General features: G+C 48.4%; 1 long non-coding RNA gene across 1 annotated transcript; it reads right to left on the bottom strand.

Moving 5' to 3' along the window:
* Positions 1 to 36,695: 36,695 nt before the first annotated feature.
* LOC116596588 lies at positions 36,696 to 47,706 on the bottom strand. Its single transcript, XR_004288202.1, has 3 exons — positions 47,548 to 47,706; positions 38,911 to 39,128; positions 36,696 to 37,368 (listed from the first exon to the last, which is right to left on the bottom strand). It is a non-coding gene; the product is annotated as an uncharacterized LOC116596588 (long non-coding RNA).
* Positions 47,707 to 72,089: the final 24,383 nt, after the last annotated feature.

Raw genomic sequence — 72,089 nt, 5'->3', positions numbered from 1 at the left:
CTGGCTCCTTTTCCAACTGACAGGCCATGCCCACGCCATGCCAGCTCCAGGTGTGGGGTCTCACCCGCCCCGCCTACCGCCACTTAAAAATGAGAAGAGTGAGACCTGCTGCGGGCGGCGCTCCACGGGGCTGGGGGCGAGGGGGGCTCCCGGCACACAAAGGAAGAACAGTTACCCCCAGACTGGCCTGTGCTTCCTCCTCCCGGGGAGCAAAGGAGCAGCCAGGGGCTGGAGGGGAAAGCGAGCTCCCCCTGCCGCTGTCACAGCCCGAGAGCCAGCAGAGGTCAGGAGGGAGGAGGCACGAAGGGCCTTTACCCGGAGAGGAGATGGCCACCCGCTCCCACGCCACGCCGCCCTCAGGAATGCCCCCTGAGGACACCATGGGGCTGCTGGAAGACAGAGGCTCAGGTCTTTCCTGCCCCAGGAGCCCTCCCTCCCTCCAGCCTCACCCCGTCCTCAAACACTCCGCAGTTGGCAACGCGCACGCTGAACGCTCGGCCTCGACAGCCCACCCTGTGACCGTGACCTGCCCGCGCGCTCCTCCACCTCGGTCCGCACTCACCCGTTCCTGCGCCCTGCCCGCCTGCTTTCCTCCACGGAACGCGGCGCACACAGTAAATGCTTGCTACAGAAACACGTGCTTTGTTTGTGAATCCCTTCTACGATCCCGGCATAAAATGTAAGCATGAAGGGAGAGGCTGATACTTCATTCTCGCATCCCAACATGGATTCAGCGTCTGTTGGGCTACTGAAGGTTTCCTAGAACTGCCAAAATAATTTTTAAAAAAAAAAAACCTCTTTCACAAAGCTAATACCTGATTTGCAGATAAACTACATTTTATTGACACCCATACAAGCCCTAGCTTATTTGCATGCCAAAGATTAGATTTTATTGGATGCCTACATTCAAATCAATCCACAAAGAATTACTCAACAGAGGAATAAATTAGTAGATATGTTTGGTTTGGAAGTCGCTGGCTTCACGAGCTAGTTTCGGTTACCAGGAATTTTCCAGGACGTTTTCGCTAGCTTTAAAAACCACATCTCATCCCACCATTATTTTTTTTTTTTTCCTCCAGAGTTTCTACATTTAGCTTCAGGATTTATCAATGACATTTTCCCTAAGCAAAAAAAAAAAAAAGAGTCATCGGCCAACATTTTAGAAAAGTTGAAGCTTCTTCCTTTTCCAAAGCCGCTGCTGATTCCCGCAGAGCTCGCAGACTCCCTACCAGCTCTCCTTGAGCGGTTTTGAGGGAAAGGACGAACCTGGAATTGCCCAGTCCTGGTATGGGCATCTCCATGCTCAGTGTGGACTGCTGCCAAAGGCCATTAATCACCTACGATCTAATTGTGTAATGAGCGTGCCCTTGAGGGTGTCCATGTGCAGACTCTGGACTGGATTTTGGCAATGAGCTGCCCTCATGAAGTCAGGTCCTCGTCTCCTGTGGGCCGTGTCACAGAGGAGCGAGCAGCGCCGCTCTTCCAGAGGGCCAGAGCAATGTGCTGGAGGGCACGTCACTGCCAGCCACCAAGCCTGGCCAGAAGTAGTGCTGGGGCCCTGGCCCAACAGGGCGGAGAGGTGATGTCAAATGTTCCCGTCGTAAGCTGCCTTCGGATTAGTTGGACCTCTGGGGTCACAGTAGAGCAGCTTCCCCATGGAGCAGTGGCTCTGAACCCTGCTGCCCACTTGTCTCCTTCAGGAAATACTTCACTGGGTTTTGCCAGAAACATAAAGAAGGGTCTTACCCCACTAACCAGTGCTTCCATAAAAGCAGCACACACTGAGTCTACCCTGAAGCTGGTCCCCAGCCTTCTGCACTGTGAAGTTATTATGACCAGAGGAAATAGTTATTTTAGAAACAAACACCCTGAAAACTACTCTGTAATAGGGGTCTGCATATTGGAATTGTCAAGAAAATAATTATTACACCTTTGTTTCTAGGACACTGAATTTTGCAATTGAACTTCCTTTGCCACTCAAATAGGCAACCCAGCCTCCAAAGATAATTTTATCCAAAGATAAAGTTTTTCACCCCCACAAGAAATAAATTTCAATACCCAGAAAATCTATGCACTTACATGACCAAGATAATACACTTAAGATTCTAAGCCCCCATGAGCCTGTTCCCTTGGCCCACTCTTTGGTCCCCCTGCCCCCTCAATCCCCGCATAGCCAAGACCCGCAAAGGCCGACAGCCCACCCTGGTGGTCCTCACCCGAGGAGACGGAGAGTCCCACGGGGAAGACAGATAAACCAGGGAAATCAGCAGGTACAGAAGCGCAGAAGATTAGATGCTTTTACACACCCAGATATCGATGTCGAGCCATTGTCAGGACTTTCTCCTCATGCCACCCCGGGCTGTCCCTAAAGAATCTAACCCTGAAGACCTCGGTCCCCTAGTTCCCATCTCAGGATTCTTTAAAAGCAAAACAAAACACACATACAAAAACCACTGAGGAGGGTTCTTCCTTAAAACGCCATGAATCACATACACTCTGAATGATGAATAGTTAAACAGCTCAGCACACGCTGTGGGTTGTTTTCTCTCATAGCATCTTCAATCAAAAAAAAAAAAAATCCTACAAGCTAAATAAAGCCACGAGGGCCGTCTTCTGTCCGCAGATGTGGGACACTCCCCACCCAAAGGCAAGGGGCCTAGTAATTACACGCAGAGTCCTCCTGGGAAAACCCAAGTGCTCAATTCTTCTTAATGAAGTGTAGCAAAATGTGAACCTACGACCGGGGCTGGAGAGACCCGCCTCCGGACCAGGGTCTCCACGCCTTTCTCACCTCCGGGGAGACCAAGCCGGCTTTCCTCAGTGACTCCGTCCCTCTTACCAGTGACTGAGGGGTGCGGTGCCTTTGCCTCCGGCATCAGGGCTGGAAAGAAAACAGATCACAATTTGGCTTCCACCATTTTTACGAAACACTCGGACAGGCCGCCTCATAGGGCAGAAGTTGCTGCGGAAAACAGCAGAGACAGTGGGCAGCACACGAGCTTGAAGAGTAACTCTGGTTTCCAGGCCAGCTCGGGCAATCTACACCTCCATGTGGCTTTCCCTCGGGGATGTCACCTCTTCCAAATCTTATGAAAACGACTGCAACACATGGGAACGACACATGATGCCATGTGCTCTAGAACAAGGTAAGCACGCACCGAAAGCAGACACATGGCTGCTGGTGAAATCCTTGAGGCTTGGCTACGTTCTGTCCGCTCTATCTTTGCCATGATCACTTAAAAAACCTTGGCTGTTGAAACCACCTGGCACAGTACCGCGTGGGCACTTTTGCTGTGGGAAGAACATGGGTTTCTAGCATCTCACAGAACAATGTCACCTTCATGCCCATCTGGCCAGGCGCGGGGCCGTGTCTCAGGGGTGTTGCAGCCAGAGCCACCAGACGCTTCGACTTCCTGCTGTCCTTCCTTAGCCTCCCTGACCGACCGCCTTGGGCGTCTCCCCGCACTGGCCCTCAGGAAGAGTCTGTGAGTTCGGGCCCTGCTGGCCGCTGTTGGTGCGGGTGGGGGTAGGGAGCGGAGGGAGAGCCAGCCTGTCGTCTGTGTGTTCAGCTTTCCTGAGGCCTCACCGACAAAATCGTGAGCTATTCCAAGGGCACACTGTGTGACGGGACGCGGGCGCACCCTGGGACAGGAACCCCACAGTCTAGCGGACCCTTCGGTGACCTCACACATGGATCCTGTTACTCGCTCAGCAAATTTCAATGACATCAGGGTCATCCACTAGAGTCGGACCCTCGGACCCTCCGGGTCTCCTACTTGGAAGTCTGTTCCCTTTTACCCACATCCCCCATCCCCCTGGCAACCACTTTCCTACGGTTTCTGGCCGCTTCGTTTCCATTTTCTCCGATTTCACAGTAGTACCAGACGACATCGCCCTTTGAGGGCCTGACTTACTCGCTTCTGCAGAATGTCCTCGGCTCCACGCACGTTGTCGCCATCGCCAGGGTCCCCTCCGTCCCCGCGCAGAGCACAGCCGCACCAGCGGGCCAGGGTCCCTTCCCTGTCGATGGGCGCGGCGGCGGCTTCCAGAAGACGAAGGCAGCCACCCCGCTCCCTGCCCCGCCGCCGCCGCCCCGTCCGGGTCCCCCTCCTCGGAGGCGCCCTCGGGATGGGGCTGCTGGGCCACCGGCGCGTCTACTGGGAATTTGCGGAGGAACCTCCACGCTGTACTCCGTGGCGGGGGCACCACTCCCACCGACAGGGCACGAGGCGGCCCCGCTGGTCCCCCCCGAGCCGCCGGCCTCTCCGGGGGGGGCCTGGGTCCGGGGTCCCGCCGTTCCCGTTTCCCGCCCAGGCGGGAGCAGTCCGGGTCTGTGCAAAGCCGGGTCCGCCGCGGAGGTGTCCCGGTCGTCGCCGTCTCGGGGTGAAAAAGAGAGGCTGGGGGCTGCACCGCCGACCGCGGCCCTGCACCCCGGCCCCCGCAGCCCGGGCCCAGGCGGCACCCCTGCCCCACAGCTCTGCACCGTCCCTCCAGCAAAGTCACCCTCGCCTGAGTCCCCGGGTCACGCAGTTCCCAACTATGAGCGCCGAACCCCTGGCGGGGCTTGAAAGGAGAACCGAGGGCCCGGCCTTTCACTCTCACTGGCCCTGGCCTTCATCCCGGTGGAGGCTGGTCGGCCTCAGCCGCTTGGCGGACCCTGCGGCGTCCGGTTGGCCGTGGCCGAAGCCAGTGCAGCGGCCCCGGCGGAAGCTTGCGTCTCGCGGGTCTTGGCGGAGGCCGGTCTCCGCGGGGTTGCTGGAGAGCTGCACCAGGGCTGGAAGAGCTTGCTGTGAGATCTAACGTGACATTTGCTTTTATAACCGTGTATCTGGGGCCGCTGGGTCCTCGTGAAGGGTTTGGTGGGAATAGGGCCTCAGCCCCAGCCCGGACTTGGTGAACCCGAAGTACCTTTAATCAGGTGCGGGGCGGTAGAGATGTGTTCATGTGTGCGAAATCCCAGCACCTGGCCCCACTTTGGTTTCCTCAGGCTTTGCAAGAAAGCACCACAGGCTGAGTAGCTTACACGACGGGAACGTGTTATCCCACAGTCTGGAGGCCAAAGGTCCTAGGCCAAGCTGGCTCCTTCTGAGGGCGGGGAGGGGGCTTCTGCCAGGCCCTGCCAGGCCCCTCTCCCCGTGTCTCTGCACACGGTCTTCCCCCTGTGTATCTCTGTGTCCCAACTTCCTGCTGGCCACCAATCTGATTGGATCGCCTCATTTAATAAGTTCATTACTTAATGTAAGGACCCCATCTCCAAATACAAGTATATTTTGAGGGACTGGAGTTAGGACTTGAATAGGCGAATTTGGGGGATACACAATTCACCCATCAGCATCCGTCAGCATCTGTCAGAAGGCCTGAGCGCAGCCTGACCTTCGCCCCGCCCACTTCCACCTGCTCCCCCGCTCCACCTGGGCCTTCTGGTTTCTCGCTGCCACCTCTGTGGCCGCACTGTTCCTTCTGCCTGCCTGCTCTTCCCCAGTCCGTCCACCTGATGAACTCACCTGCTCATAAGAAAGGTCATTTCTGTCTGATTCCTGTCTGACAGCTGTCTGACCTCTGGTAGAATTAACCCATCCGGCGCTCTCTTATCTCATGGCCTCTGTGATCTTTCTGCACTTACTGACTTGGCATGGCTCTGTCTCCAACGAGGCCATCAGCAGGTTCAGGGCAGGCCTGGGTCCTATCAAACTTTTCTTTCTTTCTGCCTGGCTCACAGTAAATTCTCATTCACAGACAATATTGGTTGTAAAATGAATGAAATGCCTTAGGAATCAACCAAAACCCCAAATCACCATTTTGAAAGTCCCTAACTGTTAGACCAGTTGCTGATGAGCAAACAAAGAGAGAGCTGTCAATGGTGGAGATTTTTTTTTTTTAAAGGGGGGTAATCCAAAGGCCCTCTCTGCTCTTCAGCAACTCCACTTTGGGGAATCACCTGCCCAGAAGAATCTGGGACAGGCCTGGTTGGAAGACACAGCTGCTGCCAGCCTTCCCCCAACCTCGCGCCCGCGCACATGCCTCACCCGGCTCAGTCTGCCTGCCGGCTTCCCTTCCCCAAACCTGACAACGATGCTGAAGTTGCCACTCCCATCTCCATTTATTTTTTAACAAGTGGCTACCAAAGCACACTCATGAAATCTTGATGTCACAGGGACTGGGAAAACAAGAACTGTGTCCTGAGAAAGACAAGCTATCCACCCACACAGTCCCTCGTGGAGCACACATTTCCCAGGCCATGGTCACCGCCTTCCAAGGGCAGGCACGTGTTAGAGGGCGTTTTCCCTTTGAGGTACTGAACACAAGGACAGTGGCTTCTTTGGGCTTTATTGCCAGTCATCCTGAATTTTTTTTTTCAATAACAGAAATGTAAATTGTTTCAATTCAATCCCAAATAAGTCCTTTTTACATTTGGTTTCCTACCTCCCTTTCACACAGAAGAACACATGGCACATTTAACCAAAAAAAAAGGTGTTTATTTATTTCTAATAACAGATGCATTTTTTTTAAGTTAGAGTAACAGGAGAAAATGTTAAAAAGAAAAAAGATGATGTTAGTGTTGAATGAATTAATATCAGATATGTCGCTGGGCGTCAGGGCATATAAACATGGAGCTGGGGCCAAGGAAATTATAGTCTGGCCATAATAATATAAGCCGAGGGTAACTACTCTCCTGTAGGTTTGTTCTGGGATGTGCAGTCCTCTTACTTGCTCTCTTTCTTCCAGAAAGATAGAACATACCCCCTTGCGAATACAAACATTTACTTTTTCCCAAGAGTTGGTTATTCATTTCTCACAGTGTTTCCCCCCAAAAAGACCGAGTAGGTGAGTTCACACATACTCCAGTCTTAAAAACACAAGGACATGGAGGGGCACCTGGGTGGCTCAGTGGGTTAAGCCTTTGCCTTCAGCTCGGGTCATGATCTCAGGGTCCTGGGATCGAGTCCCACATCGGGCTCTCTGCTCAGCAGGGAACCTGCTTCCTCCTCCTCTCTCTCTCTGCCTGCCTCTCTGCCTACGTGTGATCTCTCTCTGTCAAATAAATAAATAAAATCTTAAAAAAAAAAAAAAAACACAAGGACGTGGAAATTACTTTCTCTTGACCTTTTTTTTTTTTTTTTAGGGCCGTTTTCTCTCCGTAAATCCATCTTTCTATGCCTTCCCTTCCCTTCCTCCTCCTTTGCCCCGATGGTATTACATGATGTACTCTGCTTCCTAGATCTGAAAACATGTGACGAGCTTGAGCTCAGAGGAGCTGCTGGCAGTTATAAATGCTCGCAAAAGTCCGTTTGCTAATGCCTTCAAATAGAGGATGCATTTGGAGGAGGAAAACCAAACAAGCAGTAGAACATGAACTCATTTGAAGTTTTAAAAAAATTATATTTACTCTATTAAAAACTTAGAGAATTTTTCCCCAATTCATCTCTGTTGTAAAGAGATATTTTAAGGGTCATTGTAAGGAAGAATATTGCTTTTTTTTTTCCTGCATTCAAGGATGCCACAAATATATCTTCTTCTCGGAGAGGGAAAAAAGCAATAATACTGCCTCTTTTCTTTGGGGAGAAGGCAGCTTCTTATTTTTATGTTAAAGACTTGTCAAAACACTTATATTTTTCATAGCATTAAAAGTTATTTTTTTATTCCACTTAATTGTTCATTGAGATTTCAAAACCAAATCTGCCTCCTTGTCAAATATCTTTGTAATATGTACATTTCACACTGGCTTATTATAATGGGTTTTCTCGTGGGATCTAGCATCCTGGCATCTGCTTTGTTATGATATTATAACAATAATTAACATTTAGCACTTACTGTACAGCCAGCCTTTGATCCATATTTTTAACAAAATGCAATAACAATGCTCTTTCACACAGCATCTTTCATCCCTGGGCCTCAAAGTAGTTGGCAGCATCATATTATAACCCAAGATAGTTGTATTCACTCCTGAAATCCTCCCAACGCCCCCGTGGGGTCTGTGCACAGCAGGCGTCGTCCTTAGGGGGTGGGAAGAGAAGAAAGGTCAAGTGAACCGCCAGGCGGCAAGAGAAGGGCGGCTGAGCCAGAATAGAATCCAGTCCATTTGCTTTCTTGGTCAGAGATTCCAGTGCTTCAATGTACCTATTTTTAAATAAAGGACATGGGGAGAGAGAAGTGAGAAGTACCAAGCTTATTGTAACAGGGATTCAGATAGATCCTGAACGTTGGGCTAGGTCTTATGAAATGAATCCTCAGAAACAAAACTTACGAGATTGCAAAATATCTATGCAAGAAATATTAACAAGAGCCTACGTTGTGCCCCATGTCGGGTCTCTCCTAAGTTTCTTGCCTTTAGAGGAAGCATATGAATGACTCCAAGAGCTGTCATGTGCAGTCTGTCTAATCAGGGCAACAAAAGGCACCAAGGAACATTGCTCATATACCACACTGTTGCTTAAATGGCCAATGTGTATCGACTTCACCCAAAACTCTACCCTTGGACCGGTTACCTTGCCTCTTCCATTTTTCTCCTGTGCATTTCAACTCTTAACTCCTAGGCATCTTTTTACTAGAAGCAGCGTATCACTGTGTTGAATTTAGGGGGAGAGTTAGCCACGACAATAAACTAAGAGAAGCCGTGGTCGCTCTCAAGTTCAGAAGGATCAACATGGCTGTCATAGGAAAAGTAATCATCTGTATAGTTAATTAACGCTTAAGAAATATGGGCAAGTTCTCTTCATCCTACCTTAGCTTCAGTCCAATTTACAAAATCTCAGATAAACGTAAAGGTACAGAGTATGGTTAGATTTGGCATGAAATGAGGGGAGGCCATGCACTTGCCACAAAGACCCCCTGCGTTACCCCTGGGGCGAATTGCAGTAAGAGCCACAGAAAGAGTGGGAAAGTCAAGTGGCTCCAATGTGGATGACGTAACATTGACATAGCACACGATACGCTAACTCATCGAATGCTCCAACGACCCTACGTGGCAGAGGCTCTCCTTGTCCTCACTTACGGATGAAGAAGACAAGGTTGACAGAGTCTGAGGATGTGACCCCAAACTACAGAGCCAGTAAGGAAGGAGGGAAGCAGCCTGACTCAAGACGCACTTGGAGTCATGAATTCCTGCAGCTTGCTGTTGGAAATACCTAGAGCCTCCAAGAAGTAGTTTAGGTCTGATTGTTAATAGTGCTGAGGAGTGGGGCACCTGGGTGGCTCAGTGGTTAAAGCCTCTGCCTTCGCCTCGGGTCATGATCTCAGGGTCCTGGGATCGAGCCCCACATCGGGCTCTCTGCTCAGCGGGGAGCCTGCTTCCCCCTCTCTCTCTGCCTGCCTCTCTGCCTACTTGTGATCTCTCCCTGTCTATCAAATAAATAAAATAAAAATCTTTAAAAAAAAAATAGTGCTGAGGAGTAGTGGTAGCAGAATGGCAGATTGTATGTATTTAGTGCTATGTGCCAGGCACTGTTCTAAACTCTCACATCTACCAGCTTTACAGCAACCCTGTGAGGCCTAATTATTACATTACCCCCCATGGAACGGTAAAAGAAACTAAGTCCCAGGCTAATGAAGCCAGCGAGTGATTTCTGTCATTGACTTTGTCCTCTCCCTTTTTCTCAATAAGAGAGGGAAAGAAAAAACATTATCGGTTTGTCTGATCTGATTCTGGAACAGTGGCAGCACCTAGAAATGAAAAATTAAAAAGGCCTGTGTCCACTCTTGCAACTCATGTTTACCCCTTCCCAGGCAAGAAACACCACAACACGCACGGTTTGCTGACCCTGCCTGGGGCCCCTGTTTCCACCCCCACTAAAATGAGAACCAACACTTTTAGAAATAAGTGATTCAATGCAGCACATTCCAGGCCAGTCCATAAAGCAAACATCCAATTCAATTTTAAAATGAATTTAGTCCAGACCTACTTTTTTACCAATACCATATGCATCTTGCTGGACCTTCATTTTAGTAGATTATCATTCCACAAGTAAATAAAAATAATGGTGCCCATCAGAGCAGATCTCTGAACAGGATACCTCTTTATAGCAGACATATAGCAGAAAAATGTGTTTGGCTGTGCTCCAACACCCTGGAGTTGCTGTGGGAACTAGAGGCAGGCATCAGTATAAACTCCTCAGCGAGCTCTCATCCCCACACCGTCCAGCAAGCTCTCTGAACTGAACATCAGAGACCATAGCAATGAGAAACCCAAGGAAGATTTCACATCTTGTAACTCGGGGCAGTAAACTATGAGAAGTTATAAATATTTTCACTTACAGAGAACTATCAAGTGGAGCCTTGCACATTGGCACCAACTCGCATTGCTGACTTGAATCTTGTTTCATCTTAAAAAGAAGTCTTGCCATTGGAATAAATTTGAAAACGATTCAGATGAGACTGATGTAAGTCATTATAACTTATTCCCAGGGGAAGGCATTCTCATGGTCCATGGCAGCATGTAATGTCCTGGAATAACTTCTATGGAAAGGGCCTTCATACCATTATCTTTCTAGAGAAAGGACTCATACAATACACAGTGTTTGATATAAAAGTTTTGCTATAAAAGCAATGAAGGAAATCGTGGATTGTCTGAGCGAGAAACAAATGCTCTTTGCAAGGATTCTGAAGCCAAGGCAATGTTGAGAGGTCTCTGGGACCACAATGATGATTCAATTTAATCAGAAGAAAATAAAGCATGCCGTCAAGTCACATGTAGAAATGTAGGTGGTGTCCTAGAACAAGGAGTCCTGATTAAATGAAGCGTCTGAACGTCATGTGTTCACAGCTAAGAAAACCACATGGCGGCTTCAGAAAGGTGTTAAGAGTCTGTCCCCAAAACACAAATCAGTTGCGGTCTCTACGTATGGAGCCAACTTCTCTGGAACCTTCCAGAACTGCCCCTTACTGGGTAGTAGGAGGGAAATGATCATATTGTTTCTCAGGCTGCTGAAAAATTCTCGGGAAAAATGTTCCATCTGTAGCATGTGTTGTTTATGGTTCGACTCTGGATCCTTCCATGTTCATGCTTCTCCAAACTTCCTCTGGGCGTCAGGTAAAAACAGAGGTGGCAAATGCTAGCAAGAAGGGGGGAAAAAAAATGGCTGTTGCTCAGCAATTCAGACAGAGTATAATGCACTTGGAGATCAAGAAGTCCCTCTCCTATCCCTGTTCATAATTCTAGAGGAAAAAAATTCAGATTTTGACCTTAAGTTTCCAACCATCATCTGTTCAGGTAATAGGTTCGTTAATCAAAATCATTAAAGCTAAATATTAGAAGAGTAAAACCGGTTCCATGGCACAGGAAGCTGGGCTTCGATGAAAAACTGGAATTCAGTGTCTTGTAGAGCTTCCTGATCTCCGTCTACAGATCGCTCACGTGCACCGTGTAGAGGCCCAGGGGCATTGCTGAGACCTCTGTCCCCTGCAGGGATTCCTTCCTCCAGCCACACTGGGGTTTGAAGATCGTATCCATTCTTGAGAAGCAATAATCTCAAAATTAAGACATAGCTTAGTATGTTGACTAAAAACAAAGCTGAGTCATTTACCTGACCCTGAACTGAGATTTGAAGAAGAGTGAAAAATCAGGTGCCGGGCAGTTGGAGAAGAGGGTGGGCTGGGTAGAATGAGAAACACGGAGCCTCTGCGTGGGATCTATTAATATGAAAATTAATGCAGTGGGATTGGCTATTTCTCTTCACACAGTGGAGTAAGAACCAGGAGAGATTATTTTGCAGAATGATAACCTTCCCTAACTAGTAACCCTAGGGAGATCTGGAAAAGTATGAATTTTTATTTGAACAATAATGAACTGGTAAGTGATACAGCTTTTGGCTGGATAATGACTATATTAATTTGCCGGTTCTGGTGTTAAACCCAAACAGAGGCCCCGAAGAGATAGGACTGTTATCTGAGCAACAATTAACAGGCTGAATATGCTATTTAGAAATCGCCCCCAAGTTCTGCCCTACCATCGTGAACATAACTTTTATTCCTTGGGCATCTTTATAAATTTTCATAAAAATGTAATAAATGAGGCATAATCTAAAGGAGAATAGGGTTGTCAGTTACAAACAAATGCCAGTTTCAATTTTGGTGTTAGACCTCAAAGTCAAAAAGCACATTGAGAGGGAGAAACTCTGCCTCTATTCCAATGTACATTAATTTCCCCGATTCAGGGAAATGGCTTTGCTGTGATAGAGAGATTGAATTTTTACCTCTGCTTGGCATTGTGTCAGCAGGGTAGACCCTTATCTGCTAATTTGCCAGTGAGATGATTTTTTTCAATGGCACTTTTTCCTACGCACAGTGAGGAAAAAACCCTTTCAAGTTTGATTTGATTGTTGGAAGGCAGTAAAGGACAAAACTGGACTTCATGCGTACCAAGGATTTATCACTCCACTTGCCAGGCTTAAAGCAGTCCGTGTAGCTAGTGCTCTTGGGATTATTTGAATTTTATATAACTTGTGGGAAAAAAAAGACTACCTGGCCAGTACAAGGGGCTGCCTTATCAGCAGCTGAATTGCAGCTTTCACAGCATAATTGTTCTCTACCGGATTGGAGGAAATTCCAGGACGTTCTCGAGTGCAATTGTACTATGTTTAGGGCTCTCCCTTCAAAACGGATTTTAGGGCACTGGGTGCAGAGGAGCACCATTCAGGGAGTGTTTGCAGGTTGTGCATCCTCTGGACTGACAGCTCTGGGCTGCTCACTCCACAGGTTCCAGGTCCAGGTCCCACACCTGCCTGTATGCGGAGGAGAGGCCCGGACGCTGGGCGTAGCTCCATCAGGGCTGCGAAAAACAAAGACAAAGGCCAGACCTGCTCTGAGAAAGCCCGAGTGGAACGGAGTTTCTGGTCTTCTCAGCTCCGCCACAGCCTGTCACTCCAGAATCCGCTGGTGCTCTGGGAACAGGAAGGAGCGAGAAAGGACGCCCCCGCCACCCCCACCCATGGCTCCTCTCTAACCTCAGGGTCGCGGCCCACTGGACCTGTGTCTCAGTCACTCCAGAGGTCATAGGTAGAGAAGCCTGTGCAGGCTTCCGGCAGGTCAACTTCCTGTGCAAAAATCCCAGCCTGCTTGCCGCCTGCTCATCAGTGAGATGCTCTCCCTTCTTCCACTTTCAAACGTGAGATTGGGGCTGTGCACGTGTCTGCTCTACAGCCTTGTTCAGCCGTGTAAAGCGCCTTGCATCCCTCCACAGGCGGCCAGGTGGGCGGCCTGGTGCTGTCCCTGAGGATGCCTGTTCCTGCGTCTCCCAAGTCCCTCTTTCAGATCTACGGGCCCAGCAGTTACGTTTTCATCTGTGCTGGTCACGCCCTCTTGCTAAATGAGCTCTCAGTGGGCCTGGACCCGGATCTGGCAATGTTGGGTGGACGGTCCCACTTTCTGAGCATCCTCTCTGTACCCCAAGTTTTTAAAAAAACAATGTTGAGAAAGGACCCTAATAATACCAACCCCAAGGGGCTGTCGAAAGGATCAAAATGTGATAACAATAAAAATAATTTCATACACTTGAAAGCACTTCTCAAGCGTCTTTTGCTATAACCATGGGGCACGTAAAAGTATTTGTGAATTGTTTGAATCCATGACATTAGTTCTATGGGCTCTTCTAAATCGATGAGAAAGTGATTATTATTTTAAAAGATTTTGTTTGTTTATTTGACAGAGAAAGATGAAGCAATAGAGGGAACACAAGCAGGGGGGAGTGGGAGACGGAAAAGCAGGCTTCCGTCTGAGCAGGGAGCCCAACACGGGGTTCGATCCCGGGACCCTTGTTCATGACCCAAGCCGAAGGCAGGTGGTTAACCGACTGAGCCACCCAGGTGCCCCTGAGAAAGTTTTTGAAATAAGATACCCTTATTGGAGTTCTAGATCCCCGCAGCAAAAGAGAACAAATCTGGAAGACTCGCCCCTCCTCCTGCTCCTCCCCCCCCTCCGCCCCTCCTCGCTCTTCTGCCTCTCCTGTCCTGCGTCCTCCCCTCTGCCTCTCCCCCCTCCTCCGTACTCTGCTCGTCTCTGCAACACAACCGTCTCATCAGATCCCTTGACTACCTTCAAACCTTCCGTGACAAACCAGGACCTGAAAGGATCCCACTCTGAGGTTCTTCCCAAGCCACCCTGAGTTGCCCTTAAAGGGCACAGATTCATCTCAAAGAACCAAACAGGAAATCATCTTCAAAGGAAAGAATCCATGTGTTGCCTACAAAGCTGTTCTTCCTGATCAGGTTGACAGACTTTCACATCAATGATCACATTGACCCCACACCAGTCCTAGGAGGCAGGTATGATCAGCTTGGGACTGTGGATGGTGAAACTGAACACAAAGCAGCTAAATGACCTGCCAGGACTCAAAAAAGGCCTTTGGTAACCGGGAGCAAGCTAATCAGGCCGTCCCTTTTGGCACCAAGCCCTCCAGAGAAGGGGCGAAGAGACCCTGGGAGATGTCGGCTAGTTGCTCTCTCCCCAAAGGTGAAAAATATCAAATCAGATCTGTTTGAAGAGCGACAGCATAAAGAGAAGGTGCAGCCCCTGGTGCTTCTGAGCCCGGTGGGTCAGAGAGTTTGCTGGAGAAAGTGGAGCGTCATGACAGGGCGATTCTGGACTACGTCCCCTAGACATGCTGGGGACGCCCCAGCCCGGGCAGGGCATACCACCGACGAGGACTCTACTGCAGGTTCTCCTGGGCTGTCTTGACTCTAGGTGCCACTCACAGAGCAGCCTTCTGCAAGCAAATACTCCTTCCCCATCTTCGTGGAGTGGCTGCCTGCTGCCTGGGGAGTCCTCCAAAGGCTTCCACGCAGCCCCTCCATTCGTCCGCCTCCCACGTGGAGCTCCCAGTCTGTGGAGCTCGACCTGCCCCTGTGACTTCCCTCACCCATTGCCAGGTTCCCTCCAGCTCTCTGCACAGTGCAGGCTCCATCTTCTCCAAAAAGATTTCCTGATCGTTCCTGCCCAAACACCCTTCCCCCAACTCTACACACACTCGTTCCATGGCTCCATATTTACGGAGGGCTTCCATGCCAGGCATGGTGGCAGAGGAGCAAGTAGAGACCCCCCCCCCCCTTATTATATCCTTCTTAAACATTCTGTATGGTACTTGATATAGATTCGAGCTTTGTATCTGTGTACTAAAGGGCTAGCACCTCTTTTCTCTGGAAGCCCAGAGTACAAGGTGGAGAAGTTGGGGTAGAAGGAACAGAGGTGAACATGGGGTCACAGCTTAGCCCTGCCGAGGGGCAGACCTTTCTACAGGGACTGCAAGGTGCTCCCTGCTCTGAGTACCTGCATCTCACCAAGTCTAGCTTCCCCTGCTGGCCGGCTGCTGCCCGGCCTGCTGATCAGCCCCTGCCCGGCTCCGGACAGACTCTCAAGAACATGTGAAAATCACCAACATCTGATCATTTTGTCAGCTAGACACTGTAACAGAATTTAACCACTAGCAGACTTATCAGAGGGCCCACAGGCAGCCTCTTTGCTTGCTAGAGAAATGTGAGCCCTGGACACGGACACCCTCCAGGAAGCACCTTCGTTACCAGCATCTGTGCTCCAGATTTGAACTTGAATTTTTGCAGTCCCTTTTAGGGACATCAGCACAGATTTTCTCAGTTAATTTGCACAACAATGCTGTGCAGAAGGTCATGCTGTCCTTAATGATACAGCCCTGGGAAGCCAGACCCTGAGGGGCTCTCTGGTCTGGGATCACACAGCTGGGGGCTGGAGGCCTTGGGCTCCTGTGCAATCTCTCCTTGCAGAGCTTGGAAGAAACTGAGGATGGTTACTTCTGCCCCTTTCCTTCAGATACCCTTTACGGAGGGCTCTGGGATGCAGGGCTCTGGGATGCAGCAGTGGATGCCTCAATCCTCATTCACACCCTGGAAGAAGGTGGGATCCAGGAGAGCCTCCACGGGCTGTGAGGAAGCAAGAGAACAGATATTTCCAGTCCCATCTACTTGGTGTGTGACTTAGAGAAGGTACTAGAAGACCCCTGATCACGTGAAATCATCAGGTATTTACTGAGCATCCCCCTTGTGCCTGGCTCGATACCCAGTCTCTCCAAACAGTCTTTGGATACATTCCAATGTAGAATTGGGGGCCGGTAGGGAGTGGTTGGGTGGGGATAGGAAAATGATGAACTGCCTTGCCCCTTCCTTACTACCTTCTAACCTTATTATTTGGCCTAAGTAAGCTGTCGACGTGCCGTCTTCCCAAGGCCCACGCCCACCCCACGCTGCCTCGAACATGTTCCCTGTGCTCCACTCTCTGTGTCCTTGCAAGGGCCATCTTCTGTTCGGGAGCTGCTCACACGGCCTTTCCGGGCTGATTCCCGCCTACCCTGCAGAGCACCTCCGAATGCCTGAGACTGTTCGCCCCCACAACTTGTTTTTTTTTTCTTTCTTTCTTTTTAAATTGAAATATAATTAACACCCAGTGTTATGTCATCTCAGGTGCACGATAGAATGATCCACTAGTTCTAACCGTTAACATCCAGGATTATTTCTGATTGTCCACAGCTGGTTGTGGTCCCTCCTGCCTTCAGTAAAACCCCCCAGCACTACTCCCATCTCCTCTTGGCCCTTATGTCCCGTCTTGTCTTTGTGGAAAGATTCCTCCACCTTCCTTGGCCAGTTGGCGCTTGCACGCGCGCGCACACACACACAGATCGAGGATGTCAGAGGCTACAGTTCCTACTTAATTAAAGAAAGAAAGGAAGAAAGAAAAAAGGCCTTCAGCAGTTGCCATAATTATCCACACAGTAAATGTCCAGTTAGTGCTGACCGAATTCCACTTGGTAAGACCCCTAGAAGGCAGCTGAGTAATGACGTGAGGCGTGGAGTCTACACGTGTGTGTGCGGTGGTGGCTAGCAGGGTGCCTTGCCCACATTCACCCCTCCTTCCCAGCGTAGCCTGCGTCTAACATCCCGTCACCACCACCCCTGCCTACAGTGGGAGCTCCAGACTTCTCGGAAGGAGCAGCCCGAATCCAACATGCTCCATGGCTTCAGTTGGAGCCTTCATGGGACTCACATCTAATTCAACTTCTCCCTCTGCCCAACCTTGCTCTTGCCCCCTCCTTTACTAGATGTTAATCCCAGGAGGTTTCTTCCCCCATCAGTGTCCAGCAAGAGCAACGTGGGACCAAGAGCAAGCTCTCTGAACGCTCTGAACGAGAAGGCAGGTCGGTGGTTGCTTTATCAGGTGTGGGCAGCCATGCTTCAACCCCTTCTGCCTATGTCCACCATGATGTCTCCCAGGTCCCCTGCCTGTCCGCTCCTAGCCGTGTCTCTCTCCCAGAGGCAAGCTCTGTGTCTAGTCATGGTGCAGGCAGTAATTATCCGGGTGGTATGAGGTAAAGTGGGCCAAAAGGCTCTCTGCCCACAAATGCCTCCTGAGGACCCAAGGCTGGGACTGAGAGTCCCCCCATTACTATCAGTTCTTGGGGAGGTGGGTGTAAGCTGTCCAGAGCAGGGAGGGGTGGGTAGGCTACACCCACACAGCGAAATGAGAGACACATTGGAAAGGGGACTTGGAGGAGGTGACAAGTGGAAAGGACATTTCAGGGGGCACCCGGCTGGAGAAAAGCCCAGAATTGAAACTTGTATTCCTGCTACTATTCAGAGTTTGGGTCACACTTTTAATTACAGGAGTGCAACGTGCAATGAACACCCATGGGTGATCATTACTGGTTCCATTTTTAACGTACTGAGAGGTGGGCATGAGTTGGTTCACTCGGTGCTGCTAAGTAGGAGCCAAGCTTGGGCAGTCTTCAGATGTCAAACCCGCTGCCAGTTGCTTTGGCTAGTTTCGTGGCTTCCAGCCACAACGGAGGCCCTCCAGTAGGCTCATGGGTCCCAAGGCTCTCAGGTTGGCTGTGATCTGAGTCGCACCCCTCCTCAGCACATGTGTCCGTTCCTAGGCTGGTGTGTGTTCGTGAAACACAAGCAAAGGGGTGCTGAACAGGGACTTCTGCTCCCCCCCAAAAAAGGGGGTTACCATAATTGGATATTTCAATTGTTCCTCCAGATCTAAAATTTTATAGCCAGACAGACCTCCATCTGACCTTGCCCTTCCTCTCTAGAAGGATTCTTCACAAACACTGGGGAGATGGATGGATATTTAAGAAGCTCAACCTGGGCTGGGGTCCAGGTGGCTAGCCGAGGTCTGTCACGGTGTCACAAATAGTCCTGCCACTTATCCTAAAACATGAAACTCAAGGTTTTATCAAAATCCTAGATCACGCTTTATTTTCTGAATAACTATTCAAATATATAATTAGTTCAAAGTCAGGGTTTGAAAACGTTCAGGAAGTCAGAAGGACGCTTTATTTCACCCAAGGCATCTAGTCGGGGACAGCGATCATTCCCTCTTACAAATTTTGGGTTTCGCCTTTACTTAATTGACTTTGGCAGTTGGTGTGCAACCTTTAAAATTTTTACTGAAATGTCAGCCTTGAAAGAAAGAAAGAAAAGATTATTTGATTAATTCAATCTAAGTGCCAGCTAAGGCACACATGTTCCCTACAGAGGTGTTATAACACTGGGGGTTCACAACTGACTGCTTGAGAATGAAGGGGAAAAGTGAACACACCCAAATATTTACTAGTTAAGCAAGTATAGTTTAATATATACAGAATGTTTGTCCAGAGTCACACCTGTGTCCTCCGAACCACCAAAGCCTGGAACTGGTTCAAATTAATAAGTAAATAAATGCAAAACCCACCAAATTTGTAAGATAAGAATGGTGGTAAGGTGACGACATGGATTTCATCCTTCAGAAACTCAGAACTAAATAAGAATCTAAGACCACTCTGCCTTTGCTCAGTGCACAGTTGTGTTTCAGGAAAGAAAAACATAACCAGAATACGATGCTGTCAGCAGTTGACTTCAGGTGCCATCTGCATATATTCCTGGCAATATTAATTTGCAATTAACAAGGGCCTTATGTTTTATCCCCTGCAACTCGCTGTCTTGAAGTCTGAGGGAGGGGATTTAGCGGAAGGGAACATGCAGGTGGGTGGTGAGCATTCTCAAAAACAAATAATTCTGCCTCTCGATACTGAATCACTGGTATGTAAGCTGCTCTTTCAAACTAATAAAAGGTCATTTGTTGAAAGGAAATGGAATATTTCCATTATGTCATTGTGTGAAGCAAGCGTTCCAACATGTAGTGGGGACATCACAGAGATGAGCATTGCGCCACAGGACAGGCTGGCAAATCTTTATTTACATTAGATATAGTCCTTTTTGGAAGTCCAGTGTGGTGGGCAAACTCCTACTCTTTTGAAATGGTCAGAGGAGAGCAAAATCTGCTGAAAGTCCGTGGGCGCTAAAACAGAGCAAATAGCAAGAGTTCTAGATTTGTTCCTTCCTTGCTTCTGATTCCTGGGTACCCTGCTTCCCTTATTTATGAAATATTTATTTTAAAAAAAGCTCTATGTAGGGATTAATAAAATGATTATAAATTGTCAGGCATAAAATAAGTGTCCCATAAGTGTGGGTTACTATACGTCAGGCACTTGGCTACATCCTTATCTTGTCTCAGAGTCTATTTACAGGTAAAAAACATTGTAGCCGGTTATCAACAAGTCACTTTCCGGTAAGGAGAAAAATGCCATTCATGCCCATTTTACTGAAAAAGAAGTGAAAAATCCAAGTGGCTCTCTCAAACTGCTATCCACTACCCATGGAAAAGCTATGTTGGTCCAAAATGGAGAGTAACTTTCCTTGGTCCACCCTCAAGGACAAATTATTTAGAGTCAAAAGGTCAGAGGTAATCCCCACCATCCAAGGACAATGATCAGAAAGGCTCCTTGTTTTGTTCTCAAAGAGAACAATATGACTTTGGGTGATAAAATTATGTGGTGAGTCCCACTGATGGGTGACATGAAATGGACTGAAAACCACTGACCCTTCTTCACTTAACATTGGTAATATACATAGTAACAGACATTAGCTAGCTTTGATTGAATGCCAATGTAAAATAAAATAGCCCATCAATAGTAAGCTAGAAAAACAGCGTCTTCCAGGGCAGGAACTAGAATTATTTAATAACACCAAGGTAAGTAATAACACCAAAAATAAGGCACAGGTATATTCCCTCCCTGTCTTGCAGCCATGCCAGCAGATAAGCAGGAATTCTGAATATTTCAATTAAAAAGTCTCCACGACACTCAGGAAAACATAACTTCCTCCAAAGCTGGAGAAAAATGCAGGTGTTTCTGCATCATCCAAAAATTCTGCCACTTACAGAAAGAGCATTTCATGGTCTTTGGAGGCCGGACACAATTCCCTTGAACACCCACTCCCGGGCTAAGACTTAGGGACATGACTCATCCGGAGTGAACAAGGCAATTTTCTGTGGGGAAAACGTGTCTCCACCCCAGATGTTAGCCAAGTTCTGCTTAATTAAGTAAAGTTCCGTGAGCCTGAACACGTACTAGCAAATGCTTTCCATTTTCCTTGAAAAACTGTGGGAAAAATGAGGAGGGGCCAAGGGAAGGGGTTGTATACACTTGCATACTTGCTTGACCCTAAGACAATTGATGAATTTCAGAGATTTGCGCAAAGATAATTAACTGGGAAGTTGTAACTTTAGAAAAGAATTCTACACTTCACAAAAAGGTCAATTTAATTCAATGTGGATTTATTGATCACCTACCATGTATGAGATTATAAAAAGATATTCACCACTGGCAAGTGGAAATATAGGAGGTTATTATGAAAGCAAGTGAACAAAAATGTCAATGAATATATTTCTTCCCTGATAAGATTTCAATTTTGTGGAAGAATCAGCCATTGGCAGACATTCTACAAGATGGAATAAATATGAAACCAAGAAAGGCTAAAGAAAGTTTTTGGAGATGGGTAGAGGAAGAACTAATCCATTTTCAACCAACTGGAAAATATTTGGGGAGGAGGGACTTCACTGAGACCAGTTTTGAAGTCATGCCTCTCACAATTTTTTTTAAAGATTGATTTGATTGATTGATTGATTGATTGATTTAAGAGAGAAAGCAGGGGCAGAGGGGAGAAACAGAGGGGGAGGGAATCTGAAGCCGACTCTCTGCTGAGAGTAGAGCCTGGTACTGGGCTCGATCTCAAGATCCTGAGATCATGACCTGAGCCAAAACCAAGAGTCAAAGGCTGGACTGACAGAGCGACCCTGGTGCCCTCCCATCGACACTTTTATGAATATAATTCTTTCAGCACAATTTAACTGCTTAAAACAAGTATAAGTCTGCAAAGTATTATAGATAGAATTGTGTCCCCCTCAAAAGTTATGTGGGAGTCCTAACCCCCAGTACCTCAGAATGTGACCCTATTTGGAAGTAGGATCTTCATAAAAGTCACCAAGTTAAAATGAGGTTATTAGGGTGGGTCCTAATCCAATACAACAGAGTCCTTATAAAAAGGGGACAGGGACAAAGCTGCACAAAGGACGAGTGTCATGTGAAGATGAAGGAAAGACCAGAGTGACGCTCCCAGAAGCCAGGGACCACCAAGGACCAGCCGTGAGCCACCTGAAGGTGGGGGAGAGGCTGGAGTGGATTCCCTCTCAGATCCCTCAGAACTGGAAACTGACTCTGCTGACACCTTGACCTCAGACTCGAGCCTCCAGAACTCTGAGAAATATATTTCTGCTACTTAGGTCTGTGGCACTCTGTTATAGCAGCCCTAGGACACCCCTACAGCAGTTTTGCCATTTTGAAAGACATTATTCCAGGGTCTTCAAAAAAAAAAAAAAAAAAAAAAAAAACCCTGTTCTCCTAAGATGTGTATGGAGATTCACTAAGATTCAGGAAGAAATTTCTAGGGCTTCTATGTATCTCATTAATTTAAGACTTCTTTTTTTGGCATATGTTTTAAAGGTACCATATACTAACATGATGGTACAGAAAATAGATCATAAATAATTAAAGGTGTGAGGCATCCTTTGTTCAAAACTTATTTTCTGATAGTTATGAATAATAAAAAAATTGTACATACTACTATTAAAGTGATAAAAACCAGGCACCTGGGTGGCTCAGCCTGTTAAGCATGTGCCTTCAACTCAGGTCATGATCCCAGAGTTCCAGGATTGAGCCCCACATCGGACTCAATCTCTCTTTTCTGCTGGCCAGTGTTCATTTTCTGAACATGTCAATATTTAGAATGATGCTTGGTGGTGTTATGGAAAAATACTTCTAAAAGAAAAGGAGTCCTGGTCTGAGTGCGGCTCTGTTCCTTCTCATGGCTCCCGTCTTCATACAGTTAGTCATTCAATGTGATGACGGTGCTGCCAACAGAAACCAAAGATCCGTGTGTCACCAACGTGATTATAGTCTCTCTCTCCATTATGTCTTGAAATTATCAAGCGAGAGTTGGCTCAACTCATATTTGATATCTAGAAATAAGAGTTCATTTCTATCTTCTCAGAGTAAATAGTAAGTCAGTAATGCCCAGAGGACCAATTAAGCCCCATTTATTCAAGTCGATGTCAGGTCGGGGGGGTATCTTGGTGGGCAGAGCAAAAGGCAGAGGGAAAGAAATGGGAGCTTGGCGCCAGCCATCAGGAAGCCAAGATAAAATTAATACCTGAGTTGTCACTTTCCTTCCAGAGCTGTGGGCTTCCTCCATTGTAAATAGCAGGGCTCATTCTCGCTAAGAAAACCAGTGGAAGTTCTATATTCTTATGTCTCTTTCCTGATTGACTCCTGATTCTCTTGACACGGACCTTCCATAGGTGCAGTTACATGCAAGCTGAGCTGTGCCTCTGGAAGCCGTGGTGTACAACATTGCCCACGTTGCCTAGTTCCCCTCTATCGCTAACATCTGGGAAGTGTGACTGAGTGTGAGGGCTGGAGGGTACCATCTCTGGTTTTCAGAGGTTATGTCAATATAACCATCTTCTGCACAGTATCTCGCAGCCAGAATCTATTAAATGTCCCCTTAAAGAGCCTGTATTTGGGGCACCTAGGTGGCTCAGTGGGTTAAGCCTCTGACTTCAGCTCAGGTCATGATCTCAGGGTCCTGGGATCGAGCCCGCATCGGGCTCTCTGCTCAGCAGGGAGCCTGCTTCCCCCTCTCTCTCTGCCTGCCTCTCTGCCTGCTTGTGACCTCGCTCCCTCTGTCAAATAAATAAATAAAATCTTAAAAAAAAAAAAACAACAAAAACCTATATTCACCAATGTCCCATGAGTCTGACATGCACAGAACCAAACGGTATCGTTTTTCAACAAGATTGTGGCCAAATCATTATTTCCAAATATAGTCAAACTTTGAATTAGTTCTGAAAGACATAAATGGAAAAAACAAAAGTCTTTATTCAGACAACCGAACAGATAGCGAGCAGCTACTATGAGCTAGAGCCTAGGGAATCAAAACTATGAATTAGACGTAATTGTGAGATTGTTGTGAAGAGTCAGGGAGATAATAGATGCACGGGCGCCAGCACCGCGACCCCCGCACCAGGCAGTCCTCTTCGGCTCTTCTTGTCCTCCTGCTTCCCAGGAAGCAGGGACAGGACTCCCCATTCTGTCCTCTGCAGCTGCTCTTCAGCGGTGTGAACGGGGCACGGTCGGGAAACAGAGGAAATAGTGATGCTACCGGAGATAAGACCTCAACCAGCCAGTGGAAGGCTCCAGATTAGAAAACTTCAGAGCTGGGCACACAAACTAAGCCAGCTGGAACTCCACCTTGCCCTCCCTGTCACTTCTCCTTGGGGCGGAGGTGCATCTCCGAGCCCCACCAGCTCATACTGACTTCCAAAGTCTGCGTGGGGCTGGGGGCTGCTGGGAAGAAAGTATCTCCGCTGCACCTCATGGCTCTGTCAGGACTCGCAACGTTCTAAGCATACAGAGCCATCCACTATCCCACCCAGAAGTGTTCTGGAACAATTTGAAATAATGCCTGATTAGGGAAAGCCAGCCCATAGCACACATCCTATGAGGCAGAGGAAAGTACCCCCAGGAAAGTGCCCGTGCTGGCCGCGGAGTCACTCTACTTGTCACAGCACCCTCCCTCCTCCCCCTCTGCACCCCCACCTTCACCCCTGTACCCCACAAATGTCAAAGGAAGAGAAAACAATTGTTCTGGAAAGATTGAAAACACCCCTCTTGCTTCTTGCCAGAGCATTTGCATTTTTGGAAGAGGTTCTTATTTCTTTTTAAGGCTCAAAGTGAGCTTTTAGAAAAGCTAAAAATATCTGTTAAAGAAGAAGGGGGGAAAAAACTATCCAGCTTTCCCTTCTTTATGTGCAAAAGGCTCAGAGGCACACAGAGGTGCAGAGTCAGCTTTTTCCCTCCCATCTCTGAAGGCGCAGGGAAGGAACGGTGTCATGGGGCCTGGATCTTTAGAAACAAAGGTACATGGAGGTAGAGATAAAAGAAACCCAAAAGCACACTATGGAACCAGAGCAGTTGAAAGCCAAGAATGTTCTAGACAGCCGACTGAATATAAACTCCTCATTTTACAACGAAGGGAACCAAAATGCCAACAGAGGGAGTGAGCTGCCTGGGGCCACAGCGCTGAGGAGCAGGAGCCCAGCTGAGACTCGGCTGGTTGTCCTTCCCGTCCGGGAGCCCCTGGGCTGTCCAACATATGCCTCGGACTTCTCTCCATAGTTACTCCGCTTATACCCACAACTCTGAAAATAAGTCCTGGGGCTCTGGCCCAGCTACTCCCTTGACGTGGGGACGCCTGACTCATGGGTAGGCCGAGCTTCCCCCAACAGACCTGGTGAGCTGTACCGCTCTGTGTTCCAGGGGCCTGACTTCTGGAAATCATGGAAAAAACCAACACTCTCAAAGGGAGTTTTCACCAAGGACCAAAATATCAATAGATAGGTCACTAATTCCTCAGGACCAGAAGAATTTAATTCGCAATTAAATTAAAGCTTAAATTAAATTATAGCTTGAAGATCATGCCCCTCATTCAAGAGACAAGAAACAGAGGCCAAGAAGAGGCCAGGATTTGTCCAGTGGCACCCGAGGTCAGCATCGGACTGGAGACCTCTGTCTTCACATCACCACCACTCCTGCCATGCCAGGCTGACTCTGTTTTTTTTTTCCATTTACTCCTTCAATCAACACCATTTGAGTCCCTACTATGCACCAGACATTGTTCCTGGCACTGCAAATACGGCACTGAGCAAGACAGATAAGATTCCCATTAGGGGGACAGTACCTCCATGGGCCCCACCTCGTTCATATCCTCCTACGAGATGCGCGCCTGGGCTTCCATGGAAACTCTTCCCTTCAGGGGCATGAGTGTTAACAAATGTCTCTCCAACGCCCACAGGCTGGAGCACAGACTCCTTGCTGGGGCACACGGCCCCCATCATATGGCTTCAGCCCACCTTCTGAGGATATCTTGCTGTCCTGCACAAGCTGTGTCCCAGCCCTCCAGCCCCATCCAGATGGGCCCATGAAATCCTCCATGGGCCACGGGCTTTTGAGACTCTGCCAGTACACATCCTATCACCCTACCTGTCACCCTTCCTTCTGCTTCCTCTCCCACACTAACCTTCCTAACACAACGCGGGGACTGCCTGTGGCATCCTGACACTGCCAGACCCCCTGCGACGGGCTCTGCAGCCGCTGGGTCACTTAGCCTCACAGCTCATGAGGAGTGATGCCAAGGGTTCTCACCCTTGCTGCCTTGTTGCAATAACTGGGTGGGGCTTTCTGCAGTAACCCCTCCCCCCAGCCCCGGGCTCTACCACACGAAGATCCTGATGTAATTGGTCTCAGGTGCTGGGGCATCAGGAGCTGTAAATGGTCCCCAGGTGATTCTAATCAGCAAGCAAACCCGAGAACCAAGGAAGGCATTATTCTCTGTGTTTTACAGATAAGAATGAGAAGCTCAAAAAAATAACCTAACATGCCACTAATTCAGTGATTTCTATTTATGTTGCGTTTTTTTTTTAATTTTTAAGGCTAAAAAGGAGTTTATATGAGAATGGTATTTCATTCTTATATGTCTCTGAGAAACCAGTATCTCTAGGATACTGGGGTGGCCTGATTTAGCAAATGAAAATTCAGGGTACCGAGTGACATTTGAACTGCAGATAAACAACAAATAATTTTTCAGCATGAGTCACTATAAGTATGTCCCATGCAATATTTGAGACATACCCGTATTAAAAAACTATTCGTTGTTTATCTGAAATTCAAATTAAATTGGATGTCTCAGATCTAATCCGGCAAGACGACAATAACAAATTATTGTATCTGAAACTGAAGACTATAATAGTCTTCAATTATTAGGAGGTAAATTCCTTGAAAGTACCTTCAAAATGATTACCTTCGACTTCACTCACATTCACTTTATCTACAGTAGTCACTTATTCACTCAGGCTCACAAATACAAGGTTCACAGTGCAAAATACAAAAATAGAGAGAGATGAGCTTTCTAGACCTTCATAAATCCGCTCTTCTAATGTGCCGAACAATGACTCTGTCCATCCACGCTAGTAAAGCACTTGAGATTTTTCAGTACGTTTTAGCAAATATTATTTCTTGGCTCTCAGCATCACTGTGAGAGAAGCAGGCATGGTATGACTGAATTTCAAGGCAGACCCGACCAGATCTGACATTGGCAATCACTGAAGGTCACGTTGATGGTCAGGGTTATCGGACACAGGGTTCAGCTTCCACACTGACGTTTAGGTCCCTCGGTGCTGCTGTGGGTGGAGATTTCCTCTTGGGTTTCAACCGGTCCCACTCAGACAGATGAGGAGGGAACCTGTCCAGGGAGGCCCCAGCCAGGGTTCCATGGATGTGTTATGGACTGGAGGTTTGCGTCTCCTCCAAATTCATGCAAAAGCCCAATGGTCAAGGAGCTGGAATTAGGGGACGGGACCTTTGGAAGTGATTAGGGAGTGAGTGTTGAATGGGATTAGTGACCTTATGAAAGAGACCCCAGAGCGCTCCTTTGTCCCTTCCACCAGGTGAGGACACGGGAAGATGACTGTGCCAGAACCAGGAAGCAAACAAATCCCTCAGTGCCTTGAGCTTGACTCCCTAGCCTCCAGAACAATGAGAAATAAATGTTTAAGCCACACAGTCTCCAGAATTTTGTGAGAGATGTCCCTCATTCACCTTCTGCCAGAGGCCTCGATCTTTGTTGGTGGTCCTTGGAGCCTGTTTCTACTTGCTCTGTTCTCAGAACATGACCAGCTGCCCACCTTCCTCCAAGCATAACGCCCATGCACGTTGACACCAAACAATTATTTCAAGTCCCTCCACCTCATGATCTTTGAAACATCCATGTAAGGTATCTGAAAACTGCCACATGGCCAACACCAGGCAGAAGAAACAAGAAGAGAGACGGAACTGAATTAATTCCCTTCCAGCTTTCCAAACTTCAGGAGGACCAGTAGCTTCATTGTAAGAAAAGTTCTTCTCTTTTGTTTAAAGGATGTCCTCAGACTGAGCGGTGATTGTCCCCTCCCTCATCTCGTCCCTCGAGGAAAGGTCAGGACAGACTGGACCGCTGGCAGCTGTTCCTGCCTTAAGGGGACAGCAGGCAGAGACAGGCTCTCTGAGGCTGTCTGGTCACCAGAGGTTGGTGGTCACTCCCATTACACCCTCTGACCCCAGCTAGTTAATAGATGCCAAGCTCCAAAAACCTTCTCTCCTGCCCACTGAAATGCATCCCTCTGGTAAAACAAACACATTTTGAACTAGAACCTCAAGCTTGGGAAGCAAGAAAAAGGAAAGGCAAGGAAGAAGCAGTTGTTTGTGTCAATAACCCACGTACCTGCCAGTTCAGTGTCAGAGCTTATCATATACAGGCTTGTCACCGCAGACCTGGTGCACCATGTGCACATGCACATACATGCACATGCATGCACACACAGGCACACGTATGCACACACACCGGCACACACGCACTCGGGCAGGTTAATCCCTGCATCGTTGGCTGCCACTAGTTTCCTAAGGAGCTTACCGGGGCATGTTCCGACTTCAGCAATGACCTGCTAATGGTTTTACATTTCTCCCAAGTATTCTAAGCTGTCCTTGCCACTCTTATCTTCTAATGAAATCAATAAATTCAGGAGACAGCAAGAGATAGAGCAAAGGCAATGCCAGAACCAAGGGCACAGTGGGATTATCTGCTAAGCCATAAATAATCATCTTGAAACGATGATCGGACCTTGACTTATGCTTAGAGAATGAAGTTGAGGGTCTCTGACAAAAGAAAATTTCTTTCCATTTTACTTAAAAGAAGAATCATGCACCCTGCAGAACTGTGATGTTGCTAGGTTGAGTACTCTAGCACAGAAAACTCGATTCCTGTGCCTTTTGAGGGCGTGTCCTCGCAGTCAGGAGCATTTCAGCTTTCTGCCCCATTCTAAAGTGTGTCCATAGCAACAAACACCCCAGGTGAGCGGTAGTTTTGGTTACCACACGGTTCTGACTTGATCTTTAAAAGATTTGTTATCTGGCTTCTACCTTCATCTTTTCCCCAAGCTGCAAAATTCACCTACATTCTACTTATTTCTTCCTAATTCTTCCTGGCTCTGGGACAAACCTGACCAGTCATCCCAAGCCTTTTGCTTTAAAGAAGTCCTTGATATGGCCCCACCTACTGCTCCCATGCCATCGTGTTCCCAACCATTCCCATTCACCTTCCCAGCTGCCGTGATGCTGGAACATTCTCCGTTCCGACAACATGCTGTATTGCCTTCTAATGCACGACTTTGCATCTGCCCTCATGCTGCCTGGAGCACCTCTCCCCACGCCCGCACACCCAACTCACTCCCAATGTCCCCCTGACTTGGGTCAGTGACCACTCTCCAGGGATCCTTCCTGGAGCCCCCTCTCTAGGTTCATTCTTTTTTAATACTTCCATAGCTATGTACCCTTTCTTTCCAAGGCTCATCTCCCCTGAGAGAGGGGTCTGATTGCCCCAGAGACATTAAGCTTGAATCAGCCTCGGTCAGAGAAGATAAGAGATCATCTAAGTACGAACATATATATCCCTGATATTCCATGAAGCTTCTCTCAAAACAAGAAGTGATGAGCTGAGCAGCTACCCCAAAAGTTATTCAACAGCTTCCTATCATTCAGCTATGTAGGAAACACAACACACACACACACACACACACACACACACACACACACACACAGCACAACCTTCTCCTGTGCATTTAGAGTTATCTTTACCTAACGTGATACACTGATGAAAACAGGGTGCCCTGCCCAGTGGAGAGAGGTCAAGGCAGTCTGAGGCAGTGCTATACCTCCACTAGTCTGACATCAGAATCCAGAATCCCTGGTCATGTTCATTCCCCCCTGATTTTCCTCACGATGATGACCCATGAGCTAAACTATACATGTGACCACACAATCACACTTTGAATGCAAGCGTGTGGAAAAGAATGAAGAAAGAGAACAAATATTCCCCGCTGCAGGCTGGGCTTCCAGACCAGAGGGAGGCAGGAAGTCGGAAGGCAAGCTGCTCAGGACATGGGAAAGGTGAGCTGTCCTGCCTACCTCCAGCCAGCAAGTCTATGCTTGGCTGGACTTCGGGAACGCACATTCCAACCTCACCTCTGAATGATGTCTGATTACCATAGGTAATACCTGGACATTATTTGACAATCCCAACTCAGTTTCTCCATTGTGACCTTCACTCCAGCCCTTCTACTCACAGCTCTATGCATTTTACCCCCCACCCCGCCCCGTATGTTTCAGGTCACTCCTTCTCCAACTTTCATGTGCAGATCAATTATCTGGAGAAATTCTGGGGACTGGTTTGCGTGAAAATTCCTCTTCAGTAGATCTGAAAGTCTGCACTTACAAGGAGCTCTGGCCCAGGAACCACATGGTGAGTAGCAAGATTCTCAGATGTGATAGTTTGGCATCTAAAGAGCTCTAGATCTGTGGGCTGACAGGCTGGTAGTAAGTCGGTAACTAGCTGCTAACCAGTTACTTTGTCTGACTGTCAGGAATATGCAAGCCATAAGCCTACCGAATTCCTCCTGCCCTTGAAGACTGACATAAAGGGACTTGGACTCACTGGTCGAAGCCCAGAGACCATCGGCCCCTCCCCAAGGAGTCTTTTAATCCCTGCGGCTTACTTTCCCACAGGAAGTTTATGATGGATCCTTTTGTGTGTCAACTTGACGGGCCACGAAGCCCGGATTAGACATGGTTCTGGGTGTGTCTGTGAGCTTGTTCTCTGTGGAGATTAACGCTCGAATTGGTGGGCTCAGGAGAGCAGATTGCCCTCCCCCAGGTGGGTGGGCCTCATGCAGTCCACCGAAGGGCCTGAGGGAGCAAAGATGGAGTCAGGAGGAAGCGGCCCCTTTCTTCCTGCCTCATGGTTTCAGCCAAGACATCTCATTTCATCTTCTCCTGCCTCTGATGGGGCTTTATACCATTGGCGTCCCTGGTCCTCAGGCCTCTGGACTCAGACGGAGTTACACCGTCAGCCTCCATAATCACATGACCTGGTTCTTCATAGTCAGTCCGCACACATATATCTTTCTCCTACTGTTCTGTTTCCCTAGAGAACCCTGGCCAATCTGCAACTCTGTCCACCACTTGGCTCATCTGCCTCCCGGCGCATTCTCTTTCTTCCCCTTCCAAACAGCCCACTAAACACCACTAACACCGGGTATTTGCACCTGGCCCAGCTGGCTGAAGATTTAGAAGGAAGGACATTTTGTTCCATCAGAGAACTTCCCTGCCAGGAACATAAACACTGACTTTTTAGATGCCCTTGTTCTCAAAAGTTCTACCAACCCTGGGATAAGAGGTGTCCTCACCTGCCCAGACCTCTCTGCCCACCCCGACCCTTACTTGTCCACTTGTGGTGAAAAACTATGTTTTGCTGTTTTCTTCCAAACCATGCTGTTATCCCAAACAAGAATTTTGGTTGACAAGAAAATGCCATATATTCAGAAGAGAATTTAGACTATTTTCTTAAGTATAGAAGACACTACAATTCGGGTTTAGATTAAAAGATTGCTTTCCTCTCTGTTCAAACATGGATTGGATTGAGAAACATAGAACCACTTATTACACTAATTTCTAGTAAATGACCTTGGACAAGTCTTTCAACACTGCCTTTCTTTCCTTAATTATAAACTATGGTTAGTGATATCTATCCTTATAGGTGGTTGTGACATTTCAAAAACTAACAAGGTAAAGTGCTGAATGCACGCTTGGCAGGCCATGACCTTTCTTCCCCTTGCCAATGTCCTGCTTTCCCCCAAATTGGCTTTCATGATCATTTCAACATGAGCCCCTTACAGCAAAATTAGAGCAACAAATCCTGATGATTTTAGGGGGGAAAGTATAATGTATTCTAGGCTTTTTGTTAATTTGGATTATCAATGCCACCTCCTCTTTCAGCACCAAAGATAATTGAAAGCTGACTGTACCATTAAAGTAACATCAACTTTGAGCTTTTGCACTCATTAAACCTGCATTACATTATTCTTTAGTGCCAAGGAGTAAATTCCTTAATGACTAATGCGTCAACACATCCCAGTCCAGGAGTTGCCTTTTGTACGGGTAGAACCAGCCCATGAAAGAGTCACATCAGCAGCCCTTTGCAAAAAGAAGCCATCCTATTTTTAGTCTGAAACTCCCAGACTGAAAATCAGAAAGCATCCGAAGAGAAAGGCACCATTTGGTTTGCCTCCAAACACACTTGTAAAGACATGCGCCCTTCTGTTTCCATATTTTTCCCCTTCAGATGACATACACAAACAGCAAGAAGACAAACGTCCCCATTAAAACACATTGATACCATAATGACATTAATCGTAACAAAAACAATTAGAAAAAGGCTCACAAGATAGCAGGTATTCCTCAGGACCCCCCATCACAGCAGACTTCTGGGAGCATTATTCCAACCACTGGAAAATAAAGAGCAAGGGGGTAGGATGGAGAGAAGCCTGGTCTGTGCACATCTAAACAGAGATAGGGATGTTTGCTGTGCCAAGTGGTTCTGGATTATAAGCCTCATCGTGATTTTCAACTGGAAAGTGAATTTCTTTTAATTTCTTTTTCCCTTTGAACAAACAAAACTGGAACATGGGAATTAATACAATTGAGCCCCTTTTTAAGAATCCCAGCTGCCAAACCAGAGTGGGACATTGTCAGAAAGATAGGAATTGGGCCCAGGAAGGGTTGGGGCCCCAGGGGAAGGCAGCTCAAAGGCAGAACACTGCCACGTGCATGCCCACAAATGTGCTTCAGAAGGAGAAAAGAAAAGGAATAGGGAAAAAGGAGAAGGATAATTATAGGTTATGGAAACTGATCAACTCAACTCACAGGGCCCGATTCCAACCAGAAGAGCTAGCACCAGGATTTCAATCTTAGGACCAGGATTTCCATCTTGGGACCTTTTTTTGCAAAATGAATGGAATCATGTGTTCTCAATCCCCTCGCCTGCTCAGGACCAGAGACTGAAGCAGGCAGAGAGCTGAGGAGAGAATTCAGCGGGACTGTGGACGAGGAGCGCCTGTAGGACCTGAGCCCGGGCCATCGAGCTGATGCTTTTCCTCCCACTGACCAAGTCCAAAGTGAAGACGGCATCTCACACGTGGAGAGTGGCTTTCCAAGGGCTTCTAGGTACAAGCCCCATCTCATTTAATTCCAGCGGCAGCCACGTGTTGGGCTGGTTGCTGGTTGCCTTTGTGCCACTTCACAGCCAACAATGTGAAGGGGTCACGGATACGATGGTCATACATCGTTGGCCACTACCTCAGAGGGAAGTCTTTAATCTTCCAAACCCCAAACTGCTGGACTCCAGACCCTATGCTACAGGGGCCTCTCCAACAAGTGACACAACAACAGGTCCCTTCAGAATGTTTTATACAGTCAGGACCTATAAACCCAGAATGTTTGTACAGCTTCCACAAATAAGAGCAAGTGATAAGATCGCCCTTAGAGTTCCCACATTATGTGGTCAACACAGAGGGGAGCTAGTCAAGCAAGTCTTTAAACATTGAGGTAAGCTTTTGGCCCCTGTACTCAGTTTTCTGGTGATAAAATAAAAAATCAACATAGATTAACATAAACATCGAGTTAATGTTAAATTGTAAAGACTCAACTACTTCCTTTCTCACCTTTCTATGCAATGAATGACGATAATATAGTGCTTTTCATTCACAAAAGTACTTGGGTGGCAGTTTCTCACGTACTCTGTTAAAGCAAAACAAAATTTAAAAAATTGGAACTACGTTTTTTAAAAAATCGACGCCAGATGACAATGTTGATGATAAATTTATCTCTACTGCGACCCATTGGGGTTTGTCCTGGGTATACAAGGATGGTTCGGATCAAAAAATCTATCAGTGTAATTCACCACATTGATAGATTTAAGGGTAAAAAATTCTTCAGATTAGTTCAAGAGAAGTAGAAATCTTATTAAATAAAATTCAAAATTACTTTAGAAAAGAATTTCTTAGCAATATACAAGAGTTTCCCTTACTATATACATGGCATTTGCCGTACTTTCGGTATCATACTGAATAGTGCAAACTGAGCCTCATCCCCATTAATATCAGGAAGAAGGCTAGAGTCCAAACAGCCACCTCTACTGCTCATATCACAGGGATGGAAAACATCAACCCTAGGGCCGAACTGTCAGGGATTCACACTCTGCTTCTCACTCATTGTTCTATCCTGGGCATACTCAAATTCCTGCTACCCCAGTTGCCTCTTGACAAGGACCCTGTCCCTGACCTGGAGTCAGGCTATCTTGGGCCCACCTACTGCAGCTGGAGCAAGAATCCTGCCTGGCCAGCTTAGGAAGAAGTCTCCGCTTCCAAACGTGATGAAGCTCCCCGTCCCTCACCTTTGATGCCTAAGTCCCTCATCCGCCTTCAGCAAGAATTCTGTGAAGTCAGTACAGCAAGAAGCCACCAACCTCTAACATCTCCTTAGTAATTTCCATCCGCAGATTCTGCATCCCCTGCTTCTTGGCTATAAATGCCCGTTGTCTTTCCTATGTGCAGAGTTGAGTCCCATCTGTCTCCTCTACTGTGAGTGTCTTGACACCCATTATAGTGGTCCTGCGTGAAGTCTTCTTTATGGTTTTGTAAGCAGCAGAACATTTATTTCTTAGCACTACCAATAAAATAAGAATAATGAAATTATTGATCTCATAGAGAGGTCATAAGGTGGGAAGAGCTAGTACATGCAAGGTGTTGAGAAGAGTAGCTAAGTCTCTAAAAACGCTCTATAAATTTCAGTGATTACCATCATAGAGATCTACACTTTTTAAAAGGAAAGGAACAGAATGAGTGGGAAGCAGGAGACAAGATGTTAGAAAAAATCCTAGAAGACCACAGTAAACTATTATCATGAGATTGCTGGAATACAAAACCAATTTTAAAAATCAATACTAGCAGTAACTCACACAATTTTTTGAAAGTTAAAAAAACACTGTCTTCTTCAGTAATGATAAAATATAAGGTGCCTAAAAATAACCTAACAAAAGATGTATAAAAGCTTTATAGGAAGCATTGTACATCGCTATTCAAAGACATGAAGACCGAAATAGGGAATAGAGAAATAGGTCATGTTCACATGTAGAATGCCTCAGTAATAGATGTCAATTCTCTCAAACTAATTTGTAAATTTAATTCATTTTTAATCAAAATCTCCATATTGCTTTTCTCAGAACCTAACAAACTGACAAATAGCAGTATCTGGCCTCACAGATATCAAGATTACCATAAAGCTAGGATAATCAAATTACCTGCCCTGAAAGAGATTCACACATAAAATAAAAATAATATTCATTTAAATATGAAAGTTAGTATTAATGAGTATATTTAATGAGTTAGGCTCTGCACAGAGGAACCAAAGTGCAGTGTTGCTCATTTAATCCCCCAAAAGGTATTTATCTGTTTTTTTTTTAATTAAAGATTTATTTATTTATTTCAGAGACAAAGAAAGAGAGAGAGAGGAGAGAGAACACACAAGCCTGAGCAAGGAAAGGGCAGAGGGAGAAGCAGACTCTCCACTGAGCGGGAAGCCCACATGGGGCTCGATCCCAGGACCCTGAGATCACAACCTGAGCCAAAGGCAGACTTTTAACCGACTGAGCCACCCAGGCCCCCAGTATTTATTAATATTTTCTCCTTTTTTGCAGATAAGCGGGACTAAGGAAGAAATGCAGGAAGATTATACAACTCCACGAAATGGACATCCCTGTTAAGTAATGGCACTGGGCTTTGCACCCAGGTTGTTTCTCTACCATCTCTGCTGTAGTATCCCTTTTAGAAACATGATATTCTACAAAGTGGCATTAAAATTCAGTAGGTAAAGGCTAGAATATTCATTAAGTGGGAATGGAACAATTGGCTAACCATACGAAACACACACACCCCCACACATACACACACATGCACATTCCAGAATGACGAAAGACCTCAATTTAAAAACAGAATTTTGGGGAAAAAAAATATAAAGATTCTCTTCACAACATTGGGAAGAGATTTCTTAAGTTACAAAAGCACTAACATCTGACAAAAGATCAATAAATTTACCTACTCTCACATTTACAACTTTTACACCACAGTTTTTCATACACGTGCAAAAAGGTCTATGCACACAGATGTTCACTGTTGTGGAATCTCACTAGCAAAATTTTGCTAGTACATCCCTAACAATAGGATAATGATTTACCCTCCTGTGTGGACGATGTAGGTATACTGCATGCAGATTCAAACCTGGATCTCAGAGGTGAGTTCAAGACTAGAAATACAAGCTGGAAGTCATCAACTTATGGTGTTTAAAACCTCAGCAGATCTTCTTCTCAGAGAGTATAGACGGAGAAGAGCAGCAGACCAAGGGCCAAGTTTGGGGTGCTCCAAAATTAAGAGGTAAACCTGAGGAGGGGACTGAGCTGAATAAGTCACCCCCACCAAAGATGACCACATCCTACTCCCCCAGAACCGGTGAATATAGTATCTCACAGGGGAAAAAGGACTTTGCAGATGTGATGAAGGTCAGGATGTTGAGATGGAGAGAGGATCTGGCCTGTCTGGGAGAGCCAAGCATAACCACAGCAGTCATTATCAGACCGAGGCCGAGGCGCTAGGGTCAGAAAGAAATGCAAGAACAGAAGCAGAGGTCGAGCAGGAGAGAAGAAGGCACGCCGCTGACTTTGAAGGTGGAGAAAGGGGTCCCATGTCTAGCAGTGTGGGTGACCCACAGACGCGGGACAAGAGAGCCGACGCTCCCCAGCTCTGTCGAGAGCTTGATTTTAGGCCAGAGAGACCCACGTTGGGCTTGGACTCTACAGAACCATGAGATCATAAACTCCTGCTGCTCATGAAGCTGGATTTGTGCAATTTCTCACAGCAGCAGCAGGAAATTCAAAGATTCGCTAACGATGTCTGGAAACCAGCAGCCGGGCGCCCAGGGAGGGCAGCAGGCAGAAGGCTACTTGTGCTGCACAAGTCCAGGGGTGAGAGCGTCCCTAAAAGGAAGGAGGGGACCCATGTGTGAACCAGGATTGTGAGGTAGGGTCCAGGGGGAGAAAGCACTGACGGCTGGGTTTGCTCAGATGAAGATGGTCAGTGACCAAGTAGCTTCCCAGAGAGTGGGCTTCACCCCGGCTTTTTTTTTTTTCTTTTTAATTTTTATTTGTTGGGGAGAGAGAGAGAGAGCACAGGCAGGCAGAGGCAGAGGGAGAAGCAGGCTCCCTGCCGAGCAAGGAGCCTGCTGTGGGACTCGATCCCAGGATGCTGGGATCATGACCGGAGCTGAAGGCAGCCGCCCAACCAACTGAGCCACCCAGGTGTCCCTTCACCCTGGCTTTGACAGGAGCTGGTTAAACAGGGGAGGAGAGGTGAGGTGGTGGAGAATAGAGATTCGGTCACCGGGGTTCCTGTAAGGAGCTAGAGGGCTGGACGGGGCGGCTTGTGTTTTTCCTTCAGTAGAGCCCAAATGCTAATGGAAAGAGTCCAACAGAAACTGAAGAATGGACCTTGTCGGGGAAGCCCTAATGGGCTGGCAGGAAAATACCCAGGACGGCCCAGGACACACTCCCTCCAGGACAGTGGCCTTGCAGAGGGCCCGCGGGGAGGGGGGTGGGCAGCGCACAGGTGGGAGGACATGAGTGGGGAGATGGTGTCTTCTCCTGAGCCTCCACCTGCTCAGGGAAACTGGGGTCATCGACTCCGAGGGCAGAGATGGGCAAGGACGGGGTGAAGGCTGTGGGAGAACAAAGAAGGTGTGAAATCGCCCCTTGGTGGAACAGAAATGGGCTCCAACACCCGCCAGCTTGAGAAGCAAGGCCCCATGAGTGTCCATCTCCTCAGCGTCCCTGAGGCCCCAGTCTCCCGGGGAATGTTCCCGTGGTGCGGATTCCACTTCAAAATGGGAGCATCAGCAGGTCCAAGGCAGAAGGAGAATAAAAGATGGGTTTTCTTTTATGTTCCCTAGTAAAAAAAAAGAAAAAAAAAAAAAAACTTACAAATTGTCCTAAATGTCACACCTGTATTTTGGTGAAAAAGAAAAGAATCCTAAAGGCAAAGCCTGTTTTTAGAACTTTGACAGCAGGAAGGACAGTCCTAACACATTAATGAGCGCCAGCAAACTCAAGGTTCTTCGGGGACAATTTGGAGACATTAAAACTTAGTTTTGAGTTTCATAGTTTAAAAAAAAAAAAAATCAGCATGAAGCCTTACCATCGGTGCTGTAAAATGCGTTATCATTTCTTAGCCTTTAGAGGGTTGACTTAATTTGAGTGTTGAACTATGACACAATTTTCATAAGCCTACACTGCCTACCATATGTTTCTAGAGAAGAAGACTGTTTGCACTGCCTCCCCCATTTGATGAACCAGTTTATAACCATGAAAATGTGATTCGTTTATTTAATCAAAACATGCTAAAAAACTTGATAGCTTCCTCCTTGAGCTTTGCATCACTGGTGAGAGATGAGAAAAAAGTGTTCAGCAGCTTTACCTGATTGACCATCATAAATATTCACATGTTACATATTTGCTCCATGGAACAGTGGTACAAGTGGCTTTCATTTATTTGCAAATTTATTGTCTTGACTGTATAAAGCAAATCAATTGTTGAAACTGTTTAGTAACATGCACCCATCCAATAAGTAGTGAAGGATTTCTCTCTCCCTTTCTCAGTCTCATGAAGTGAATGAAACTGAACAGGCTGAGCTTTAGAATTCCATCATTCTCACGCCGATGGTGAAGTGGGTATTTCCGTCACATTCGCGAGACAAGCTCTGCATATGCACAGTCAGTGGATGGTAAAATTCCACCATAACCCATAATTTCTTTCTTTAAAAAAAAAATGTACTTCTAGGAGTTCTGTTTCCAGGAACATGGCAGGCCCACCGTTCAGACGAAATCCTGAAAACAGCCAAAGACTCTGGATATATCTATTTTTTCATTCTTAAAAACATCTTTATGAATTACCAGGTCAAAATCTGAGGGGGGAATTGGAAGTGAGAAGCGTGGTAATGAAATCACTTTTGCCCTGAGAGCATATCTGGCGAATTTTCATCTTCATGATCTTTCATGAAAAGCCCAGGTCCCTTTGCAAAGTGGAGAGTCTAGTGAGAGACTTTCTTTCCAGAGAGCTAGGAGCCCTAGCTCTTAGGGCTATGTGAGGGAGAGGGGGCCACTCCCCACACTCAGGCCCACAGATGACCACCATGGTGCTGAGAACACGGGGAACACGGGGCTGGGAGCAAGGGATCCCTTCAGAATTTGTCACGAAAAATAAGCTTTCTACCCAGATTATTTTATTTTTTGTTCTGTTCTCGTTTTGTTTGGAATAAGCTATTGTTACTCTTGCTGATCTTTTTCCCCCAAACCTTATATATTCCATGAGGCCTTTCCAATATCCTAAAGCCCTTGGCTTTGGAACTAAAAAGCCCATCTATGTTCCAGAAACAGAGCTGTGTTCATGGAAATAGAGTCTGAGATGCAAAACTGAGGGAGGAGGGCTTACCGGGGCGAGTTCTCAGAAGACACATCTTTGAGGAAGGGGAGGAAGGTGGGATTGGGCAACGGGAGACGACAACTCTGAACAAGATCACATGTGCACATCAGCCATCTGCAGAGATCTCGGGCGCTGGAGATGTCTCCCTTGGTTCTCTCCCCAGCTGAGGCAAGCAGGTCAGATCCTTGAACCCCCAAGTAGACCAGTAAGTGGACATGGACTGCAGTCTGGGAAGAGGGAAACTTGAGTGGGATGGTTCCCTGTGGCTGAGGGCTGTTCCGGGGGAGGCAGCTGGGTAATGGACATCCAGGCTCCGAAGGGAGCTCCACGTAGAGCCTGAAGGTGTCTGCTTGCTGCAGGCCGCAACCACTATGGGTTCACTCACTTTTTCTCTTGAGTGTGCCCCATCAGGGAAATTCCTCTGGGATTTTGGTTGGACTAATTACCTGGGAAACTTAGAAAAGAAGATTTTTCAAATAAACAACAGCCCCCACTGCCATACTGGACCTCGGCTGTCACTGACACTCACGATGCCCTCCTCCACCACGAATTCAAGACTCCCCACTCCCCTGCTGGGCTGGGCTGGTTGCCTGGTAGGGTGACCCGGACCGGCTCTCTGAAGGGTCTGAGCCCCTGGGTCTCCCTCTCTTCTCAGGAGATGACTCCTGTACTTGTCCACCTATGGTAGGAGCACCAAGAGACTCCCCAGAGCAACCCTGGGAATCATATCCCCTCCTCCGTCCGCCTCATTGTACATCTACAATCCCACCTCCCCCTGATAAGTAGGGTCAGTGATCCTGCAGGATAAAAGCTCTTCCTCTTGTCTGCCGTTCAACTGTCAACTGACCAGGGGTGGTTGTAAAATAAAATTCAGTAACCATCTTATTGAGTCTTCTGTTGGAGGCGTTCTCCCCCTGGAAGCCACAGAACCTGACACAGCAGGGACAGAAAGCACAGTTCCCTCCGTTGGTCACTGGGAGCAGTGGTGGGTAAGACCTCTCCTACTACCTTCTTCTGGTTCTCAGAGCCACGCACTCTACCTGCCAGGGGCACGGCCTCATTGACGTGGCCTGCTTTCTGTGTCCTGGGGGATCACACTCGTGAGGCACTCTCTCTAATCTGGAATCTTAGCTATATTCATAAGACATTTTTTCTACCTCTCTGGCAGGGTGACAGCTTCTGGGTGATGTCATATGTGAAGAAAACAGTGGCTCTCATGGTCGCGGGGGCTGAACCCCCATTGCGATGAAGTGGGTCCCTTGACCTGAACTGATATTATGTGAAATCCTATGTTGTGGGCTCTGGTGTGGCCCCAGGCCCTGTAGGCAGGAAAGGCAAACCTGTGCCAAGACTATCTGATGAACCCAGTCAAGACTCATCTATATCCCGTCCATGGTGGAGAGATCCCAGTAGTCAGTTTTTACCAAATGTCTATTACTAGCACTGGGGGCTCCACCTTCAGCAGCAATAGTCCTTAGGTAGCCTTGGTCAGTGGAAGCTCATACATACAGGCTCATGTGTATCCTTCACCTCTGCCACTGTGGCATCTGTTGTCCCTGCACTGGGGTGACTGATGACAGGCTGGTGATGGTCTTCTGTTTATTTCGTTGCTACCTCTTCCATGGTGAATGCACTTGGCTGGGCATGACCTTGTGATACACGTATCTTCACACTGTACTCACTCCTGTGAGCCCATCTTCAAGCTTCTTCTTGTCCCCCCTTGGCAGGGTGGGGGGACAATCTTTCTCTTTCTCTTTCCAGGATACTCACCCCTGTTCACGCACTTTGCCATGAGTGTCACATGGTACATATTCTTATCTCAGGTCATCTCTCTTCCCTACAAAGTGGATAACCAGATGAGCTGCCCAGACATACATCCCCTGGAGGATTTCTCCTGACTGCCATCTTCCAAGACCTTCCGTGAGTGATATAACCTGCAGTCCGTTTTTGGAATTCACTAGCAAGTCAAGTCACCCTGGCCCCGTAGGAGACCATCGGTGTAGGTGAGAGAAAAAGACCAGAAAGCAATAGTGGCTGGTAAGGGACCCAGATAACTGCAACTTCCTCGTTCACTCTGGCCCTCCTTATGCCCAGGCCTGGAGAGCCCACTTCCCCTTATCATGAGTCCACTCAATCTTATAAGTCAATGAGTCTCACCGAACCCAGCCTGGCCACATAGTTAAATAACATCCCATAGTGACATGTTCCAACTCTACCAGGGTTGAGGAGCTTGCTAAGAGCTACTTTTCAAATAATGCCTACCTTTCTGCTCCTAATAACATGGCCTTTCTCCAAAATCCCAGGAGTTAACTTGGGATTCTCCCAGAGCTTGCTGTAAGCTCCACATGATGCCTTTCCCCATCATACATCTCTAGCACCATAGAGCTCTGCCGTACCATGCCATTTCTACCAGTGACGACCGTAGGGACAGCCAGGTTGTATGACACAACAGCAGGGTCACTTATACCACCGCCTGCCCTACTGCAGATGCCCTCCTCCCTGAGTCCTACTCAAAGCTGACAGCCTTCTGTATCACCCAGAAAATGGGTTGAAGCAGTATTTACAGAGACAGGCAGGCTGTCTACAAAATCCACAGGCTCACTAAGCATTGTGCTTCTTTTTAATGGTGGAAGGTATGAGATGAAATCCTTCCTTGCTTTGGAGGGGCTACTCAGGAAACACCAAGTCTCTGGATCCCCATGATTGTCACTGATATGGCAGGTCTCTGAGTCTTCATGAGTTTAATATCCATGTGTTTTACCAAGCCCTCCCTTGACTTATCACTTCCTGCTCATCTGATCCAATTTACATGAGCACTGATGTCATGGATAAATGTGATATTCTGGAATGTCCAGATAGTCCAGGTGGCTTCAGACTATTAACAGGGTGAAGAATGGGAGAGTTAACATGGACCTGGAGCAGGACTATAAAAGCATCCTTTGTTCTAGGTGAATCTGAACTGCTACTGATCCTTTTCTTCTCGGGGATGGAATAGAACACATTCCCCAAATCAATGACTTCCTTCCATAGGCCAAAGAATATATAAATACTCTCTAGTGAAAACCAACCAATCAAACAAACAAACAAACAAACAACCACTTCTGGCAGATCAGCTGCAAGGACAGCTACTCCTTGATTCACTTTGGGGAAGTTCTTGGTCCTCTATCATGGTTCATCTGGTCTTCGTAGGGGCCAGAACAACAAATTAAATGGAGCTGTAAGAAGGACCACAACCCCCATGTTCTCAGTCTTGACAGTGGTGCTCATCCCCAGCATTCCTGCCTCAGCGTGGCGTGAGCATATTTATGACTTACTCCCTGGTAGGAGAAGGGTGTGCTGCAACTCAACATTTCTTTATTCTGAGCAAAGGAACCAATGGGCAGATTTTGCCAAAGACTGACTATATCTATTCCCTATTGTAGTTGAGAGAAATGACAACCAGTAGGTTCAGGGACTGTGAGAGGGACCTGAGCCAAGACACTTTTTATTACCTGACTTCCTGGTCTGTACTCCAAGGAGGGGGACATGGTGGCATTCTGGGTCCCCAAGTCTCAGTGTCGGTTTGATAATCCTCAGAAAGCTTAGGGATTCCTCCTTCCCCAATGTGAATTTGCCGCACAAATGGCTTAGGTCCCTTTGGAGAAAAACTGAGGGAAATATTGCCAAACACACCTGCTGTAATGTTGGAGGACCCAGGGAGAAACTGTTTCCCCTTCAATTTAGGGGTTCTGGGTATGAGAATTAGCTCAATTAGACAAGAGATCCTGACTATTGCTGGGGTGATTTTGCTAACCCTCTCAATCACCCGTAATTTTTTTAATTGTACCAATTAAACAACACCTTCATAGGCTGCCAATCTATCTTACTTCTAGAGACAATGTGTCTCCTGACCGTCTCCATGGTTCTCTGCAGCACATGATACTCCCTGGGTGCTCCACTGACCTTACCTCTCATTGGGATCTTTGCCTACACCTTCCTTCTGCTGATGAATACAGTATCTGACCTCTATCCTCCCCATTGTTCCCAATAACCCACTCTGTGATTTCACATATGTCCTCAGCTCTGGCGCATAGAGTAGCCATTCTGGAACTTCTCAATGATGCTGGGGCCACTTTCTACCAGTGCATCCCTTTGTAAACAGGAAGTCTTCTGGCCTTCTTGGGAACATATCCACTGTAACATGACCATTCTTGGAGCTGTTTGGTCCCTTCCTCCACCATCTGCCTGGGTGTGGGTACTTGCTTCCTCCTTTTGAGCACCAGCCCAGCAAAGTGTTAGCTTTGCCTCCGGGGATTCTGGCCAAGATGTGAAGTCCTGTGCCAAGGTAGAGCACTCACTCATCACTAAACTCTCCCTATTCAACTTTATATTCTGTACTCTTTGTCTCAATCCTATGACCATTCTCTTGGCTCTTCTGGGACCTATTAGCTAGTTCCCACAGCTCCTTTGCCATTTAGTTCCTTTCACCTTTGCCTGCACAGTTCAGACCTGGTCACACTGTACTGAGATTTGGACCTTGCCATTCATCTTTTACCAGGAAGAAAGATGGGGCTAGAATCTGAGAGGGAAAGCACTGTCTTGTAGGATACTTGCTTTATTTGAGGCCTCCGTAAGAGGCCTTCAAGAAAGGGGAATCAACAATCTTCTCCATGGGGCAAGGAGTAGACCAATTCTGCAGGCTTGGAGGATTCTAGGAAACATAAGGGTGCAAGGTTCTCATACCAAGTATTAAGGTCCCACCTATTCCCTATTAGGACCCAGACTTTAGAGACCTGAGGATTTCACCTTCTCCAAAATTCTACATTACTTGAGATCACAACTGACACTCTAGCTGACTTGCTTTCCAGCTGGGGTTTTCTTATAAGCTGCCAATGATGTACTTGGGCTCTCACACTTTGCCTTAAAGTGGTGAGTCTCCCCTGAGCCTCCTGCTCTCCTCAACCCGAGGAGCCCTCAGCCACCATCACCCTGTCCCATGAACTTCCTAATCACTGTCTTCATAGAGCCTTTCCAGAACCATCTGGGCTCCACTCACTGCCAGGACATGGTCCTCACCATCAGCTAGCCATGTACTCCTCTCTAATTTTCCATTTAGAGTCCACTTTTTCACAACCTGGTCCTGTGTCAACTGCCTTAGAGGTTTCTTGGAAATAGTCTGAGATGAAAAATTGCATGCAGAAGGTTTACTGGGGAGTATTCCTGACATGTTCCCCTGGAAAGAAAACAGACAGGACTTTTCAGTAGGAGAAGCTAGCTTGCAATGAGCTTGTGCCTGAGGCCACCTCCAGCCAACCCTAAGAGGTGCTCTGGAGTTGAACTAGCCCACAGGTTTGGCTTGAATTCAGTGAGAGGGCTGCTTTTGTATGCCTGCCTTGGTCAGTCAAATGAGCATGGGTGTCATCCATGGGCACTAAACCTTGAGTAAGGCAGGTCCCAGCAGCAGAAGCTGATGTCTACCACACACCTCAGTTGTGAGTCCTCTGTAGGCTCTGTTCCCAGCAAGGGGGTGCAGGCACACCCCCTAGAGAGCGACTGGGGCAGCCAAATGGGACTGCTCTTTCTCTCCGCCCTTGCTCTCTTACCTGAGATGGTGCACAGAAAGCTCCTGCTTGAGTGGGAAAAGCAGCAAAAGGAACAAAGAAATCGGGGGAGAAAAAGGGAACCTCAATTCACGTTTCAAAATATCATTGCACCCAGCAACCTCACAGTTTGCTAAGATTCTCCCCTCCCCACTCGCATTCCTAAGGCAAGTTTTGTATCTCCCCTCTTTCCCACCACCCAGAGCCTCCTTCAGGATTATAACTGACTTATACTTCCCAGGACCCTCCACGCCTAGCACAGTAGCCCCAGCCAGTGTGGAATAAATATGTGAAGCCATCAAACAATCTGTTTACCTTCCTTCCAGCCAGTTGCAGGGTGGAGGGGGAGCCGTTCGGTGCCAAACGGAGGAGGCCCGACCTACAGCAGAAAGGAGTTCCAAACATCCCAAGACTAGGGCTCTTTCCTAAAACCTTCAAGGAGGATGTTGGGATGCCAGAGAGCACAAACTGATTTGAGGAAGAGACCTGAAGAAATCATACTCTTCTCTCAAACAAGCAAGGCAAAAATAATGGTAAGCCTGTGGGTAGTGAGGCCTGTGCACACCACTGAAGATAGGAACACAGACAGGTGCTCCCTGGGGCAGGTGCCCACACCCCTGCGCTATGTGCTCAGACAAGCAGAGCCCTGGATTTGATCCAGACAGCTCTGGAGGGGAGATCTAGAGTGAAGTACCAGGAACTGGCCTTGCTAGTGCAAGTTTCTCCCGCTTCTGAAGCTCTGTCCTATGTCTGTGTGAGGACGGGAGCGAATATCCGCTCTCCTCGTGCAAAGAATTGCCCTGGGGGTTTCTGTGTGCATGACTCCCTGGGGAGGAGAAGCTGGGGACAGACACCCAAGAACCAGTCACACCGAAAATCCTGTGCCTTAGTCCTGGTCTTGCTGATTCTTGCCTGGGAGCTTTTGACTTCAACGCCTTATGACTTTGTTTCCCCATTGCCGAAAAGGGGTAGGAACCTCCAAACCTGTGAATGTGTTGTAAGGACTAAAATAGAGAGTACCGATATATTGTTTCTTGTTGCAGAATAACAGAAGCTGTGAAGTTGTTTAAATGTTTTGGGACCCTTCCAACAAATGCCAGCTGTTAATCCGGAGGTTACTCTCTTTTTATTTTACCCACCCCCCCCCAAGTTTAAGTACATCATTTTCTGTGAATTGAAAGGTCACTTTCTATATCATTAGCCACCAAGAAGGCTTGACTTTGGCTAGCATTTTTATTTTGCTTTAAGGTAAAAAAAAAAAAAAAACCTAACTACTGTAGATGGCAGCAACTTTTGCCTGAAATCATCGTCTCCCCCAACCTGCCCTTTTCATGTGCACCCTCCCCGACCAGCTGGGCCCTGGACTAAGAGGTGAGGCTTCTCCTGAACAGCCTTGGGACTTGTGGGCCTGACTGAAAGCCCCAGGTGAGGGGGGTGCAGGAGGGGACAGAAGGGTGTTGCTCCACAACCCTGACAACAGAGTCCACAAGATTACTTGTTGCTCTCTAGAACCTCAGCCTCCCAGCAAGGCTACGTCCCCACCACCACCACCACTGGCTCTCAGTCCCACTGTCATCAGCAGAGCAGGGCAAGTCCACCAGGTGGCCCTGACCTTCCCATGACCTGAGCAGGCCCTAGGGCAGCCCCAACATTAAGAATATTCCTGCTGAGCCAACCTGGGCTGGACCCACCCAAAGACCACGGTATCGGCCCCACTGAGAAACCAGTTGAAATCCCACTCCTTCTGGTAAGTGACAGGAAACCAAGACGGCTCCCTGGCAGTTCTGAGGTTAACAGGGTGGGTCCTGCCAAGCCCAGACCTCTGGTTTCTGTTCCTCTCAGGGTTCGGTCCCTCCCACCCATTAGTCAGGGATCTAAGTGAACACAAGATGCGACAAGTGACAGAGGCTGCCCAAGGTCAGGATGGTGTCACGCTTGCCTCTGCCTCTCCGGGCCGTGGCACGCTGATCATGCCGTCCTCGTGAACAATTCCCCACCTCTCACCACACCACCCTCGATTCTTCCCAGGGCAGAAATCCCTTCTGGGGAATGATGGAGGACACCCACAAGCGATCAACCACAAGCCCTTGGGTAACTGAATATAAACCAAGATGCTCATCCCAGTTGGGTGTTGTTAAGAGTCAAAAAAGAGAGAGAGAGAGAGAGAGGGAGGGAGAGAAAAGACAAAAGGAAAGAAAAGAAGAGAAGAGAAGGGAAGAGAAGGATCTGCCCTGAGTCCTGAGCCCATGTGCCTCCGACGAGGAGATGCTCCTATTGGTTCCACTGACGAAAGGAGGTACGGAGTTGGTGAACTCCGCACAACCAAATCAGGACCAAATCCCTGTGAACCAAGAAAAGAAAACAAGAGAAAAGACCCAACCTTATTTTATTTGGAAATAAAATGCAAATTATTGAAAAGAATAATGGTCCGATCATTATAAAGCAATTTACAGATCGCTGTAAAAGGCCTCTGGCCCAAGCACTCGACGCCCTGCTGTAAGGGGCTGCCCGAGAGGCAGGCGGGACGTGGGGGACACAGAGAACTGCCAATCAACCCCCAGCCCACCCAGAGTGAGCGGTGGGGAGCCACCTGCCTGGGCATCTCAGGCCCCAGGGACAGAGGCCCAGGGCAGATCACCCACACCTCTGAGTGGGAATGAAGGCCCTTGAAACATCCTGCTCCGAGAAACAGGAAGCTCAGGTTTGGGTGTGCTCCAGGAGAAAACAGACAGACTGCCAGCCAGACAGACAAGGGTCATGGGAGTCTTGAGTAGCACGATCTTTATAAACTCTTGTTTTGGTGTTCCCGTGTGGCCGCTCAGGGACTGAGTCACGTGGGCAAGTTTCTTAATTTCCCAGAAACTCAGGTTCCTTATCTGTAAAATGACCACCTTAAATTGCTGTAGAGACGAAATGGGACAAGTCTTGCAAAGCACCATGTACATCACCCCTGCGCTGGCCAGTATTCTTGTCACCGGGTCGGTTTGTGGGTTTGGGCAATATTGCAGGACTGAGCGGGAGACCGATGTGCATGCCCCCTCCCCTCCCCCCTGCCCCAGATGCTCACCCTGTGGTGTCGCCTACTGCAGGCCAACGTCACTCATCAAGACGACAGTAGGTCAAGACCCCAAGCTTGGCTCTCATCCCCCACCCACCACAGAGCCAGTCACGGTGGCTCGGTTTGCTCAGCTGCGGAAGTGCGAGGTTCAGAGTCCATGGTGTCTGAAGTTTCTCCCTGTGTAGCAACTTCTGAGCCTGTGCTTTCCCAAGACACAGTCTCTAGTGGAGGGCAGTGACCATGTACTTGGTGAATCTCTCTGGAGACCCAGGCAGCCCTCCCAAGGCACCTCATTGTGGTGTCCCCAGGTGAAGCCACTGTCAGGGGACGTTGACAGCCCTTGCCCAGACTATGGTTGAGAAGTAAACCTCCGACGTGCTCGAATTCCACCAGGCTTACATCTCGCAACAGAAAGCAAGGTTGAGTGGGCTCTCTCATTCGTAAGGACCCCAATCCAGGCTTAAGATGTTCCTTAAACAGATATCATCTTAGGGCACCTGAGTTGGTTAGGCGACTGCCTCTGGCTCAGGTCATGGTCCCAGTCCCGGGATCGAGTCCCGCATCGGGCTCCCAGCTCTGTGGAAAGTCTGCTTCTCCCTCTGACCTTCTCTTCTCTCGTGCTCTCTCTCTCTCTCAGATAAATAAATAACATCTTTTAAAAAAAAATTAAAAAAAAAAACAAACAAACAAAACAGATACCATCTAAAAAAACAAAAACAAAAACAAAAAACAAAAAAAACCTCCAGGAAGCCAAGCGTTAAAAGTGGAACTTGAGACTTTTTTCTCTTGGTTCCCTATTACGAGCATTCGCTGCTTGCTTGGCGACTGCATTCCTGTGCACATCCCCTCAGCGCACGCAAGGGCACACACACGTTCTCCGTGGCATCCTGCCCGAGGCGGGACGGTGCTTAATGGCTCCAAGGGATGGCACGAGGTATTGGCCTTGGTGGGAAGTTTCACAGGATTTTCTGGACAGGCCTATGGGAGAAGATACCTCCCAGCTGCCAGGGTAAATTACCAAAAAAGGCAAATGAGGAAAACAGTCCTTTCCAAACACATCCCATATGCTAGTTCCCTATGCATAGAGATTACCACAGTTCCCAAGACCATGGACGGGGCTTAGACTTTCAGGTTAAAAGAAAATAGCACTTCTGCTCCTGGACCCCGTTGCTGTTTTGTCACTATGTTATTGCATCAGCCTGGGAAAAATAACTACAGCTACCTGGGCCTCAGTTTCCCCATCTGTGAAATGACAATTTGTATTAAATGGCATCCAAATCCTTTCTAGTTGCCAAATCATGGGAAATCCCTCCCCAAAGGATTTTTTAACCCCTGTGGGGCCGTGGGTCACTACAAATCTCTGACAGAAATGTGGACCTTCTCTCTGGCAAGGTGTGCAAAGACTCGTCAACACAGAGTTCATGCACGGAGCATGAGAGGAGATGCGGAGACTCCGTGGGGCCTGCGTGTGGGATGAGCTAACGCTCTCACCTTCCAGGAGGACATCCCAAAAGACAGTCTCTCTGAAAGAGAAGGGAAAGAGATGAGAACGGGGCAAGCGTGAAAATCTGAAATTTGAACTTAGAAACTAATACCGTGGTCTCATTCTGAGCTTTTGAAAAGTGAGCCATGATTCCGTATAATACTTCAGAAGATAAGGAACGGGAGATAGGACAGCAAGGTTCGGCACTGATAAGCTGGGTAAGCTACATCTGGGGCCAACTGGAAGCATGGAATCAGATTCCGAGGTATGATGCAAACATCCAGAGCTGCAGTTCTTGACTTGAGTGTTTTCCCCGGATGTTCCGCCCATGCGCCAGAGCGGGAGGGAGGCTGGCTGCAGCCCAAATCGAATTCTTGTGTTCCTATAAGATAGTACCAGGCACTCGCCTTTCATCAGCCCCACGTCGGAGGCATCAAGGCACCACGTCATGGTTGGATAATCCTGCATTCAATCCATTGGACTGAAGACAGGACAAATACACTAGGAATCAAAGCACTCGATGACTCATGTCAGCGGTGTAAATTGAAAGTCAACACTTGCACTGCCTATAATCTAGCTGGAGAAGAGTTTACGGTGCAGAGTTTTCTGTGTAGACTGTCGACACCCCTTGAAAGGAGAGCTGCCGGTGCGTGTGTGTGCACGTGTGTGCACGTGTGAGTGTGTGCAAGACCTTAAGCATATGTGTGTGTGTGCACGCGTTTAAAACGCTCATAGCTCACAGCTTTAAACAGTACCACCCACTCCAGGACAATGGAAAAGAAAACAAAAAGGAACCCCAAACTTCTGTCTCATTCAGAAGTAAAATGCTAGAACAATGGTCAGAATTGTAGGTGAGGTAGTGATGCTAAAGAGTTGTTTCTTTCCAGACATGTTCCGGAGTCAGAGTACCTCCGGCACTCTCTGCCACGTCTTCACCCAGCTTGGTCTGGCTCAGGTCTGTGTGTCCTGGTTCAAAGGCTATTTTTCAAAGGAACACTCTGGAGCTTGCAACTGCTCGTGCCTCTTTAATCCAAGTCAGCAAGCACTATACATGAGTTTAATGGGAACTTTTGCCCTGCATGAGGCTGTAATATACTTACAGACCAATATACTTAAAGACGGTAGCATACTGAAAGGCCAAGGCTCTGCATTCTTCACTGGAGCCATGCCACGCACAACACCTGATGCAGTGCTTGTCGCATAGGTGACCCTATCTGATCAGCTGAACCATCAGTTGAAGTTACTGCTCTGAACCAGTGAGTGAAATGAGGTGGCAAACACGGGGTCCGAGGGGCTCGACACTGGGTTCCAGTTCTGCCACGCACTAGTTGCTTTAGTTAGAAACTACTTCCAACTTCCTCTGACCCCAGTTTCCTTATCAGTAGAATCAGTGGTTTGAACGAAATATGAACTCCAAGTCCCCTTTGGCTTTCTGCATCTGTGAGTTTGTTAACAAGAACCTGGTGTCAGAAGGAACTCACTCTAAGTCTGCCCATCCCGGACTTTTCTTTTAATCAGAGGGATGTAAAGAAATGGACAATTCTTCAAGAAGAAGGGAGGTAATAGCTGCCCTTACTAGTCACATGTTTGATGTTTCTAAATGGCTTCTGATTTACTTGGAACCTGAAGCTTATTCAGGAGACCATCTGCATTTTTAGAGGTCCTTGAAATCTGTCCTATCTGAGGGTTGCCTTTGAAAGCTACACCAAAGGGCCACTCTGCCTTGGGAAGGACAGACGATGATTGAGGTCCCCTGCGTAGGAAGCTGACTTCCATGAGGAACAGTGTTCTGCTTGCACACAAATTGGACCATGGACTCTGGAGGACAAGGATAGAGATCACAGTCCTACTTTCTTGAGACCCCTTGGAAGATGCTGGTCAAGGGAAGAATAGGGCAGTGGGGTCAAGTGGTCAGACTCAGGAGCCGGGTGTTCCTCTCCCTGGTCCAAGTGTCGCCAAGAAGCCGGAGCAAGAAGCTTTGGTGGAAAGCTGCACTGAGAGAGGCAACAGGATCATCTGAAGAGACCACTGGCCATGGACCTTCAACAGCCATGGCCGCAGACTTGTCTCTCCAGCACTCCTATCTCAGGGGTACTTCTTGGCCTCCCCATCTGGGTGAGCCGTTCCTGACCCCTCCTCTGCCCTCCAGACACCATGACCCTCCCATCCACAGGCCTGCTGTCCCAGATGCCTTGTCATCCCTCCACTGTTGCACTCACTTCATTGCGAGAAGAGGGTCTGCGCATATTTCTGTCTCCCCCATGGGAATGAGGATCCTTGAGGCAGGGTGCGTATCTGACGGGTCTCTGTTCTGTCTGTACTTAGTAGCATGCCTGGCACGTCACTGACACCCAACGGAAGCTGAATGAAAGACTAATTGAATGAGCGGGTGAATGAATGAAGGAGCAAACCTGGCAAGGTGGGGATGAACTCAGGAATGCAGTCACACAATAAACATTTATTAAGAGCCAACTCTTGCTGGACCAAAGGGACAGTGGTGGGAGATAAGACATTCCCAGGTTTTGCCCTCTGTTGAAGGGCTTTACTGCTCTTCTAGGCACTCACTGGGGTGCACGTTTATCATCGGCTCTGTGTCTAGCTCATTGTCCACCTTGCAAAACCACCCAGTGTGCAAGCGAACACAGAAGTGCTGAGGTGGGCCCTGTGATCCCAAGGAGGTGCTTTGGAAGGTTTAGCATGGAAAGGATATGCCTCCCCTGGTAAAGGGCTAGAAGTTGACAGACACTGGCTGCCTTGGAGATGCTGAGGTCTGAGTAAGGCCAGGTTATCCAGTGAGCTGTGGTCCTGAGTACACAATGTACAGAAGGAACAGGATGTGCAAAATCCAATTTTACAGTGTATTAAACCAGGAGAGAGAGAGAGAGCATGAATCTCCTAGTTCACGCAGCTCTGTTAAAAGAGTGTATACTTCTACTCATCCTGAAGCCAAGTGGCACGAGGTGTGGGTTGAGGGTATAAGGGTGCATGGTGTGTCTGCATTCCCTGCCTGAAAATTCATAGCAAAATGGGTGCAGCAGCTTTCTCTTATTTGATAACTTCACCTGCTGTGAGGCTGATAAGTAACAGTTGGCTGGAAACATTACACAGAGTCTAATGCATTTTCTAACAGAAGGGGCACAGGATCCACTCCCAGACCCACTTCTCAGGCCCTGGGTGGGACCTCATCAAGTCACTTCACATCTCTGGGCCTTAGGTTTCTCATGTCAAACAATAGGGGACCCAGACACTAGAAATGCCACCGAGAAAGCCAAGAGCAGCTGCTTACAGCTCTGTGGATTCTCTTACAGATCACGTCCCCCGACTTCCCTATGGCCATGCGAGGCACACAGGCCAAGGGAACAGCCTAATTCTACAGAATGGAGCAAAGTCTCAAAACTTAATGGCCCAGGCTTCCACGAGGGTTGGGGGAGTTAGCCCATGTGCTTGGGTCCCCTGACTTTTGGGACCTAGAAAAATTACCAAAGCCTGGAAGAGTGAGCTCCAGAGGAGAGGGACACCGTGGAACCGCGCAGGAGGGGCAGGGAGTGCTCTCTACCCACACATCAATGTTCTGAGCGTCTGCTCTCACATGGTTAACTGAGATGACTTGCAAGGCAGGCATAGGGCTCAGAGGCTCTTTGATGTGCAGAGTCTTACTTGACAAGGAGGGTCTGTGGGAGAGGGGAGGAAATGGTGCTTTGGTGGCTTCATGTAATTATTTTCCAAGACTAACAGGATGCTATTCTCTTCAAACTAATCTGATGTCCTTGTGCCCTCTTGCCCTTGATTTGGATCAGTTACAAAGACAGCTTTCCCCCAAGGTGATCTGGACATGTGACTCTCCTTTCAAATTGTCCTTCAGAATCCCTTTGATGTATGGGTCCTCACTCCCCAGTACATTTTCTTCAGCTCAGTGGACTCTCACATCGCCTTCGAAGTACTTTCTTCCAAAAGTGGTCTTTTCCCCGTAGTTTCTCGGTAGACATTTCAATGTGGGACACACACTGATGTGAAATGTCACTGGAGCATCGGGCTGTTTCTGAGACCAAAAGCAGTTTGCGGCTTATCACTACCTTGCTGTTCTGCCCATTAACAAAGGAGGCCTCATCCCAAAGGCCCAAGAGGGACAAATGTAGAAGAGTGACGCCATGTTTATTCCCTCGCTCACGTGTTGTTTCATCCCACAAGCACAGAATGAGCTCTCCTCTGGTCTAAGCTCTGCCTAGAGAAGAATCGGGACACTTGCAGAATGAGAAGGGGGGCAGGCGCACGTAGGTGGTGAGAGATCGAGGCTATGAGGAAGGTGTGCCTGGCATGTGGGAAGGCTCCAGAGGAGAAGACTAGAGAGCCTTCCAGATGGGGCCTGGAAGGATGAGTAGGTTGCTTTCATGTTCTTTATCTCTAGAGGATGGTGACTCACCCACGGTGTGCTGAAAAGAAAAAACTCCATCTGTAATGTTTGCCGATTTCCTTGGTGTAAATACTCCCACCGGATCATAGCAAACCTCAAGCTTCCGAGCGGGATGCCACCGAAGACCGGACGTCACTGCGTCCACCACACAGGTAGGAGGGAGGTAAACACCTTCAGAAGAATAGACAACAGTGAGTAAGTGAGAGTGAAATAATTAGGAGGTGATGAATTTGAGTATTTATGATCTTTGTTTTCACTATAATTTACGTAATTATAAATTGTTACCACTTCGTGTTTAATAGTGGTGGTATTTAATAACCTGCTCCCCAGATTCCAGAAAGCCAGTCAGCTCTCCAGCTGTCCGCAGAGTTACCCCTTTGCTTACCTCTCCCACCTTGCCAGTTGCCCCCACATCCCTGGGCATTGGCCCATCATTCCGACAGGGCTCCCTTCCTCAAATTAGTTGCTCTTCCTCCCACTTTGCAAACCATTCCCCACAGTGTAGCTGTGGTGAGCTTTCCAAAACACAGCAGGACCATGACAGCCCCCTGATGAAGACTCTCTAATATGTCTCTGTGGTTTTCAGTCCCCTCCCTCGATGATGCAGACCCACTGCCTTCCCACCTGGATCTCTGTCTCCCCACCTCTGGCATCCTGTGCTCCCAGCACACCCTGCATCTCCCCTGGTTCCCTGCCCCTGATGTTTCCAACACCCTCTCTTGGTCTCCACACCCAGATCTCCTGGCCTCTAGATTCCCACTTTCTGGGGAGACAATCCCTGGCCCACCGCCCCTGAGAGGGTCCTGCCACAGGACCTGAGCTTGAGCCATGGAAGCCCTTCCCAGGTGGGTTGTAACAATTTGGTTTGACAGCAGAGTTGAGAGGGGGGCCTGGTGCAGACTTCCTGGCCATGACTCCTGGATCTGCCACTTACCAGCTGGGTGTCCTTGGAGAAGGCTGTTCCCCTCAGAGTCTCTTCCTTTCCTGCAAATTAGGGCGATAGCAGCCCCCGCCTTGGGGGCTTCTCATGAGCCTCCTACTAAATCGTACCACAGAGGGCTGACAGCAGAATAAGCCCACAGAATGGACATCTGCAATGTTACCAATGACCTTTTGATGGTCGTCACCAAACCCACACTCTTTCTTCCTGCTCCTGGAGATGGTGAGTGTCCCCCTGAGCTGGGACAAAGTAGAGGCTCAGCGACTCTGCTGAAAGGAATGACCCAAAGAATGAATCGACAGGAGAGGAAAAAGCTGGGTATTCATGGCAGAGAGGAAACCCAGTAGGAGGTCCAGGACTCAGCCACCCAGGAAGAGGGGGAGGCCGCTGGTCCGGACCCAGCTCCTGCCTTTTCTCAGATGCACTCGAATCCGTTTCCGCACTCTTCGTTAGCTCGCTTGTGTTGCCGGCACAAAGCACCGCAGACAGCGCAGTGGAGACCACAGGCCTTGATTTTCTTGCCGTTCTAGAGGCTGGAAGTCCCAGACCAGAGTCCAGCAGGGTTGAGAGCAAGGAAAGCTCTCTCCCTGGCCTGTGTTTTCATGTGCCTTTCTTAGGTGCTTGCCCAGAGGCAAGGACCTGGCATCACTTCCTATTCTTAGAAGTACACTACTCCTATTGGATTAGGGCCCCAGCCTCATGACCTCATTTAGTCTTAGTTACTTCACCAGAGGCCCCAGCCCCAAATACAGCCACACCAGGAGTTGGAGCCTGGACCCGCGAATCTGACAGGGACAGAGACGTTAACCTTCAGTCCCCAGCCCCTCCCTGTGCCCCCCTGCACCCCCCTCCTGCTTTGCACTGGAAGAGCAGCCCCATGTTTCACAGGCTCTGCTCCCTGGGGACAGGCATTCCATCAGCCCTGCAAGCAGGCCAGCTGCTCCCAGCACCTCTGCTAATGACTGGCTGAGTGTGTCCACTGCATCGGGAGCCTGAGAATTTGTTTTTTTAACTAGGGACCTTATTAGCTGCTAACTGCTGAGAGATGAAAAATTGCCGTCTGACCATTCAGGTGCATGGCCTTTCAGCTAAAATTTCCTCTCGGGGGGGTGGGGTGGGGGGCCCGCCTCTGCCTCTGCATATTCAGACTTTTCCAGCCAGTTCCATTCTGACAAGTAATTATTTACAAATTAGATTTCCAGGGAATACACGATCAGAGAATGCTCACATTACATACATGAGGAACAACAAATTATTTTTTCCAATAACTCAGTGTTATTAGACATCTCAGGGACCCATCACCCATGTTCCCGGCCCTGACAGCATTTATCAGTGCTTCCTCTCCCTGATCGGAGCTGGGGATGTACACAGGGCAAGTGACAGAAAGCCACGATCGGGGCTATTGTCTTGGGCTATCATGAAACAATACTCTTTTCAAATCATCTTCTTGATTCAAAAATACCCAAGCACTCGGTAAAAATAGGACGCATTTATCTGTGGTTTCATTAGAGCTATAATCACTGCTTGTTGTAAAGCATCTACTATTGGCAGGAATTGGCCTTCAGGCTCCCATCAGATATCTGGTCTCCTCTTTTCCCAGAGCAGGACGGCAGTGTTATCTGTGGCCAGCTGAAAAGACGATGTGGGCCTGCCCCTCTGCAGCTTAGGTGTGGTCCTCTGGGCTCCAGCCAAGGATGTGCAGGATGAAATGTGTGGAGGCAAAGGAAAGAGGCTTCCAGAACTGCTGCTCAATAAGACCAGAAGGGAGGGGAGTGGTGCCCTCTGTCCTCTTCCTTTCCTTCTCTCTGAAACATGGATGTGATATCGCAAATGCCCACAACCATCTTGACCATGAGATGACCACGAGATTGAGGCACATCCTGCACTGCCTGGAGTGGCGGAACAGTGGGACAGAAGGAGGAGGGGTCCTCGGTGACTGTGGGGCCGCCGCCTCAACCGTCAGCTGCCTGCATCAGACTTCCTTAGTGAGAGAGGGAAGCTTTACCTCACTGGAGCCACCCTTACTTAGGGGGTTAGAGGGAGCCAAGCTGATTGTAACCCATGCCACGCTTCACACACGTTCTCTGCATGCAGCCAGATGTGCACTCAGGAACCGGCTGCTGCATTTCTGTTCCCTATGCCTCAAAAGACAGTCTCGTCCCCCAAGGCTTCCAATACAGTTTAGGGTGTGAAAGCAGTCCTGACTTTACTAAAATCCAAGGCAACAGATCCCACGCAGAATTGACTCCCCCCTGAAAGAAGTTGGTCAGTGTCAAAGTATCTGCATTGGATCATGTTTGCTTTTTCCCTTTTTCTGCAGAACGGCTGAAAGAAAACTGAATGATGTGACTGTGTGTGTGTGTGTGTGTGTGTGTGTGTGTGTGTAGAGTGGTGTGTGTGCACATGAGCTCTTGTGCATGTGAGGAGGCTGGAGGGCAGAAAGGGAGATGGAGAGGAGAAGTGAGTTGGGGGAAATCAAAAGGGGAGACAAAGCATGAGAGACTGTGGACTCTGAGAAACAAACTGAGGGTTTGGGAGGGGAGGGGAGTGAGGGGTTGGGTGAGCCTGGTGGTGGGTACTGTGGAGGGCGCATATTACATGGAGCACTGGGTGTGGTGCATGAACAATGAATACTGGAACACTGAAAAGAAATAAAATAAAATGAAAAAAATTAACAGGCCAAAAAAAAAAGAAAAAGAAAAAGAAAAAATCAACAAAGAAAGAAAGAAAAAAAGAAAGGGAGATATAGAGAACAAAAGAAAAGTAAGACACTGCCAATAAATGGAACTGAGTTAATATTTTGTATCAAAAGCACCATGATTCTGATGAACATTTACATTTAAGCACTAACTCATCTGCACTTAAGGGTTGTTAAAACTCTAACCACCATAGCAAAAAATTTAGTATAACATCTCAACTTCATATAATTTTATTATTTTCCATAAAAACGAAATGTTAAGTGTATAACTAACTAAAAGTGATTGAGTTTTTATGTTTATGTAAGACTTTTCACATAATTAGAGTCACCAATCCATAAACTTCATTTTCAACACAGCCCCAAGTTTTGATGTAAAAACGGTGATCACCATCATCCCAAGAAACATCGAGTCAATCCTGGGAAATGCCCGCAGAACTATCAACCTCCCAGGAAAAAAAAGAAGTCTTTTTTATATTCCTTTGATGATACGTGTTACCACACTCACATATTTCAAATAAGAATCATAGAAAAATAGTATTATAGCAAGAATAAGACCCACTAACATGCTGAGTATAGCTCAGAGCTGGTAATCAACTAGATCACACACTTTAGAACAAAATTCCACGCTATTTTTCAAGAGTGTTAATGGCCTCTGCCTGCAAGAGTGTCAGACCCACGTTCTTATTTCCAAAAACCAAAATGACAATAATTAAACCAGGCAGCTGCTGCCCCCAGTAATATGACAACCTCTCCCCGCTCCCTGGAATTTGCTGGAATCACCCTGCTTGAGCTCATCTCATTCGAATTAGCCGTTCCCTCCCTGTGCCCCAGCAATCTGGGTGAGTTTCCCATCTATTAGCTGAATTATTCAGATGTTTTCCCACAAGGGCACTAGCAGGGCTCATCTAACTAGTTTCTAAATCAACAGTGAATTACATTATTGACAATCTGAGCAGATTAATTAAGAAATCTGTCAGGAATGACACTGTGGGAGCTGGCTCCTTTTCAAGTCCGATCCTCAGACTTCGAGATAGAATCATACCTGATGTGATTTCAGAAAAGGAAGGGCAAGCTGTGACTCTGAATCTGGGTTGGGGAGACAGTCCCTCTGGGCTGACAGGAAGAGCCAGGGTGGGCTGGGGGCACTAAGCAGGGCACACGTGTGCACACACACACGTGCACACACACCCCATGGGGTTACTGGCTGGCTTGCATCAACTCACCAGCAATGCTGGAAAAAAAAAAAAAATGTTCTGTGCAGAATACAGTGCGTGCGTGTATTGTTGTTACGGTCAGACACAGATTCTGGTAATAGGAAACATCACGAATATGTCAGAAGAAGCTACTGTGCCTCTTGAGGTTCTGAAAGCATGTGTTGCAAGATTTCAGGTCTCCATCTCTAAAGACTAAGCAGCCTAGGAAACTCCCTTTGGAGCTCCACTAGGAGAAAGCAACTTCTCTCTGCATTTATCTTTTTTCCCCTTATAATAGAAGTTCTGTCGATTTCCCAGTCAGACATCCAAAACCCAGCATAAAATTGCAAAGAAATGAATTAGTTCAATACAAGATCAAAGAGTATCATAGTATTCTGCTGCTGTATTGGATTTAATTGATTTAATTCAAAAATGTTCAAAAATCTCCTAGAGCAGTCACAACACCCCAGATTTACAGTAGGTCACATGTAGGATCTGAAATCTGAGGTCCTGGATTGGACTCTGAACCTTGTTCCTGAGGAACTGTGTGGCCTTGAGCCTGTCACTTCTCTCCCAAAGCTCAGTGTCCTTACCTGGAGTGATCCCTGCCTCCCAGGCCACCGTGAGGACCAAGGGAAAATGGGCCTGAATGGGGCAGATGGCCGACATTCCAAGTGTGGTTGTGACCCAACACACACCTGCAGGGGCTCACCTCATTCCATGGTCACAACCGCATTTCCTCCAGTTTAAGAATAAGAACATTGAGGCTCACAGATGGTACATAAATACTCCAAAAGCAAAAAAAAAAAAAAAAAAAAAAAAGCTAGGCCTACACCCCAGTCACTGGGCTCCCACGCTGAGGCCAGGTGCCCCGGGACAATGGGTTGGAGCTAAGTTTGTTCAGGTGAGTCAGAGTTCTCAGAGAGGGTGGGAGGGAGCATGGTGTGGGTGCCAGGTTAGGAGGGAGGGTGTCCTAGAAACTCCCCCAGGGAGGAAGGTGCCAAACCAGGAAGAGACATGCAGGTGCACTGTGTGTCTGGGCCCCGTGAGCACCTGGGGAGCCAGTCTAGGCCGGCAGCCAAGGAGCGAGGCAGAGGGTAAAAGAGTGATCAGGATAGTAATACCAATCACAGGGATGCACTCTTCAGGAAGATGAACTCTGGGGGGCGCTGTTTGAAGCGGTGATGGTGTGCCTCAGCCGCCATGCGCTGGACGATGACACTAAGGCTCAGAGAGGTGAAGTGACTTGAAATTGGTTGTTGGAGAGCCTGAGGAATGAGGAGGGTTTGTTCCATCTTCCTAGAACTCTCCACGAAGACCTCCCCACCCAGAAAGCAGCCTCGGGACAGCCCGAGACAACATCAGGGGACAGTGACATGGGAGCATTGAGGCTGACCCTCCCTGAGGCCATGAAGGAGAAGTTGGGAGGATCATTTTCCTGGGATGTGACAAAGTTTCTTCCACCTCCAGATTCTGAGGTTCCATGAGGCTCAAGACTGGGTGAGGTTTGTGACCTTGTATTCTCCAGAATCCTCATTGGCCACATCCAACTATCTGAAAGAACCTAGGACAAAGAAGGATGGAGTAGACTCACACACACATACACACATGCGCGTGCACACACACACACACACACACACACACAGGGAGAAAAGTGTTCATATGTGTTATTTCTGCAGGGCTGGAGTCCAGAAGTAGGATGGTTACTATTTTTTCCTTATACCCCTCTATATTTTCAAATTTTCTACAATGGCCACTTGTTACTTTGGTAATCAGAAAAAAATAATCATCTTACACAAAAATAATATGTAACTGCAAACGGCTAACAGAAAGCTGTGGTTCTGGGAGCCCGCAGATGGAAACTTTGTGAGGCGTACTGGAAAAAGCAGAATTAGCAAGTCACAGCCTGCCCTGTCTTGACCATTACATTTTGGGCAAGTCATTTAACCTCTCCAGGCCTCACTTCATCCTTCACAAAATGGAGTCCCAAGGTTTCCTCAATAACGTCAATGGATTTCTAAAAGCATCAAACCAATTACGTATTTAGGATTCTTTATATAATGTAAAGGCATCCCCGTTGTCATTTCTCTTACTGATGGTATATGACTAGTATTAGTATCAGTATTGGTATTATTGATGGAGAGGGAACCTGGACACTCAAGAACAAATTTTTTTTTATATGAAAACATTAATATAGGTGATGACCACTCTTGCAGGGCTGTTATAGTGCAAATGAAAATAAACAGAAGCCCTTCTATTTCTTTGAGTATTATTGACATTGCTTAGCCTATTGATATGGATTCAATGGCTTTTTTTTTCAAATATGTTATTTATTTATTTGACGCAGAGAGATCACAAGTAGGCAGAGAGGTAGGCAGAGAGCGGGGAGGAAAGCAGGCTCCCTGCTGAGCAGAGAGCCCGATGCGGGACTCGATCCCAAGACCCTGAGATCATGACCCAAGCCTAAGGCAGAGGCTTAAGCCACTGGGCCACCCAGGTGCCCCAATATGGATTCAATGGCTTTCAAACCAATCAGATAAACTGAAAGCTTACCCCAGGATCTGGAGAGAAACAAAATAGTCTTCTTACACCATTTTCCCCAATTTTAGGATGAAACGTTTTAGCCCAGATGGGAAGGTCCTTCTGCGGTAACACAGCTCTCTGTGGAGGACGACGTTCCCATGGCGGTTGTCCTTGGTCCTGACACTGCCTTTGATTTGTCCAGCAAAGAAATATTCACCCTTAGCAAGTGTAACCCTTTTCAGAAAAACTACGAAATGCTCATTTTAAATAATTATGATCTTATTGTATTAAATATTAATCATATGTAGACCTACAGTATAAAACACTCTATAAAACTATACTCCAAATTAAGGCAAAATATATTGTGCATACTTTTTAATTTATGACCAGAAAAAGTGGAATTGCAGCGATGGAGTCTTCCCATTTTAGTTGATTCCATAAATGAAAACAAGAGATGTGTCATTAAGTGGTATTGATGATACCCGTAGTGTTCATATATTTGTCAATTTCATTAACCTTTTGAATTAGGTATTCATAACGTGTTAATGACAGCATAACACAACATTACATTATTCAATGTAATTTCATGGATATTATGTGTAGCTGATCATGTTACAATCTCTTGTCTTTACAGCTGTTAGAGAACATTATACTTTCCAAGATCATTAGGGATGTGTGCATACCAAGCAGCTAAATCTACAGCTCAAATAATGGTCCCTGCTTGGCCTTGAATTCTGATCAGGGCATGACTAGACAGTTTCCACTGATGAAGAGCTAAGCTCCCTGGAATGTTCTGTGTAAGAACTGGAGAAACACAAAGCTGACGGAGAGCTCGAGAATTTGTTTAATTAAATTCTTTGCCTTCAGATGCGCAGTGATAAATTGAATTATGGCTCAGCAAATAGCCACTCCCCCACCCCCTTGGAAGAGAGCCTGCGCTTCTGCCCCACCGACTGTGGGGTCGGCCAGGTGCTTGTTCTGCCGACGGGATGTGAGCAAGTGGCGACAGGAGCAAGAGTTTCAAGCGTGCATGCGCGGCTGTTTGTCTTCTCGAGCTCCCGGGCTCCAGCCTGAGAAGATCATGGCCCAGATGACCGATTCTCATTCAGTATGGGCCCCAGACTCCTAGTCAGAAACCACCCCCCCCAAGGCACCACCTATACCAAACCCTCACCCTATAAATCCAGGGCCTGAAGGGTTGCATTTGGAAAGAGCCAAGACTGACATCCATACCTTTCTACTCACAGCCTTGTGCCCTTCCTTGAGGACAAGTTTCAGGAGGTAAACACAAGTGGCTTAATAAAAACAAATAAGCAGGCATCTTGCATCTGGGTTGGAAGATGCAAGAAGTACAGATGTATTTACCCATCCAGAAAGTATTTCCAGAGTCCCTGAGTGATTGAATCCGCTCAGGCATGCTGTCCTTGCCACAGAGACAGTTTCCTTCGAAATTATCAGGTGCTCCTTCTCTTGGAACTAAGACCCAGCAGTCAGCACAGAGCCCTGCAAGGCTTTTGTCTTGCCTCTCCCGTCAGTGATTGGATTCATCACTGACGTCGCTGCCTGCATTTGTTCCTTCTCTCTTCACTCGGGCGGTAAAAACACAGAAGCAGCTAGTGTGGCCGGAGCAGTGTGACTCTGCTTCCGCTCTGCTGGCCTGCCAGGCCGGCTCCCTCGGGAGTGGGACACTCCCTGCAACTACTCTCTGCTCCTTCGCAGGCCCCTGACTTGTGGTCTTTACAGCCCTTTGAGATAGTCATCACGATCCCCCTCTTCCAGACGAGGAACGGAAGCTCGGGGATTCGCTTTCCCGGGGTCCCAAGTCACTAAATATCAGAACCAAAATTCAAGTCCAGACCTGTCTTCTAAACATTTCTCCTTTGTGCCAAAGCGCACTCTTTTTTAATAATAAAGAAAAAAAAAAGTCACGCTTCTTAACAACAGAAGATCAGCAGTCACAAGAAGGAGATTTCTGGATATGAACCCAGCTGGTCTCATTTCTAATATCCGCAAATACCAAAGGGAAGTTGGTAAATCACAACTAGGAATTTTATTTGCACTTTACTCCATTTTTGTAGTGTCACCTACACTGATAAAGACCTTCCATGTTCCCTCTAAAACACAAATCAGAAGGCCCTTCGGATACCTGAAAATCACCCCGGGCTTAGTCAGCCCATCTCTCAGGCCTTCGAGCCCCACCCACAGCCACCGAGAAGGTATCTCTTGCTTATCACAGTCAAATAAAAGGTCAGATCTTAGACAGTTACAGAAAGGGTGAGTAAGACAGGCAGCCCTGGCTGAATAAATAAATAAATAAGTCAGTCATGCCCAAGATGTTCTGATAGCTGCCAGTGAAAGCAGCTTCCTGGCGGCTGAGGACGAGGTGGGATGGGCGCCATGCAGCATCCGGAGACCACAGCGAACCTCAGCCTGACCAGGATCAGGGGTGGGCATGTAGTTAGTAACAGCAAAGCGCTCTGAGGATGAAAGAGCGTCATGACCCCGACAATGGTCTGGAGGGCCCTGATGCCTCCGAGGTGGCTGCCACCTCCCAGCAGTGGAAGGACCCAACCAACCCAACACTCTCCCAAAGGAGCCAACCATGATGGCCACCACTTCATGCTATCTTTGCTTCTCACACCACATGACCACACATTGGAGGTGGTGGAAGAAGCCACTTTTTGCATCAACTCGAGAAGAACGAATATCAGTGGTGCTTCCTCCTGCTTCATGATAGGACAGCGTTTCTCTCAGCATGGGTGAATGGCGGGGCTTGACCACACCGGTCACGCCTGTCAGTGAAGGTCAGCCGGACTCTGTCCAAACTGCCTTTCTCACGGCTGCTTGCACCTGCAAGGGACAGTCCAACCACAAAGGACATGGGCTTTCGGAGAGACCTGTCTGTGTCCTCAAGAGAGGCGCCACAGACAAGCCCATCAGCACGTCCGCGCTGTAGGGCCTCTTTTCCCTCCGTCTTGGGCAGTTACCGCACCACTTCCTGCGTCCTGAGAGCCACCACCCCTCCCCCGGAACCCCGGGTCCTACATTCAATGGAAATGTCTCTCAGAGCTGGGTGGATCTCTTCACACCTTCAAACGCAGCCAAATTCTGTTTGTCAGTTTTCCCTTCTTGTTTTGCTCATTAGGAAAGGCCTGCTGTACATGGTAACACCTGCCATAAGTTTGCTTCTTTGCTGCTTCCAGCCCCTGTACCTTCCCCTCCTGGTGGAGCCCATTCTCTGTGGCTTAACATCTGTCCTTTCCTCCTCGGGCCTCAAAGGCCAGCCTGGAAGCTCTGTGGAGAAAAGAAAGGGCCGGTGTCCCTAGAGAAGAATAGAAATGTTCTTCAGTGGCGCACGGAGGGGAGGATACGGGCTGTGGCATCAGACACACCGGAGTACAACTTGCCCTCTGCTTCGGTTCTGGAACTTTGTTCCTTGCTACAAAATGCCAAACAGTTCAAAGAAAAGGTTTGGGCAAAGTTCTGGGCATGTGGAAGACACTCAACAAATGGTAACCGTTATCTGATATTTTTAGAGCCATCAAGCCAATGAGCATAGACTTGTCAAAGAGAGAAACTCAAAACATTAACTAACATTGATTGAGTCCTTACTATGGGCCTGGCTTTGACCTTATTGCCTTAATCTGTTAAACATTCCAATGGCATAACTGTTGTCATTATCCTCATCTCGCAGAAGATGATGCTAAGGTCCAGAGAGGTTGAGGAAGCTTCAGGGTCGCACAGGAAGGGCTGTGATACAAGCATAAACAGTCTGACTATAGAGGCCACTTTTCTAAGTCCCAGGATACAATGACCCCTCCAGTGAAGCTAGTGAGTCAGGATTTCCATCTGAGAATCTATCACTCTGTGAATCATTTTTTTGTTTTGTTTTGTTTTCTCCAGGGAAGCGGGAGTAGAAGAACTTTTACAAAGGGACATGAGAGCTGGAATGAAAGCCCAGAAACAATGGTCCAAAGGGGAACGCATCTGCAGACTGAGAAAATGCAGGCACAGGACAGCTACCTTGAGGCTCAATTTAGTTCAAGTTCTCTAGGAAGGATAAACCGGGGCCAGGCTTGGAACTTCCGGTCTTCTAGAAGATGCAGTCCAGGGCAGAAACAGTAAGGGGAGGAAAAATACGAGAGGGAAGGATAGACCACAAACGGGTGGCGTGTAACAAAGCTATAGGCCGTAGCCATAGACAGACACTAAGGGTCTCCGTGCCCTCTGGGACATCAGGCCATGGACTGCCCACCCAAGGGAGCAAATTTGGGGTGTTGTTGCTGGGTCCCTCCCGTCTCCTGCACCTGCTCTCAATCACTCCACAAGTAGGCGATGCCTACCCTTCCCAGGGTCACCTGGCCTCTCTGGGTAGCCTCACAGCCCAGACTAGGAGAAGCAGTGGTCTGAGCCTCCATGCCCAATACCGCCCCTGAACTTGCCCTGCTGGGGTGAGTGGGGCATGGAGGGCAGAAGCCTCCAGGGGCTCCAGGAGACACCTGAGGCCTAGAGAACTCAAAAGGCAGGGAAACTGTGTCTGAATCAGGGCTCTGGGGTCCCTCCGAGAAGTCGTGGCTGGCAGGGAAGCTGTGCCACGACTCAGCCTTGGGCTAGTTTGCAAGTCTGGAGGGGGATTTAGTTCAAGTTGCCCAGAGCCATCAGTGCCCTCAGGGCAAGGGAGCTAGACCATCAGAGCAATGCAGGTTTCTCAAGACAGCAAAAAACCCAGAGCCCAGGTGAGCCCCACAGGGTTGAACAAGAACGTGCTGGCCCTGGTTGGGGAAGCTCCTTCCTGTGAGCGTCAGTGCCCTCCTCTGCTAAACTGGTCCTAACCAGGCCTTGCCAGCCTCTGGGGTCCCAGTCTCCTCCTCTGTGAAATGGGCTGAAGACTCAGGCTAGTCTGAGCAGGGCTATTGTAAAGTCACGAGGAGGTGATGCCAGAGAAGGTGGCTCGCAGGAGTATTCTGTGTGCCCCGGAGACCCGGGCCTGAGAGCAGATGGTGACAGAGGACCTGGAGTGTCCACACTCGGGGAGGGGGGGGCAGCAGGTGGGTGAGGTCCAGGCTCTCCCACACAGCGCTGCGAGAGGGCTGCGTGGGGACGGAGAAGGGCTCGGGCAGCTGGAAGCCGGCTCTTTCTCTCCTGCCCCGAGCCGGACGAAGCCTCGGGGAATGCGAATTATAAATTTGCAGCTGGTCATCCAGGTCAAGGGAAGGAGGCCTTTCACACAACAATTTGTAAGTTAAAGGCCTGAATTTAAATATTAAGATCTGTAATACATGGGCCCCCGTTTGAACTCCAGCCCTGGGAGCCTGTGGATTTTCAGGGCTGTGTTCTTTTCCTCAGCCTCCTTCTAGAACCTTCACCCTCTGCAGGAGCCTCGTTTATTCATGGGGGCAGGAACAATGTGGGAACAGGCAGGAGAAGGTGGACGGGCACCAAATCCTCCTCCCCCTGGGTATTTCCTTTCCCCCCCCCGTCTGTCCCAAGGTATTTGACTCACCTTACTAATAAAAAGAAGGCACTTGAAGCAGGCTGTTTCCCGAAACATACCCTGATGTTCATTCATTCACTCACTCATTCATTTATTCAGCCATTATTGGTGGAGTGTCCGCTCTGCATCGGGCACAACACTGGGCGTAGAACAAGGGACAGAGCCGGCAGGATAAGCCTCTGCCCTCCTGGAGCTTAAACTCTGGTAATACCAGACAAACCCGAGCCAGGGCCACCAGCAGGGACGGCGCCCTCCCACCTGTCGGCATGGGGCTCACCTCACCAGGAAGCCCCGAGAGGCTTGGGTTGGGTAGCAAGATGCTTGCCCGCGGTCCTTTAACCCCTAAGAGACCGAGGTGGTCTGGGGCCAGCCAGAGCCCATGTGCCTTCCCTCATCAGGCTCGTCCTGTGTCAGGGATTAAGGATTCATGCTAAGAATAACACTAGCTCTCCAGCCCTGGCCTGAGGATACAACGGCCCCTTCCTGGGGGCAGCATCAGGAGCACAGAGTAGATGAGAGAGAAGGCAAGCCACGCACCACTCGCCGACGCATACAGCGTTGTGGTCAACCATGGTGGGATTTTTTTTTTTTCAAAACTGATAAACAGGAAAGGAGTTTTGGTTTCAAAAATCAACCGATTTCCTTGCTGTAGCCGTATCTAGGTTGTGTATCGAAGAAAACAAAAATAATTCTGGGCACAGAAGGGAGATGGAATATTTCTATGCTCAGCACTGGGCCAGGTTGGCTTATTCCCAGACATAAAGGATTCTGGTGTCCCTTTTTAAAATAAAAATAAATAAAATAAAGCAGTTCAACCCCAAGGCTGCGTGCCAAGCAATGTTACATAGCAGTGGGTACTGGTGGGTGGTGAGAAACGTTTCCCAGTGGCTCAGGGCACAGCAGGCCTGTTGTGGAGCAAACAGCTGAGAGGAAGACACAGGTGTGTTAACACAGACCAGCCCTTCCCGCTGCCCTGCCCACCCCCCGCCTTGCCGGCCAGGGTCATGGGGCCACAGCTGGCCACAGAGAGGCTCGGTCCAAGAAGGCAGGCTGAGGGGACAGCTTCTGCCAAGCCCACATCCCTGCCAGGGTCACAGCCGCACTCTCCCGCCCCAGGCACCCCCCTTCCAGCCCCCCAGCCCAGAAGCTCTGGTTCCATCCATGTCCGGAGCCCAGACCAGAGCTGGGGTTCGTGGCTCTGCTATGTGACTGCTTCCTGTTGCTGAGAGGCTGGCGACCTCATTAGGGTAAAAACACCGAGTGCAGGACGTGGACCCAGCTCGGTGGGGGGTTCCGGGAATTCCCGTGTCCTCACACTGGCCTGCCTGTGCAGCCGGGCTGAGTCACCCTCCGCAGCACCCGTGAACCCCTCAGAGGGCAGCAGGAGCAGCAGCGCTGTGTCCCACGACCATTTCAGTGGGGATCCCGGGCAGGTTTTTGGAAGAACTTGAAGAAATTCCATAAAGAGGTGTAGCTCTCCTGTGACCCTGCAGGGATATGAGCTGCTGAGCATGTTCCTGGCCTCAAAGAGTCACCCCCTCCCTCCGCCTCCCGCCCCCTCCCACCGAAGGGACCTTCGAAAACCTTTTCATCTGCTTTACATGTGAGGGATACAGAATTGTTCTCCAGCTGAGTGTCAGGTCAAAGGGGTGAAAAGCGTTGACAGAAAGCATAAGGACTCTTGTGACCATGTCTTAACACTGAAGACTATAATTTCATAAATGATGCGAGTGTTTGAAGGACAAGAAATGGACAACCGTGGGTACTTCCACTGCTGTCCATCTGGCTTGACCCAGAGTGAGAACACTTTTCCTCTCTCTAACGCACAGTTTCCAAAGCCAGCCAGATCGGGGCGGGGTGGGGGGTCCGCCAGGCTCCTGAATTGCATGCAGACCCCCCCTTTTCTTGGAGAGAGCACTCGTGGACCTCAGTAAAGCCTGGAGGCTACTGTGTAGGTCACCCCCTCCAAGGCCAAAGGGAATCAAACTCCTGTCAATCAAAGATGAAGCAGACATCATCATTCATTCTCTTTCAGGGAACGGATTCCCACTGTCTGTCCCACGCCCCCCTGCCTTCCCTCTGCCAGTTGTCAATACCTTGTTTCCTCAAGGGACCCTTTACTGAAGATGGATGCCTGGACGGGGCCCAGGCACGGAGGTGGGTGAGTGAGGTCACAGGGAGCTGGAAGCAGCATAGCATGCCTGGTGGCCAGTGGCAGCCTCCTCCAGGCTGCCCTCCCAGCCAGCAGCCCCTCCCTGGCCACCCCCACGAGGCTTGCCCTGGAGCTGGGGCTGGAGAGAAGAGCCTCCCCTTCTCATTAACTTGCTCATCCAGGGAGTGTTTCCTGAGCACCTGTCGTGGGCCTGGGGGCCCCATGAGGGAGATGCAACAATGATGGGGAGCACTGCAGGCCTCTCTCCTCCTCACACAGGCAGGAATCCCACATGCTCTTCCATAGGACCCTTGAGCGTGGAGTCCCCAGGGGTGAGGGGCAGAGGCTCAGAGTCCAACAAGCTGCCGCGAGGAATCCCGGGAGCCAACCCTGGATCCATGAGCCCCAGTGCCCATTCCAGAGCGACTTCGATTCTGGAAACCCCTCCTGCACGCATGCTCTCTGCGCCCATCCGGACGCACCAGACAGAGCTGCAGGGCGCTGGCAAAGTCCAGAGGGTACTGGTCCCTGCTCTCGTCTCCCCGTGCCCCCAGGCCTGGGCAGCACCCAGCAAAGGACACAGACGGAGACTGTCTGGGGGTGGGGGGGCAGGGCCAGGGCCACCGCCAACTCTGGGCTTCTGGCATGTCACTTAACTTCCTGTTGTGTGGCCATATCTAAGTCACTTACACTGACCTTGGCGTCCTGGTCTGTAACAAGTAGGCTCGCTCTGTATGTATCCATCGGCGAGCTGTCAGCGTTCGGCGACACCATGAGGCAGAGTGTCTAATTCGACACACAGCAGGTGTTCAACAGGCAGCAGGATGCCAATGGCACCCTTGTCTTCCCAGCCTGGCATCAGACGGAGAGCTCCTGGGGTAGCCATTCTGTACTTCACCGAGGGTCCCCGACCCCCGAGAAGCAAGCAGGACAGTGCCCACGTCAGCAGAGGGGAGAGGCAGAGTGTGCCTGCTATCCCTCCGGGCGCCTGGGCGAGGCCAGCCTGGCTGGGGCCAGGACAGCTGAGGCTCTTGGCTGGGGACGCCTGGGCTGTCACGAGCCCTGGAATCAGGGAGTCCATAAATGATGCACTGAGAGCAGCTCGAGCTCCAAACTCCTGCGCTGCAGGCCACGGGAACATCTGTGCCGACCGGGGGATCCCACTGTGCGGCCATCCTGCCTCACCAGGGCCCCTGCAAATAAGTCTGCTCCACGGCGGTGGCTCCCAGGTTGACACAGCTAAGAAATTTATTGTGACCTTCAAATAGATGATGTTTTACAGAATAAGAAGTGCCATGCATTTCCCCAGTGGTGGCATAGTCCATGTGACGAAGAGAAGGAAAATTCTACCTTCAGCCCCTGCCTCTCGGTCAGAGCCGGTCGCCAGCAGCCTGCCTGGGGTCCGGCACCTGAGGTCCAGGCTGAGCTTGCAGGGGCCGGTGTCCTTACAGAATCTTACAGTGACCATCAGAGCCTGCGTATTCTTTCTGTTCGGAGGACCCCATGCAGGGAAGCTGGGAGCCCGGCATGCTTTCCCTGGAGACCTCTCCTCCGGTCTCCAGCAGGACGGACCCTTCATTGTTCCAGCAAAGTCTCAGCAAGGAGGAGGGGGAGGGCCTAGTACATGGGAGGGGGAAAGACCCTGAAAATAAGTGAACATCCTGCATACAAACCAGATGCTTGGGGTGTGTTTCAGCCTCTGTCTCCAGACTCTGCCTGGAAGGTGCTGTGCCGCTGCTCCACGATCCGCGAGGAGTTCAGTGACCCGGTCGATGAGCTGTGATGTGCTACGTGTTCGGTGACCCACCCCCCAGGGACTCATGGGATCAAAGCGCTCCCCACTTACAGATGTGGCCGGAATGGAATCTTGCTCTAACAGCACATGAGCTCTGTGGCCTGGACAAGCCATTCAACCTCTCGTGCCTCAGTTTCCCCATCTGTAAAATGAGGGAGAAGAAATTCTACCTCACGGCACTGGGATGAGAATGAAATGAATTCATTCAGATGAAATGAAATGAATGATAACGTGCTTTAAGCAGGACTGGCGCAGAGGCTGCCCTACACAGTTCGCTGTATTTTCGGTAGTCGTTTCAGAGTCTAATGGAACTAAACGTTTCTAATGGGTCAGTGCAAGCAGCAGAATCCCTTAATGCACTTATTATTATTATTATTTTATTGAGAATGGGAGGGAGTGTACAATACTATAATACAATACTATATTTATTAGATAAGACTCCTTCCTCCCTGGAAAAGAGGGGTGTAATAGTTAGAAAGGTAAAAACTAGTCCAAAGAACACGCCTGTTTCTGCACTCAATCCTCCCATGTGACTATTTTGGGTAAGATGATGTCACTCGTCAAATAGCCAGGTGCATATAAAATCCGGTGTAAATGAACAGAAGATGAAATTTCCCCTGGGTCACACCCACGGGAAGTATCCTTCGGTCCCGAATTTCCTCTAAAGTGATTGAAAATGGTTTGTTGCTGTTGTTGTTGTTCTGATCCCCCCTTGCCACCACTTTCAAGGCAAGAGAAGCGGGCCATGCGCTCGCCAGCAGAGTGAAAGGGCGCAAAAAGAAGCCGGATAGCGCGGCCTCTCCAGCCGCGAGCCGTACAGGAGGAGAAAACAAGTCTAAGGGGCCATTCTTTGGAGGGCTGAACACGGGAACAGCTTCAAAGAGGAGCGCTATGTAGAAAAACAGTTACCAACCCAAGACCACAGAACCCAAACTGTGTTCAGAGATCTGTCTACAGTTTTAGTTGCTGGTGAAGGGAGGCTGGAGATGGTTATCTGTCGGTTGCGTGGTCCGTGGTCAACACCCCAGGGCTGCACGTCCTGGAGCATTGGGTCCAAGCGACTGCTAACCTACGGCCACCACAAAGTAGCCCCAGAGTGCTCGGGCTGCCCCACAAGCAGAAAAGCAGAAACAGCAGCTACTGTCATCCAGGTCATCCACACGGCTGCTCAACGGCCACACAGAAAGAGAGCCAGTTTGTCAGCTCTGCGAGCCAAAGACTCTCTGCAGAGTGGGGTGGCGAGGTTAGCCGTCCATCCTAGCAGACGCCCGGCAGAGGGCAAGCCGGCCTCCACATCACCAACGGCCAGATTCCTGAAGGTGGGAACACTGGATTCTCTGTTGCTCTGTCCCCAAAATAGAGTCAAATAATTTGCACAAAGTAGATGCCCAGTTAGGCTCGCTAAGTGAACGTGAGGGAAGAATCCCACGCCATGCAGGCAGCTAAGCTTTAGTCCCATCAGATAGATCAACAGGTCTCAAACACGTTGGCCTGGAGGTCTCTTCCCTCTCTTAAACTTGGGAATTCCAGAGGAATTTTGTTTATGAGAGTTGTCAATATTTACCACATTTGATATTAAAACTGTGTAGACATTGAGTCACTAGGAATCGAGAATTAAAATTTCAACATGGAACCATGCTTTTTTTACTTTTTATTTTTTTTAAAGATTTTATTTATTTATTTGAGAGAGAGACAGTGAGAGAGAGCATGAGTGAGGAGAAGGTCAGAGGGAGAAGCAGACTCCCTGTGGAGCTGGGAGCCCGATGTGGGACTCGATCCCGAGACTCCGGGATCATGACCTGAGCCGAAGGCAGTCCTCCAAACAACTGAGCCACCCAGGCGTCCCAGAACCATGCTTTTTT

Source organism: Mustela erminea, chromosome 7 (assembly GCF_009829155.1).
Source record: "Mustela erminea isolate mMusErm1 chromosome 7, mMusErm1.Pri, whole genome shotgun sequence".
Taxonomy (NCBI): domain Eukaryota; kingdom Metazoa; phylum Chordata; class Mammalia; order Carnivora; family Mustelidae; genus Mustela; species Mustela erminea.
This window is presented reverse-complemented; position numbering and strand designations above follow the sequence as displayed.